Source organism: Humulus lupulus, chromosome 2, assembly GCF_963169125.1.
Source record: "Humulus lupulus chromosome 2, drHumLupu1.1, whole genome shotgun sequence".
Classification (NCBI taxonomy): domain Eukaryota; kingdom Viridiplantae; phylum Streptophyta; class Magnoliopsida; order Rosales; family Cannabaceae; genus Humulus; species Humulus lupulus.
Genome location: NC_084794.1, coordinates 99,718,770 through 99,790,858, shown reverse-complemented (window position 1 = coordinate 99,790,858; position 72,089 = coordinate 99,718,770). Strand labels below are relative to the sequence as shown.

Here is a 72,089-nt window from a genome sequence, read left to right as displayed (position 1 = left end):
CTATAATGACCCAACTATTTCTAAGACTTAGATCATTAATCCTACTAGACATAACTACTACTTTGAAGAGAACATACATGAGAAAAATTTATAACTTTATTGAAAACTTTAAAATAATATTTGTAATACATAAATGCGCTCATTGTTTTAAAATAAAACATAACTTTAAATGAAATTGTTTACAAAGAAAAATTCAGAAAATACATAAAAACGTAATTTAAAGAGAATAAAGAAAATAACGTCGTCCTCGAATCGACACGCAGCCCATCCACTCCATTCACTTCAACACACACACCAAGCTTCCAAGAATCATTTCGCCTTTGTATCTATTTTCCTGCATCACACTAAAAAGAAAAAGGAATGAGCCTAATGCCCAGCAAGGAAAATCTACCAACATATATATAACATCAAACGTAAACATAAGATCATAACAAAACATACACTATAAAACATATATCTCAACTATATCCCATGTACATGGTGAATATTGGGGTTTGCTAGCTAAGCAACTATAAGCCTCAAAATACAATGAGGTTTGCTAACTAAGCAACCATAAGCCCCAAAACATATATACTATAACATATCATAACATAGCATATTATAGCATAATCATAACATACAAGCATATAAAAACTATCCTATTTTCCTTACCAACACCGAAATAAATGAGAACAAATGCGGGACTTGGAACACTCCCAAAACCAGCAATAAAAATGGTGAATATTTCTAAAGAGTAAAGAATAAATGTGGAAACCAAACCTTCAAGACAAAACTTTCCAAGAAAGATCTTTAAGTTTCAAGAGCCTAGTCAAAAACCAATATCAAAAGTTAAGATCTGAATAAAAGGACTAAAGAAAACTAAAGAGTTTTAAAGGATTGAACTTAAAGAATAAGAGTACCTTAGTTGACCTTATGGATTGGTCTAACTCCAATACCGAAATACACTAAACCTCACTTCCCAATTATTTTTTAAAGCTTAAGAATGGCAAAGCTTTTTCCCAACCCAAGTGTTTATCACTCTATGGTAGTACTAGCACCTTGGAGTCTGATCACAGCTGAAGAGTGAGTGGAAGGCTGGGTTCTAAGTCCTATTTATAAAATTCTAGGAATAAATATCTTTTTTTTGGTTTTGAATAAAAATAATGAATAAAATTGAAAATAATTGAATATTCGTCAATCTGAGGTTGAAGACTCGGTCAAATCGTTCAGAGGTAGGTCTAAGGAGTCAAGGCTTGATTTTAAAATTAAAAACAAAAATAAAAAAAGAAATTAGGGCGATATATCGCCCCTATGTGGCGATATATCGGCTCTGCCCTAATCCCGAGCCTCCGTTCGTACGATCGTGCAACGTCAACGTGTTTTCCGTATTCTTCGCCAGGCGATATGTCGGCTCCAATGTTGCGATATATCGGCATACGTGAATATTTTAAACACGTAATTGCATTTTTTTAGCACAATTAAGGTTGGATAACTGCTTTGACTGAGTCAAACTATGACCCTAACAGTTTCTAGTAAAGACTAAAGCTTATATTTCCTTATTTAATCATTAAAATACTTAATTCCTTAATAATCATGCTTATGACAAGTGTCATATTCCTATTGGCTCTATCTAAACCTTAGGTTATAATAAATATCATATTTGCGACCAGCAATATTAATCAAACCTTATGTTATAATTAATATTCTAAAACTATAGGTTAAACTTATAAAATCCATAACTATTGCTAGGAGTTTCCAACTAAGTCCCGGTTTGAACCAAAATCCACGAAATCTAAAATACTACAACTACTACTAACTAGCTAACTAAGTAAACATTCTGGGACTCTACAATTCTCCCCTACTACAAAGAATTTTGTCCCCGAAATTTACTTACCAAACAATTCCAGATATCGAGCTTGCATGTCCTCCTCCAACTCCCACGTTGCCTCCCGTTCAGAACTATTTCTCCATAGGACTTTGACTATTGGAATACTCTTAGACCATAATTCCTTCATCCCTATCTAGGATGCTAACCGGTTGTTCCTCGTAACTCAAGTATTTCTTGAGTGCTATCGTATCATACTTGAGGACGTGAGATGGGTCTGACACATATCTACGCAGCATCGAGATGTGGAACACATTGTGACTATTTGCTAATGCTGGCGGTAAGGCTAATCTATATGCAACTGCTCCCACTTTGTCCAATATCTCAAAAGGACCTATAAACCTGGGACTTAGCTTGCCTTTCTTCCCGAACCGCTTCACACCTTTCATAGGAGATACTCTTAAGAAGACTTGATCTCTGACTTTGAATTGCACATGACGCCGCTTGACATCCGCATAACTTTTCTGACGACTCTGAGCAGCGAGCATACGCTTTCTAATCAGCGCTACTGCATCCTGAGCCTCTCTAACAGCTTTGGGTCCAAGTAGTTGCCTTTCCCCTACCTCGTCCCAATGTAACGGAGATCGACATCTCCTTCCATAAAGCAATTCATAGGGTGTCATCTCGATCGTTGACTGGTAGCTATTGTTGAGGAGAATTCTATCAGTGGTAAGTGCTTACTCCAGGATCCTCCGAAATCAAGTACAGAAGCACGCAACATATCTTCTAAAATCTGTATGGTACACTCGGACTGACCATCGGTCTGTGGATGAAATGTTGTACTAAGACTTAACTTGGTGCCCATAGCTTGCTGCAAGCTTCTCCGAAATCTCGATGTAAACACCGATCCTCTATCGGACACTATTGTCTTAGGGGTTCCATGCAGTCTTACTATCTCTTGAACATAAATATATGAGTATTGTTCTGCTGTATATGAAGTCTTGACAAGCAAAAAATGAGCTGACTTGGTTAATCTATATATTACTACCCAAGCCGAGTCGTGTTGCTTATTCGTTCGAGGCAAACCCGTCATGAAATCCATGGCTATGTCGTCCCATTTCCATTCTGGAATGCTAAGTGGTTGCAATAAACCTGCAGGCCGTTGATGTTCTGCTTTCACTTGCTATCATACTAGACATTTAGACACGTACTCCGTTATATCTTTCTTCATTCCTGGCCACCAATACATTGCCTTGATGTCGTGAGTCATCTTGGTCGACCCTGGGTGAACTGAGTATGGGGTATTATGCGCTTCTTCTAAAATCTTCTCCTTAATCCCTTGATCGTTTGGCACGCATACCCGATCCTTATATCTTAATAACCCTTGACTTGATATTGAGAAATTCATGGCCTTCCCTTCTCTAACTGCATCCATATGTGCTACTATCGTGTCATCATGCACTTGCCCAATCTGTATATCTTCTAACAAACTTGACTGAATGGACAAGTTAGCCAGTTTACCAATGACTACTTCTATTCCAGCATTGATTAGCTCCTACTGTAGTGGCTTTTCTATTCCAGCTAACGCTGCTAGACTTCCATAATTCTTCCTACTTAGCGCATCAGCAACTACGTTTGCCTTTCCCGGGTGGTATAGGATTTTGCAGTCATAATCCTTCACTAGCTCTAACCACCTGCGCTGCCTCATGTTGAGCTCCTTCTGAGTGAAGAAGTGCTTTAAACTTTTATGGTCAGTATCAATCTCACACCGTTCTCCATAAAGATAATGGCACCAGATTTTTAACGCAAAGACTACTACTGCCAACTCCATATCGTGTGTTGGATAGCGTTGCTCATAATCCTTTAACTCCCTTGAAGCGTAGGCTATCACCTTGTCATTCTGCATCAGCACACAACCCAATCCTTGCTTTGACGCATCACAATAGACTATAAACTTGTCATTGGGTGTCAGTACACAAAGTACTGGTGCTCAGCATAACCTATCCTTAAGCAACTGGAAACTATCTTCACACTTATCATTCCAGTTGAACCTCTGCTGCTTCTGAGTCAGGTTGGTGAGTGGAGTGGCTATCTTAGAAAAACCCTCTACAAACATCCGATAATAACCTACTAATCCCAGAAAACTTCTTACTTTAGACGCATTCTTTGGTCTTGGCCAATCCTTCACAGCCTCTACTTTAGATGGGTCTATAGCAATTCCATCCTTGGATACTATGTGGCCGAGAAATGCTACATGTGAAAGCCAAAATTCGCACTTCTTGAATTTGGCGTATAGTTGATGCTCCTTTAGTTGCAACAAGATTAACCTTAAATGTTTCTCATGCTCGACTTTATCCTTTGAGTACACCAAGATATCTTCAATGAATACTACGACGAATTTATCCAAGTAGTCCTTAAAGACCCTATTCATTAAATCCATAAACGCGGCTGGAGCGTTGGTAAGACCAAAAGACATGGCTAGAAACTCGTAATGCCCATAACGAGTTCTAAAAGTTGTCTTGGGAACATCCTCTTCCCGTACCTTGAGCTGATGATACCCGGACCGTAAATCAATCTTTGAGAACACGATCGCTCCTTGGAATTGATCAAACAAGTCGTCAATCCGGGGTAGCGGGTACTTGTTCTTAATCGTCACCTTATTCAGCTCGCGGTAATCTATGGACATCCGCATACTCTCGTCCTTCTTCTTCACAAACAAAACCGGTGCTCCCCATGGCGAATGGCTCGGTCTAATAAAACCCAAGTCTAGGAGTTTTTGTAGCTGTGTCTTTAACTCCTTGAGTTTGGTAGGTGCCATCCGATATGGTGCCTTGGAGATAGGCTCGGTGCCCGGTACTAGTTCGATTGTGAAGTTAATTTCCCGAGTCGATGGAAATCCTAGCAAGTCATCAGGAAATACCTCTGGAAATTCCTTTACAATGTGCACGTCTCCCACCTTTAGTGGTGTTTCCTTGACCACATCCGTGATGCTAGCTAAGAATGCTTGACATCCTTTTTCTATCATCTTTTGAGCTTTGAGTGACGAAATAAGCGGTGTGCGTAGACCTAAAACCTTTCCCATAAAACATAGTCTTTGGTCGTCAGGAGTCTCAAACGTTACTTTCTTGCGTTTGTAGTCGATGGTTGCACCATGCTTTGCTAGCCAGTCCATTCCCAGTATCATGTCGAAGTCTTTAATCTCTAGTTCTATCAGGTCTCCTTCTAGTTCTATGTCCCCTATCTTGATCAGTACGCCTCACACTATCCGTGATGATAGGATTACTTCTCCCGAAGGCAACTCGGTTACAAACCTAGTTCTAAATTTTTCACAAGGTTTGCCTAATTTCTCTGTAACGCCCTGGATAGCCAAGACCGCTACACTGTGTGTTTATAAAGGTGTGAGACTTGCTAAACAAGTCGTTTACCCAAAGCGTGTCATTAGCTAAAGTGTTCTAAGGCTAAAAGACATTTTTGCCTCAAAGAAACATTTTATAAACTACAAACAATTTACAGAAGGGATCCCCAAAAGTACAATGTTTAAAAACTGGTTTACAAAATTCAACAGTTAAGAGTAAACATTAGCCATACTAAGGCAAAATACAAGGTTCTGGTCCTCTCGTCCCTGTAATCTCCTCAACCGTGGCGGCTGAGCGGCCTGACATGTACATTCACCCTGCAGAGCTCTCCAATCATGGTTGGTCAATCTTGCCCTTGCCTTTACCTGCACCACACATCACCCGTGAGCCAAGGCCCAGCAAGAAAACATCATATACAATACAATCAATGATAACAGATAGTTAATTCATTAAGCATGTACTCTCATCCAATAATTCGCATCAGTACCACTCAGCATATCTTTAGAGTCATGGATGCAATCAAACACTTATAACATTCATATCACATAATAGTCATTACAATACTCAATTCACACAATAACTAGGGCCGACACCTTAGGCCGCACCCTCTGTATAACCCACTGACTCCGGCCCGCTTAAACCGAGCTCAGTGCATAATAAGCTATCCTCGGATACCAGTGTCCGAGCCGCGCCATTTGCGCAAGTTAACCGTGGCACTCTTAGGCCTTTGGTTCACAATTTACATGGCATAATACCATTCTTTCAGTCATATATACCAGGGAGCCCTTAGTCCCGTTCAAATATTCATCCGGGTGTAGTTTTCTTACCTTTGGCTTCTAGATGAACTAGTTACGGGCGATACTCCTTGAGCGCGACCCGATCCCCGAGCCCTAGCTTAGCACCCAGTCACAACCATGATGAAAGATACCATTAACAATCTTAAATGAGTTCCTAAACCAAGTTCTAGTCCTCGAAACATTGAACTTCACCAAATATGGTAAAAGACTCAACCCCGAGCACCCTAGGTTAAATTCCCAAGCCTAAAATCTCAAAATCCCAAAATCCCTTAAGGGCCCCGGCATGGGCCATCCATGCCGCGGCATGGCCCCAGACAGAACCCTTCATGGGCACAAAAACAAGTACAGGCCGCGGCATTCCTTAGGCCATGCCGCGGCCCGCCCTCCTTCCTCAGCACAACTCAACTTCCAAGGGTCGCGGCTCACCAAGAACCATGACGCGACCCGACCCCTTCGAACCCAGAAAATCCACCATTTTTAACTCCCAAACCTCATGCAAACTCACTCAAAACCACCCCAAATCCACAACTCAATTATCCAAAGACTTCCCACAAGATTCCAACAACTCAACCCAGCTGAAACCTAGGCTAGAAACCCATCAAAAACTCATTTCAATTACTGAAACTTCCTAACTTAAAAACACAAAACCCAGCCATAGAAACTCTAAAATTCAACCATCAAACTTTGAATTGAACCTTACCTCAGTTCTAGAATCGTTCCTCCAACAGTTCCCTGACCTATCTTCAAAGTTTTAGCCTTAAATTCCACCTTAAATGCCAAAACCACAAATATTCAAAACCCAGCCATTTTCTCAAAATTCCTAACCACTGAAATGAAAATTCATTGCTTACCTTAGCTCTGTTTTAGTTCTTGATTGGTTCTTGAGCTAGACCTCTAATTCATCCCTTCAATTTCCCCAAGCTTCAGCTGATTTCCCTTGAAATTTTAGTAGTTTTTCTTCCTTAAGAGAGAGAAGAGAGAAAAGCTGAGAATGAGTCGGTTCTAACTTTGTGTCTAATGTTTTCTAAAATCCTCCCAAGTCTATCCTTAGGTTATTAGACTAATCCCAAAGCTCGGGGTGCCGGAAACGTCCCCGAGGGCAAAACGGTAAAATCTCCCAATAATCCCGCCTAGACATCCTAACCTCAAATATATCTCCAATTATTTATTTTCATCACCCGATAGTCTAAATTACTACCCGATACCTAAAATACTCCTTGACTTGTCCAAAGTCAATTATAATGCCCCGTTGTGACTTTTCCCGCTATCTAGCCCTAGGATCGCCTCGAGTCACCGGCTGCAGATTTATCCACATAATAATGTGGTTCTCACATATATCTCATACATATATCTCATACATATATATCATATTATCATATAATATCATAAATTATCATATGCGCACTATTAATCATATAATTACGCATTTAAATCAATAACATTCATTCTAATCCCAATTATGCCCTCCCGGCACACTAATCAAGGCCCTTAAGCCTTATTAGTGATTTTGGGTCGTTACATTCTCTATCATTCCTAATGAGATATACGAATGAGTGGCTCCTGAATCAAATAGTACATAACATATATTATGGAGGATAGAAACCTAACCTGTCACTACTTTATTGCTAGCGTCAGCTTCTCCTTGGGTTAAGGCAAAAACCCTGGCAGGAACCATCTTGTCGTCTCTTTTCCCCTCTGGCTTGAGCTGGGGATACTCTTTCTTTCGGTGACCTTCCTAACCACAGTTGTAGCATCCCTTAGTGTTTGCACGACACTCACCTAGATGTTTCTTTTGGCATTTAGCACATTGCGGGTATTCTACATAACCCAGCCTATTGCCTCCATTGTTTGTCTGTGCCTTTTATCGTTGTCGGACTGCTTGTTGTCAGGATGCCTTCTTTTCTGACCATTACTATTGTTGGACTGTTGGTTGTTGTTGTTGTTGTTGTTCCGACCATTCTGAGGTTGATTTGACTGTTTAGGCTCAGGCGTACTGGCGCCCTCTTTACTAGCATTTTCCTGAAGCCTTTCCACTTCTATTGTCATTTCTATAACATCGGCATAAGTAGTATTTCCCGGGTTTGCTAGCTTAACCCCTAGCTCAATCTTTGGTCGAAGCCCTCTAACGAAATTGGTCACCCTCAGAAAATCAGTTGGAACCATCTCTGATGCAAACTTAGCTAATCGGTCGAACTGTCGAGCATACTCTGCTACCGTTAAGTTGCCCTGCTTTAGACTAGCGAACTCCTCGACCCTTGAAGCGATGACAGCTGAGTTGTAGTACTTTTTGTGGAACAGCTCCACAAATCTGGTCATGTGTACAAGGATCGGCTCTACATTTCTGAGCCATTCTTCTGCCTCGAAGGGATCGGTTGTCCCTTCAAAGTTTGGAGCGTGTTGCTTTCGAAACCGCTCGTAAATTGGCTCCATGTGCTGAGCTGGATATGGTGCATAGTTTTCCATTGGCCATCCCCCATAAGGATCTACTTGATGGGGTGCTTAAGCCATATGTTGAGGTTGTGGTTGCGGCTGAGGCTGAGTCTGAGGTTGACCCTATTGTCATTGCTGCTGCAGTAATTCCTCAACTTGCTACCAAAGTTTGGCAATTTTTGCAGTGTTGTCGACCGACGGCAGCGGCACACCTTCATTAACTGCAGCATTGGTTGCACGCCTTCCCCTTCTTCGAACTGGAGGGGCTTCATTCGTCTCAGGAATGACGTTGGAGGCATTGCCATTATTGCGAGCAGATCTTCTGAGTGACATCTTCAACAGAGTTCTAACAATTGAGAGAAACATGTTAGAACTTACCTTAATAGGCTCTAAAACAAAAACTTAATCTAAGCAAACATAACTCGGAACTATTAATTATGACTTCTTATGAAAAATTATATAAGCCTTCTTTATAATTAGAGTGTGTTTCTAAACTTAAAATAATAAGCCATCTTTATTATTTTCTAAGTGTGTTTCTAATTATCCTATATGACTTAATGCTCAAGCGCGAAACTCATCGTTGTTCCAAAGTTAACCATACTGAGGGAGAGCTGGGATTAGTAAAATCGTTCCCACTACTACGGCCCCCTAACTCTCAATATAGAACCATGGTTCATTGATTTGTATCCACATTCACTGAACTTAGTCATTATTTATTAAATTTATTATTTATTATGATTGCAAAATAAAATCAAACTCATACATGTCATCAAAATAGCAATGATATTAATTTGGAAAAATAGTTTTCACTAAGTACAATCATAAAGGCAAAATTATAAATAAAATAAATAAAGAAACTAATTTATTCTAAAAATCGGGATCTTCTACATCAGATCCTTCATTTAACATGTCATCATCTATTTCTTCATAGTCATCATTTTCGTGAGCCTCAAAAATTCCTCTTGGAAGATATGTAAAAATTCTATTCTTTCGTTCTTGTGTGAATTGGAATTCCCTCTTAGAGGTAAACTTAATTATGAGAAAATAATATCTCATAGCCGATGGTATTTCATCTTCAACATCTATTGTCTCTCATATTTCTTCCAAAGCAGCAATTACAAAAGGAAAATCTCTAAAAAGCCTAATTACTAAAATATATTGCTCCGTAGCTCTCATCATTTTTTTGCTTAGTTGTTTGGAGATGAACTATTTGATTATGGAGTAAAAGAAATCTCCGAGTGATTCTTTCCAATATTCCTATTGTATTTCTTGGTTCTCTAATCCTTTTTAAGGCCTTAATGGCTCGGATATCGTTATATGATAAAGCTCCATCCATATCTTTTAACTAAAAACATAAGACTAAATTGTTAGCTAAAACACATAAACATAATAACTAAAACATAAATACTTACACTGGCGGTTAGATTCGGAGCTTGAGCGTGTGTACCAAGGAGAATTTCATGTAAATGGACCATTTGCTTTGATATCAACTGTAATGACCCAACTATTTCTAAGACTTAGATCATTAATCCTACTAGACATAACTACTACTTTGAAGAGAACATACCTGAGAAAAATTCATAACTTTATTGAAAACTTTAAAATAATATTTGTAATACATAAATGAGCTCATTATTTTAAAATAAAACATAACTTTAAATGAAATTGTTTACAAAGCTAAATGCGGAAAATACATAAAAATGTAATTTAAAGAGACTAAAGAAAATAGCATCGTCCTCGAATTGACACACAGCCCATCCACTCCATTCACCTCAACACACACACAAAGCTTCCAAGAATCCTTCCGCCTTTGTATCTATTTTCCTGCATCACACTAAAAAGAAAAAGGAATGAGCCTAATGCCCAGCAAGGAAAATCTACCAACATATATATAACATCAAACGTAAACATAAGATCATAACAAAACATACACTATAAAACATATATCTCAACTATATCCCATGTACATGGTGAATATTGGGGTTTGCTAGCTAAGCAACTATAAGCCTCAAAATACAATGAGGTTTGCTAACTAAGCAACTATAAGCCCCAAGAACATAAAAGTGTTGGGGTTTGCTATTTAAGCAACTATAAGCCTCAAAACATATATACTATAACATATCATAACATAGCATATTATAGCATAATCATAACATACAAGCATATAAAAACTATCCTATTTTCCTTACCAACACCGGAATAAATGAGAACAAATGCGGGACTTGGAACACTCCCAAAACCAGCAATAAAAATGGTGAATATTTCTAAAGAGTAAAGAATAAATGTGGAAACCAAACCTTCAAGACGAAAATTACCAAGAAAGATCTTTAAGTTTCAAGAGCCTAGTCAAAAACCAATATCAAAAGTTAGGATCTGAATAAAATGACTAAAGAAAACTAAAGAGTTTTAAAGGATTGAACTTAAAAAATAAGAGTACCTTAGTTGACCTTATGGATTGGTCTAACTCCAATACCGAAATACACTAAACCTCACTTCCCAAGTATTTTATAAAGCTTAAGAATGGCAAAGCTTTTTCCCAACCCAAGTTTTTATCACTCTATGGTAGTACTAGCACATTGGAGTCTGATCACAGCTGAAGAGTGAGTGGAAGGCTGGGTTCTAATTCATATATATATAGTTCTAGGAATAAATATCTTTTTTTTGGTTTTGAATAAAAATAATGAATAAAATTGAAAATAATTGAATATCCGTCAATCTGAGGCTGAAGACTCGGTCAAATCGTTCAGAGGTAGGTCTAAGTAGTCAAGGCTTGATTTTAAAATTAAAAACAAAAATAAAAAATAAAAAAATTTAGGGCGATATATCGGCTCTGCCCTAATCGCGAGCCTCCGTTCGTACGATCGTGTAACGTCAACGTGTTTTCTGTATTCTTCGTCAGGCAATATATCAGCTCCAATGCTGCGATATATCGGCATACGTGAATATTTTAAATACGTAATTACACTTTTTTAGCATAATTAAGGTTGGATAACTGCTTTTACCGAGTCAAACTACGACCCTAACAGTTTCTGGTGAAGACTAAAGCTTATATTTCCTTATTTGATCATTAAAATACTTAATTCATTAATAATCATGCTTATGACAAGTGTCATATTCCCATTGGCTCTATCTAAACCTTAGGTCATAATAAATATCATATTTGTGACTAGCAATATTAATCAAACCTTATGTTATAATTAACATTCTTAAACTATAGGTTACACTTATAAAATCCATAACTATTGCTAGGAGTTTCAAACTAAGTCCTGCTATGAACCAAAATCCACGAAATCTAAAATACTACAACTACAACTAACTAACTAACTAGCTAACTTAGTAAACATTATGGGACTCTACAAGTACAAATGAGGTAGTTTCATATTTTAATTATTTAGTGAACTTTTTTCTTAGTTTTTTTTGTTTGTTGAATCTTTATTCTTTGTTTACTCTTTTTTCTTGCATTTTTAGGCTTTTGTTGGTGGTTCCTTTTTTCCTGAGGATCCTATTGTTTCTGAGCATTTTGTTGAAGAACTGGACAAAACTGTTCGTTCAACAATAGGTTGTTCAGATGATATTGTTCTTGATGCCTTTGCTGCTAAGGTAACCAATTACAGTTATTTTGTTTATCTGATTGAAACTAGTTACAGTTTATTTTATTATTGATTTGCATCTGGTTACATTGAATTTTTCTATGTATTTTACTCTTTCTTATTTAACTTAACAATCTTTAGGCTTATGTTGGAGGTTCCTTGTTTCCTGAGGATCCTATTATTTCTGAGCATTTTGCTAAAGAACTGGACAAAACTGTCTGTTTAGCAACAGGTTGTTCAGGCGATGCTATTCTTGATGCCTCTGCTGATAAGGTAACCAATAACTATTGTTTTGTTTACCTGATTGTAACCAGTTATAACTTATTTTATTCTTGATTTGTATCTGGCTACATTGTTTCTGTCTATGTATTTTACTCTTAACACTTTTTTTATTTATATTTTTGCATGTTTTGCAGTCTTGTGTTGTTCAAGATGATGATCTTTTCAAGAAACCTAGTTCTTTTAAATTTACGATAAGGACTTGCAAGTATTGGATGAAGATATAGCTAAACAACAAACTAAGAAAGGTGTTGGCAATGAGTTCAATGTAATTGATGAAGAGAAACAAAACAAAATGGACAATTGTTCCTTCACCAATTACGACACTTGTTTTGCCTAAAAGGCAGACCAATCCTATCACGTATTTCAACTAGATCCTAAGGAGATGAGGCCTAAGAAGAAGAAAGGTGTTGATGTTGTTGGCAATTTTCATCATTTCCTTATTGATTTGAATATTTCTCCTACCATTCCTGAAACAGAAGATTTTATTTCTTGGTATGAGAAAAGCTTCAAGCCGAATACTAGGTATATAATTGGTTTTTTAATTTTGTATATTGGTGTTGGGCCCAAAATGTTCGGCCCGGAAATACTTGCCTCATTTATCAGATATTCAAAGCGGAGCGTTTAGACAAAGGGATATTCCGAAGGCAGAAGCTGTAGGTCAGAGGCTGTCCGCGCCTCTGACCTTTGAGCGAGACATTTTAAAAGTTGGTATTTTTGGAGGGAAATTCAGTTATTCTCCTCCCTCCTTTTCAGGACCTAACTGAACCAACTAACTGTTGGGTATACTATATCCTATAAATATGAGATTTTAAGAAGGAAAAAGGGATCGAATTTGTAACTGACTTAGGCATCGGAGTGTCTTTCTTGCAGGAAATCCCGACGAGTCCGAGACAGGTTTCATCACCGGAAAAGAAGCAAGACGTCAAAACATTGTCGGATCTTTACTTCCATTTACAGAAAGACAAATTGTTGCCCCAACAATTGGCGCCGTCTGTGGGAATTCGATAAACGTTTCGGCCTTAGCCACGTCGTCGAACCAAGAAATCAAGATCCACTGCAAATTCAGAAGTCATGCCACCCAAAGGCAACGGAGTTCCGGGCCCGGTTGTACAGAACGTCCCTCCGGCAGACATGAGCGACCAGATCGAGAGAATGTGTCGTCTACTAGAAGCAAGCCAGCAGCGGTCCGACGAGGCAATCAAGACATTAACCGAAGCCCAAGCCAGGCTCGAAGCAGAGATTGCTGAGCTCCGCAGGTCCACTGACACGACTCGCAACACCCAAGCCCGTGAGAATCTTGATTCCGACAGATCTGACGTTCTAGTCGACCGTGTCAATTACCCACCTCACAACATGAACCCAGGTAACGGGCAGTCCCAAGCCATCCCCCCATCCTCTGGGACCGACGGGCAACAAGCCCCAACCTCTGGCGCGCATGGGCGGGCCGAAGCAGAACCCACTGGACCCGCTCAGCCAACAACAGACGTCCGGCCTCAACGCACCATACCTCATGTCGCACACGACTCTCCCTCAGAAGGTTGTGTTCCCTCGATCTGTTTCTTGGACAGTTGGAAACAAGACATGATGAGGGAAATGATGCAGAAGTTCACAGATGGACGATCCGCCTACGCCACCGAACATCTGGATCTTGTATCAAGAACCACTGAAAAATCGCCTTTTTCGGAATGGATTCTGAATGAGCCAAAACCTCGGGACTTCGCCATCCCTTCCCTGCCTGCATTCAATGGAAAGGGAGACCCATTAAACCACCTATTTCAATTTCAACAGAAGATGGCGTTAGAAGCTAATAACGAAGCCATACAATGCAAAGTCTTTTCCACGACTTTCTCCGGGCCGGCTCTACTATGGTTCCGACAATTAAAAGCCGGATCACTCAACAGCTTTAGTGATCTCCGACGATCCTTCTTACAGCAGTACAGCGCGAACCGAGAGGCTCCCAGAACAATGGCCGATCTCTATCGAATCGAACAAGGGGAGAATGAACACCCAAAGGCATACTTACAGCGTTTCATTGACCTCGTGCATCAAATCCACGACGTCGACCCACTCACCGCAGCAAATCTCTTCGTCAAGAGCTTGCAAGTGGGGTCACTCTTGCATGAGAATCTCACTATGACCCCACCATATGATATGGCAGACGTACAGACCTGAGCCGAGGGCGTCTTCAGAGTATTAGAATTTCGAGAGCGCGCGCAGAAGAAGACTGCACTTATCTCTGCTCCCCCAGCGAATAACCCTCCACCACCTGTCAGGGATGACAAGAGGAAGCGGAACCAAATGGATCATACGAAGGAAGGCAAAAGGCCTAGGCAAGATCGTCAGCCATCGCGGTACCCATCCTTCGAATACACCGTCCCGCAAGAAGTCATTTATGAAGAGAATAAAGATAGGCCTATCTGGCGAGAGCCCTACAAAATTAACACTCCATCTGACAGAAGGGATAAAAGAAAATACTGTCTCTTCCACAAAGATCATGGTCATACGATCGCTGAATGCCACAATCTGAACAATCAGATCCAAGCCCTCATGAGGAGTGGGCGGCTTACCCAATACATCAAGGAGACAGACAGACCAGGCGCATCGCGGCAGAACACAGCTTCTGCCCCCACTCCGCAGGCGTCAGACCCCGTACACACAGCCTCTGACAGCACCCTGGAGCCTCTTAAACAAGTCCCTATGATCCACGGAATCGTAGAATCCACCGATAATCAAGACCATGCAATTAAAATCCATAAAAGGATGGAAGAACGAGTGAAGCGGTACAAATCATTAGGCCACGTGGTCAATCTCGTCACTTCAGAAGAAAGAAGCTACACAGCCTCTGCTATTACCTTCACTAACGAAGACCTGAAGGGCGTCCACCTGCCTCATGACGATCCACTCGTCATTTCCTTACAAGTTGACCACTGCCAGCTGGGCAGAGTTCTGATCGATGGGGGCAGTGGGGTCGACATCCTCTTCTGGGAAGCCTACCAGAAAATGGGACTAGAGGAGAATCAGATCCGACCCTCCACCATGCCCGTTTTGGGTTTCAACAGCCAGAGAGTCTATCCAAAGGGCGTCGTTCGGTTAACTGTGGTAGCTGCAGAACGCACCTTGCCAGTAGACTTCCTTATTATAGACTCCGCCACGAGCTACAACGCCATCATGGGGAGGGGCTGGATCCACCGAATGCGGGGGGTAGTCTCCACTCTACATCAGGTGATGCGATGCCAATCGCTCAATGGCCGATACACCGTCGATATCAAAGGCTGCCAGAAGCAAGCCAAAAAGTGCTTCCTTACCTTAAAAGAAATAAGTAGCTCTGCCTCTGCCTCCCATGAGGACTCTCCTGACAAATAGCAATTACAGCAGTACCTACCCGCGTGCCTAAAAGGAATCAATCTAGCAGAAGACCAAGAAAAGCCCCAAGTTACGCTAGATACCTTAGAACAAGTGGTTCTGGATGACGTCGACCCTTCAAAAGCAGTCCTGGTCAGTGCCAATCTCTCACAAGATGAGAGGCAGACCCTCGTACGGTTTCTCCAAACCAGAATGAGAACTTTTGCCTGGACGCCACACGACATACCTGGAATAGACCCTTCTGTTATGAGCCACAGCTTGAATATCTCCACCTACTTCCCACCCGTCAAGCAGAAGCAGAGGAGATTCGCTCCAGAGGTCAATCGAGTCATACAAGAGGAAGTCCAACGGCTCCTGAGCACGGGGGCAATCGAAGAATGTTTATACCCCAGTTGGCTTGCCAACCCCGTCGTGGTCCCAAAGAAGAATGGGAAAAAGAGAGTATGTATAGACTACACAAATCTAAACAAAGCCTGTCCCAAAGATAGCTACCCTCTACCAAAAATCGATCAGATGATAGACGCCACGGCAGGATATGAAAGAATGAGCTTCCTCGACGCCTACTCTGGCTACAATCAGATCCCCATGAAATCAGAGGATAGGATTCATACAGCATTCGTAACAGAAGATGGTTTATACTGCTACAAAGTTATGCCATTCGGTCTAAAGAATGCAGGCGCGACATATCAGAGGTTGATGCACAAGATATTTTCCTCATTGCTCGGGAGAAATATGGAGGTTTATATTGACGATATGGTCGTCAAGTCCAAACAAAGCTCTTCACATATAGACGACTTGACGGAATGTTTCGACATCCTTGATGCTTATAAAATGAAGTTAAACCCCACAAAATGTGTCTTCGGGGTATCCTCCGGACAGTTCTTGGGATACATCGTCAGTCAGAGGGGCATCGAGGCGAACCCAACTCAGATTGCGTCCCTCTCAGAAATTAAGAAACCCCGAACCATCAGAGACATACAGGCTCTAGCTGGCAAGATAGTAGCATTAAGTCGATTCATATCACGAATGTCAGACCGCTGCCAGCCCTTCTTGCAGTGCATAAAGAAGTCCACCAACACCTCCTGGGGACCAGAACAGCAAAAAGCATTGGACGAATTGAAGACTTACTTGAGCTCTCCTCCTATATTGAGTTCACCTATTGCTGATGAAGATTTATTCTTATATTTGTCTGTCTCAAAATTCGTTGTAAGTTCCGTTCTTTTTCGAGAAGAAGCCAATCGTCAGAGGCCAGTGTTCTACTGCAGCAAGATGTTGTTAGATGCTGAAACCCGATACAGCATGATGGAAAAATTGGCACTCGCACTCCTCACGGCCAAAAAGAAGTTACGACAATACTTTGAAAGCCACACAATCATCGTATATACGGACTATCCATTAAAGCAGGTGATGAGCAAGCCCGACCTTTCTGGAAGGTTATCTAAATGGGCCATAGAGCTTGGGACATACGATATTCATTTTTTACCGCGAAAAGCTAAAAAGGGGCAGGTACTCGCTGACTTCCTGGTTGAAATTCAGTCGTTCACTCCTGATGCCTTGCCAGAATTACTAGAATCAGAAGATCAATGGTTGTGGACAATGCACACTGACGGAGCATCCAATTCCCAAGGGGCTGGTATTGGCGTCGTATTAGAAGCTCCCTCGGGCCTAAAAATCGAAGAAGCCATTCGTTTAGAGCAACCCACGACGAACAATGAAGCAGAATATGAGGCACTGATCTATGGTTTGGAACTCGCACGCGAAATGGGAATCCAGCGCCTAAACGTCAGAGGCGACTCGCAGCTTATGATAGAGCAAGTGGCTGGGAATTTCAATACCAAAGCACCCCATCTGGCTAGCCTCCTACAGAAGGCAACCATTTTACGGTCGCATTTTCGCCAGTTCGACCTCACACAAGTACCTCGGGAGAAAAATCAGAAGGCCGATGCCCTTGCCAAATTAGCTTCTGCGGGAGCGTGCACACGCCAATCCTCCATATCTTTTAGCCGATCAAGCAAAGATAAGGAAGTCTGTTCCACCTCATCCGAACCCGAATGCTGGATAGATCCGATCATCAAGTACTTGACCACCTCCGAGCTCCCACCTAATCCGAAAGATGCAAAACTTCTGCGCCTTCGGGCACAACGCTATTCCATGATCCATGGCACGTTGTACCGAAAATCCTTCAATGGCCCGTATCTGCGATGTTTGTGCCCATCAGAAGCTAAAAAATTGTTAGAAGAAATACATGAGGGGGCATGCGGAAATCACACAGGGGGACGAAGCTTGGCACACAAAGCGCTTACAGCAGGATATTACTGGCCGTACATGATGACAGAGGCACGAGATTATGCTAAGAAATGTGACAAATGTCAACGATTTGCACCCACCATCCATCAACCTGCTCAAACCCTACACTCCATTGTTGCACCTTGGCCTTTTGCAAAATGGGGAATGGATGTAGTAGGTGAACTTCCTAAGGCCGTTGGTGGAAAACGATATGCTCTTGTAGCCACTGATTACTTCACAAAATGGGTTGTGGCAGAGGCGTACGTCACGGTCAACAAAACAGACACTATGTCCTTCATCTGGAAACATATTATATGTCAATTTGGAATACCCTGGGAGATAGTCGTCGACAACGGCACTCCATTCCAAAATGCAAAGGTACAAGAACTATGCGACACGTACAAGATCAAGCTAAGCTTCGCCTCTGTTACTTACCCGCAGGGTAATGGTCAAGCAGAAGCTTCCAACAAAGTCATCTTTGCCAACATTAAGAAGAATTTGGAAGACAAAAAAGGAGCATGGGTAGAAGAACTACCGAAAGTGTTATGGGCTTATAGAACAACAAAAAGATCCTCCACGGGGGAGTCTCCCTATGCCATGGTTTATGGAACAGAAGCTATCATCCCAACAGAAGTCGGTCTGCCTACACTTCGGACAGAGATTGCATCTGATCCAACAACGAACACCATTCAATTACTGCACAACCTAGACCTTCTAGAAGAAACACGTACAATGGCCCAAATGAGACTGGAAAATTATCAGAAGGTAGCAGAACGCTACTACAACAAAAGGGTCCAATTACGCACATTTCAAGAGGGAGATTGGGTTCTGCGTAAGGCCACTGGCAACAAAAAGAAGCTAGAGCCTAACTGGGAAGGGCCTTTCCAAATCATCAAAGTATTAGGCAGAGGGTCTTACACTCTAAAGAATGTACGTAGTGGGAAAATCGTACCCCGTACTTGGAATTCAATGTCTTTAAAGCAATACTATTGCTAATAGCTGTACTGTGCAATTCAAAAAGTAATACAACAACTTTCCATTTTTTCACATGCTTTTAAATTTCTCTTATGTATTCAATTCTTTGACGTTATTTTCAGCCACATTACACTAAGTCCGACACGTGGTAATTCACTTTTTTCTCAAGGGGGTTCCTCAATTATATCCTCACCTAACTTTGTAATGTTAATCATGTGTACTCAAAAACCACCTACCACAATGGCTATAAATAAACAGTCATCTAATGCATCAAATCGCCACCAAATACACCACATGACTTGCATCTCAAAACACATGCCTACGCTTCAATAAACAAAAAGCGATGATAAAAAATAGCAAGGTGCGCACCCTGCACGTTGGAACCAGACTGAATCTCAACAGTTCATGGCAACAAGGCCACTACACACAACATATGTACAAGATCCTACCGCTTCTGCGTGCACGCTTCACTGGATTTTGTACCGCATTCTAATCTGACTTGACTAAGCTCACAGGGAACTACGGCCAGCCATTTTGCAGTCTAATCTGCCCTGACTATGCTGATTTGGCCGACCAACGGAGGCGCACTGCAAACCCTACCCTCTTACTCGCATAAGAGGAGCGCCTCCAGCCGTCTAATCTGCCCTGACTATCACAGCAGAACCACCTGCTGTCATGATTGGGATTCCTCTTCAATGTACACAAACTGGTTTGGCAATCCAAGGCCGGGAGGAACTTGTCCCGCAATCGCACCCATATCCTGCACAATGAGGGCCTCTGACAGGATGCACGGAAGCCTAAGCTCCCCCCCACCACACGACACGGTATGAGTGCACTGGAAAGATAACCGCCCCACAATCTTGACCTTTTTTGCATCTGCTTCGGTGCCCTACGCTATGACCTCCGCACTCGGTCCGGGTCATGTCAACCCCTTTGATCTAATGGGAAAGTTTCCATCCCTAGGGGCATGACCAGACCCGAACAAGACCACTACAACTACTACACATACGTAAGGAGGTGCACCCCCCAGCAATATTGCTCACATTGCGGGCGTAAGACACAACTATCACAGCAACCTAAATTAACAGATGCTAAGTGCGGGGACACAAACACACATTTACTCAATTCCTCTCTCAATATTTGTACAATAACTTCAATTGACAAATGCAAAGCGTGGAATCAAAAGTCGATATTTATAAGTTATTTATAAAAAATAGCAATACATCAGAAGTTGTTATTTATAAGTTATATTACATTAATGGCAATATCCACCCCTGACTTTATAATTGCTCTATCATCTTGTCCATAATTAATCCCATTCGATACGTCGTATGTACTCTGACATCGCATTTTCTAGCTTCGGATAGCCTAGCCCGTAGCGTTCACAAGATATATAGTACGGGATGCCACTTCTGATAAGCTCTTCCAGAGCCCACGTTGAGTAAAGCCACTGTGGGTTGTCAAAGATTCTCCTTAAAAAGGGAACATTCGTCCACTCACGGTGCTCACCTGCAACGACATTGTTGTCAGACCCAACCCATCACCAAAACACAAAGATGGCACAATTATTCAATACTTAACTGGGCATCCTCTCCCACCATCTGTATAATCTTTCGCTGTATTTCGCACGCAAAGGCCTAAAAGATCTATGAAGCTCCTGATCCAAATACGTCATACAACATACACCTGTCAACACACGTTCAATTAAGCCCTAAATGACATCAAACCCATACAGTGCACACGCCAAAGCAACTAAAGGGAACAAAGTTCTACTTGTATTAACAATATGTTCTATTACAATCAATTCTAAACTAACGGCCTGAAGAGCCCAAAGAATTTGTATACAGAAGCTAATGACAAAAGTTCACAGAACGAAAGTGCGTCATTCATTCTATGGCACCTCTTTCACCCTCTGACTTGCCCTCAGCTACAGAGGTAGAACCTGATGCTTTTTCATCAGGAGCCAAGTTGGCAACAGTATCTTCAACGGCTTCCCCCTCGGCATTATACATCGATCCCAGCGCATCGCCCCTCAGCTTCAACTTCTCCAAATGACATGGCGGATAAGAAATCTGCAAATCCCCAAGTTCATTCAAATACTTGTCGACGTCATACTCTCCTATCTTTACATCGACGTTCTTGCAATACATCTCCAGCTTTGCCCATTTCTCCTCTGGGGTCTGCTTCTTGTTACGTAACGCCAAATCCAGATACTTGGCAGTGTCTACCTCTGCCATTCTCGCAAATTTGCGTTCAGTGATCTCTCGGTCTCGAATACGCTGCCTAGTGGCTTCAACAGCTGCCTCTACTGCCCTCTGCAAAAAAAAAAAAAAAAAAAAAACATCACGTAATCAACACACGTGTTTTAAGGGACCATTAATTTTCTACAACCATAGCAAAAGACGAGTCACGTACCTCTTCTGCTTCCTTCAACTTCTTCCCAAATAGAAGTTCAGTTTCTAACTTCTGCTTCTTGGCCTCCGCTGTGCTGGACTCAAGACTGTTCACCCTTTGCTCCAGCTCTTTTCTCTCCTTCTCTAAGGTCTCCTTATCAGTCTGTAACGACACAATCTCCTCGTCAAGGTCACTCATCATACTGCTAAGCTTTTCCATGCGAGCTTCATGCTGAACGCAGAATTGACTTTTCTCCATCCACTTATTGGTCATGTCCACCAAATCAGCTTTCGGTTTGTCTCGCTCCACTTCAAGCCCAACAGTGCTTGCCAGCTTCTCCTCCATCGCGGTCACCCTCTTTTTCGCCTCTGCCAACTCTGCTTCTAACCTCTTGATGGCCTCTACCAGCACATCTCGATTCGCTTCAGCCATCTTTCTCCCTGACCGCTCCTCTTCTACTTTCGCCATCTGCTCTGCCAATTTGGTTCCATTCTGCATAGCCGCCGCATACTCTCGCCTTGCAGCCGAAGCACATACATAGCTCTGTGACAAATCAATCATGCCCATTACAAATAACATTACACACATATACCCCAATACGAAAAGAGCCTACTTCTGTAATTTACTCACCATCCAGATGTGGTCCGATACTTGCTGCAACAAATCGCCTTGTCCACTTAAAGACCCAACTGCTTCTGTAGGTAGATGGGGTCTGCTTATGCGTAGCATTTCCTCCATCACTTCGTTAGATGCAGAGGGGCCATATTCCGACATTACTCCTGTTCTGTCACTTGCTTCTCCCCCTGCAGATACAGCCGCAGAAGCAACGGGGGCAACTGGCTTCTCACCTTCTGCTAACGTCGATACCATAATGCTATCAGACGTCAACGCAACCGTTCCCATGCCGGAAGAGTACACCTTCGAAGGGCGCGCAAACAAGCTGTCATCCTCACCCAAATCACTGGGGAAATACACTGGCGTCCGCACGGCAGAAGACGTGAGCTGTTCCAAGAAAGCACTAGGAGATTCAAAAGAGTCAATACCCTTCGGGGACACAGCAGCGACATCTCCTGGATGAAACTCAGAAGCGGTAGGTAGCAATGAAGGAACGTCAACACCAAGACTATCAACACTTGTTGCCATAACAGCCCCTGATTCCTGGCCCCCAGGGATAGATTCGGGCTCAACGACCTTACTTGCCTCAACTGGCAGTGAAATGGTATCCACATATTCAGAACCCTCCCCGAAAGCATCCTCTAGAAGATTGTTTTTACGAGAAGCAGAGGAAGGGCGTCTCCCCTCTGAGCCACGTTTATGGCCAACAGCAGACCCTTCGGGTAAATCAGAAGCTGAGGTCAACGCCTCTGACGACTTCGCGCAGATTGCAGGCGACTTCACCTCCGACGGTAAGCCATCCGGAACTCCATCTCTAGTCGCCTCCGCTGGAAGTTTGGAAGGAGAAGAGGAAGCGCCCTCTACATGAACCATCCCTTCTGAGCCTGCTACCAAGGAAGATCCAATTGCAGGAGTAACAGAAGATGCCTCAGGTAAATGCCCAGCAGGGGCAAATCCACGTGGCCTTTTACACAACGATAGGGCCTGACCCGTTGGCAATTTACCGGGGGAAAATTTGGGGATTGCTAGAGCAGATCCTTGAGGAGTGGGGACAGAGCCTTTCGGGATCCGAAGCTTCGACGAAATGTACTTCCCGTCGTCCGAATCTTCGGAAGAGGACTCCTCACGATCCTTTCTTTTTCCCAAGGCATCCGTAGGCAAAGGCACTTGCTTAAGAGGCTTGATTTGCAGGGCGTCAGAAGGCGTGGACGACCGCCCTTGGATGCGAGAAGACCTGCGCGATAGGCCAGATTTGTCAGGAGAAGACTCAGTAGCCAGTACATAATCCTCCTTCTTTTTACCCTCTGGGACCCCTTGACGCTTGGCACACGCGTTGAAGGTTTCAGTGCACGCCCTTTCAAATTCAGCTTTCGTCAGTGATAGAGTTGAAGGAGTAGGAGGAGATTTCTTCAGGAAAGCTCCCAGCTGCTTCGCGCATGCCGCAGTAATCTTACCTAAGGTCATGTCACCCTTCTGCGATCTAACCCGCACAGCTCCAGGGTCGACCCGATCCACGAAGCAGAGCCGAGTCATAATCTGCATACAGTAGGAGTTCAATACACCCCTGATACTAATGGCGTTCTCCTTGGATTCGTGAAGAAGCCCCTTCTCTGTCAGCATGCTCTGTCGCTCAGAACTCATGTTGACCTGAGGCCAAGAAAAATCTGGAACGAACAACCAAAGCAGCAGTACAAAGAGTTAAAATACTCGACAATCATCCAGACACAATTAATGCACATTAAAATTAATGGAAAACATGACTCACCTTTTATAAACACCCTGGCCAGAGGAAAAATTTCCTGAGGCACGTACTCAGGGTACCATGCTCCTCCAACAGCAAAGAAGTATTTATCCCAATTTCGATGAGAGCTGTCGAAATCGGTAAACATTGTCCGATCCTTTTTGGGAGAGAGGTAGAAAGTTTTCCAAGGCTTTCCCTCTATCACCTTGTTTGTAGACTTGGTGAAACACGCGTAAATATCGTCCGATTGAATATTGACATTCCTAAGGCTCCCTATCATCTGGGCCCCGACTATTGATTGAATGGCGTTTGGAAGAAATTGCGAAATATGAGCCCCGGAGTTTGAAATTATCTGAACGAGCAACGCTGGAAGAGGGAAGCGGAGCCATTCGATATGCCTCAAGCTCATGACTATCTCAGTAGGCTTCACTACATCCTTGAATCGCAACTCTCGAAGCTCAGCCTCCGAGAGCATCCTCACCGACACGTTGTCTGGAATGTCGAACGATTTGCGCATGCGTTCGAAGGCATTTTTGTATCCATCACGATCCGCAGGGTCGGGAGATGAACGAGAAGACATTATCACACCGAGTGGGATGATTGACGAAGGTTTGAGCTGGAGGAAATCTCTAGGGTTTTCTTTCAAGCTTCTCTTCGGAAGATGGAACAAAGTTTGGAAATCTGAATGAGAAATATTTTGAAATAAAAACTATTTAAATGAGAGGTGAAATTTTGAACCAAAAGTTTTACTTGGTAACTGTGTACGCATTAAGTATAACCTGTCAGGTAATCAAATGATCGTGCACCAGCGGATTGCCTCGATTTACGGAGAATGACGGCTTTAGGCGAACCTTTTGGTGTTGAAGAGTCGGCCCAAGATTCTAACAGATTAACATACCACATCTGTTCAAAGCTTGGGCCAGGGGGCATCTGTTGGGCCCAAAATGTTCGGCCCGGAAATACTTGCCTCATTTATCAGATATTCAAAGCGGAGCGTTTAGACAAAGGGATATTCCGAAGGCAGAAGCTGTAGGTCAGAGGCTGTCCGCGCCTCTGACCTTTGAGCGAGACATTTTAAAAGTTGGTATTTTTGGAGGGAAATTCAGTTATTCTCCTCCCTCCTTTTCAGGACCTAACTGAACCAACTAACTGTTGGGTATACTATATCCTATAAATATGAGATTTTAAGAAGGAAAAAGGGATCGAATTTGTAACTGACTTAGGCATCGGAGTGTCTTTCTTGCAGGAAATCCCGACGAGTCCGAGACAGGTTTCATCACCGGAAAAGAAGCAAGACGTCAAAACATTGTCGGATCTTTACTTCCATTTACAGAAAGACAAATTGTTGCCCCAACAATTGGTTTTTTTTGTTGGTTACCTTTTTGGTTGTTTATTATACTTTTTAATTTATTTTGTCTTTTTTTGTCAAGGTGTAAATAAATTTGTTGATAGGAATGACCGACCGTATTGATCCTCCATTTGCTTTTGGCCCAGTCGACTTCTGTTGAGTTGTCAGGCAGTGTAAGTTACTATTTTTTGTAATTTGTATTCTTTTAATTTTATTTTCATATTTTTGTTACTGGATTCAGTGTAACCAATTGCATAAGTTTCTTCAAAATCTGTTGTAACTAGTTTCAGTGTAACTAGTTACATATTTTTATTTACACTTCGTTGTAATTGGTTTAAGCATAACCAGTCATATTCTCTCATTAATTTTTCTAACACTGCTCTTTTTTCATGTGCACAACACATTGATGCTTATATGTACTACTTATGTAAGAAGTTGAGGTATAGTGACATCGTGGAGCTGCATCTTACTATCACTGATTCTATGTTTGATCAATCAGTTATGAGGTGAGTATAAAATGTTTATTGATCGTGGTGGTTCTTATGCTTAAATTTTTAGCATTGAATTGACTTGTTTTGAGTATGTTCTTTGATGAACTGAATTGGACCATGTTTTGATTTCGGTCAATGTGGAAGTTCAACGACATTGAGTTTTAGTTCATTTTGAAATTCAGAAGCGCACATTAACTTTGTCTAATTCCATGAAGGGCAAAATTCATGAGAAAATTGTTTATATTTTATTAGTGCATTTGCTACTATCATTCCATATTTTTGTGGATATTACTGGGTTTTATTTGAGTCGTCCTACTGAAGATTTGGATTCTGAGGCATACTATGTTCCTAGGAAAACACCTCTTAAATTTTGTGTTGCGAAGGGCATTCCAAGGCAGGGATGGAAGTAAGTATTATATTTTGGTATATGTAACTAGTTCCATTTTACCAATAGTTTTTCTTTTAGTTTTAGTTTCATTTGCTAATTATTTGCTTTTTGTTTATTTTTATTTTCAGTGATTGTGGGATTTTTGTGATCAAGTATGCTAAATATTTTATTCACATGGCAATTGGCAAGATTCTAAAATCTTTCAATGTTGAGACTATTCGTGACAAGGTTGTTGTGTATTTGTCTAGCCATGCACCCAGAAAATTCGCTATGGTTATGCTTCTGATAATGAAGATCCAGTGAAGCCTACAAAGAAGAATTTTATGAAGAATAAGGGCAATGAGAAGATCGCTAAATAGTTATAGTTTTGAAGTTGTGTTTTCATTTTTTATTTTTGGAAAAATTAATCATAGTTGTATGATTTGTTTCAATTGGTTGTTTGAACTGATTATCTATTTTTAAGTAGTATTTTTTCTTCTCTCATTTAGACCTTGTAGTTATTTTTTTAATGTTCAACAATGTAACTGGTTACATTTAATGATATATGCCTTATATACACATAGTAACTGGTTCCAAATGTTATATAAAGGGTTTATTTTCTTGTTCCAAATGTCTATATGTAATTTTGATTTCATATTTGTGCGATTGTTTTTAGTGTAATCAATAACACATGTTTAATTAAAATTCGTTATAACTTGTTTCAGAGTAACTAGCTTTTGTGTAACTGGTTTTAGAGTAACCAATTACATATTTTCATCATAATCTGTTGTAACTGGTTTCAATATAATTGGTTTTAGTGTAACTAGTTTCAAACTAAAACCAATTACATATGTTTCATTATAATATGTTGTAACTAGTTTTAGTGTGTCTGGCTTTAGTGTAACCAATTACATATGTTTCACTAGTTTTAGTGTAACTAATTTCAGTTTAACTAGTTACATATGTTTCATTATAATCTGTTGTAATTGATTCCAATGTCTGATTACACATTAATCATTAAAAAATTAAGAATAATATATTTATTTACCCTGTACTTTTTAGTGTATTGTTTGTACATATTTTATGAGTAATTCAACCAAATTTGGACATCAACATTGAAATTTTTCTTTCAAGAAAAAAAACCAAATGAAAGAATTAAGTTTGAGAGCAATCTTTATAGGTTTTCTTGGCTTTTTTCTTTTTCGGTTCCTTTGGAATTAGTTGATTCTTGCAAGTTTTTCGATTGTGCCCCTTCTCCCCACATCTTTCACACTTGTTCTAAACATTGTGTTCCCCTCTTGATCTTATTCTTCTTTTTCAAGGCCTTCCTGTTTGTTTGGTTCCCTTTAGTAGTAGCACTATTTTTTCTAGATATTATGGAAGTTTCCATTTACACTCATTAGTCAATGAGTTAAGAGTTGTTTTATATGTTGCTCTCACTGTGGATGTTTTGTAGTATCTGGAGCAGTAGTCGTAGCAATTCAATCTTCTTTTTACAATTGCAATCAATGCATGGCAACAAAGTATCTCATCTTCTTCGAACCTTTTGCAACTACATGGTCTTTCATGTTTGTTGATCATGAAGTTTCCTCTTTTTTCAATAACCAAGTACAAGACACTGTTGATAGGGTTCGTCTGTAGCCAGTTATATAGAACACAAGTGTTTGTGTGAGATTTACATAAAATATTGAGTGTTAGAAGAGTTGGTGTTGGTTATTATATTGCTTTTTATTTGATGATACGACTAAAATATGTATGTTGATAACTCTATATTATAGAGTTATTTATCCTACTTTTGAACTTGATTTTATATAAAAAGAGTGATGAATTAAGTCTTTAGTTGTTTAATTTTAATTAAATTTCATCATTGTGTTTTGTGAAATCTAGAGTGGAGCTTGGAATTTTAATATCACTGTTTTGGAATTAAATGTTAAATTTCTTTAATTTTCTGTGTCAAAAGTGCTCATGGAATTGTGAGATTAATTAGGCAAGCTGAAAGTTGGAAAAAAAAACTGAAGTGAAGAATTGCTAAAACTTATGTTGCAGCGTTCTGGAGTGGGGAGCTACATGGAATACTAAAACAAGCTGTAAAAATCACTTTTGTATGACTTTGACAGCTAGCATGGACCGAGTAAAATGCCAATTAAATTGTTTTTTTGGATAGAATAAGTGGTGGGCCAAAAGTAGAGAAAAATTGTGTGGGCCTTATAATTAGGGAAATGTGTTGTACCCAAGCTCATCGAAAAGAAAGGCAGACACCATTTTAGAAAGAACCATCATCCTAGAGCTGAAACTAGAGAGAGAAATAACTAAAAATAGAATGAAGAAGAAGAAAAGGAAGGAGTACCCAAGATAGGAGGCAAAGGAGGACCCATCTACATAGTTCCTTCTTTATCTTTTACATTTTGTATTTTTTTATTTATTTCTTTAGTTTATTTTTGATATACTCATGAATAGATTTTATTTGGGTATTTTTGTGTTTTTCAGCATGAATTAATTTTCTTATAGCTAGAATATTAATGAATCCAAGATTATGAATTTCAATCGATGTTGTATGGATGTTTTTGGCATTTAATGTGTTTGTTCATTCAAGTGTGTTAAATGTTAACTACCCACTTTTGATTGATCACTAATTGTAGGTTGCTTAGCTAATCTTGATTTTAGAAAGAAAAAAAATAGGATTAGTGGAAATACTTGAATGATGCATGATTACCACCTTGGATAAGTGTGATTTGTAGATGGTATAAGGATGTACCATTTACCTTGTATGACCCATTGGATATTTGGTGCTTAATTAGTGTTCTTAATTCTAGATTTGCATAGGATTATGTCTAATTTAGTTTTGAGGGCCCATAGCATATAGATTTTGAAAAACCATATGTTCATTTATATGTTTTCTGTTGACAAAGTTTAATTATTAATGTATCCATCTATGACATTATATTGAATTCACATTCTAGGAGGATTAATAATTCTATCTCATCATTATATTGCTCACTTTTGCTCTTTATTTTATTTACTATTTTTCTTTGATTTTAGTTTAAATCAAGTCATGCCCATTTTTTTTAATCCAAATTGTTAAGTGTTGATTTTACCTAATTTATTACTAATTCAATCCCTATGGAGACGAGACTCGAATTATCATTATATTACTTGTTGACTACATACACTTGCGTATAATATATTTTTCACAACATATGTTTTAGCTTATTTTTGTTCAGTATTTTGTGTAACTAGTTTTGTCAATATTTAATGAAAAAAAAAACTAAGATTATAGGTTCAATTATTACCTCGAATTTGAGGCATCCAACAACATTGGTCCTTAATTCAAGTTCAACTTCTGTTGAAACTTATGTGAATGTTTTGAAGGATTCGTCTCCATTGTTCCATATCAATTTTTGAACCATGATTCGTAGGCCTTCTACCATTGTAATTATTAGAATTCTTCTTACTGCTCTGTTTGATGTGTTTACAAACTCAGCAATGTTTGAGGTCATCATATGGTATCTTCCTTGGGGTGCATACGATCTTGTCCAAATTGGATACCCAATAGTTTCCAAGTAAGGTCTCATTCTCGTGTCAAGTTTGTCCAACTACTTCATAAATACTCACACTCTTGTATAGTGTAAGCTATTGTTGTAGCTATGAATGACATTTTTTTTTAGTTCTTCTCCAGAGCCTCCAAATTGTGATCTTAGATTGTTTAGCAAGTGGAACATGCATGCTCTGTGAAATACATTTGGGTAGACTCCATGCACTGCATTTACAATACTTTTGTGCCTGTCAAATATCATTATTATGTTGGGAAAACTTATACAGGATCTTATTTATTTTCATGTAAATCTTATATTAAACTTATTAATACAAGAAAACCTAGAACATGTTTCTAAAATTGAATTCAAACAGAAATAATTATAAGAACACTTACATTATTGTGCAGTGGAATGATTGAGTTATTCCTTCAGTTTCTCTAACCTTTGTATCCTTTCTGTCGCAGGATATCACCAAAAAACTGAACAGCTTCAATTTTCTTCACAGCCTTCCAAAGTATTCTTAGAATCACCTAGACTAGAGTGGGAAAATTCTCAACACATGAGATAGATACAAAGAGAAGAAGAGAAAAGAATATTGAGGCTTAGAAAAAGACTTATTTTTTGTAGAGAGAGTCTAAAATCTAGAGCATCAAGACTAGATCTTCTGATCTTCTGAAAAACTTGTTTTTCATCTCTCACTTAGCATTCCTTTTATAGGCTCAATTATGTCATTTATTTTATTAAAAAATAAATAAAATAATAGTCAATAATCAACCCTAGGTAGAAATTATCATGGGCCATAGGCCCGTGAAATTTCTCTTTTAATTATAAACCTATTGGACTTAAAATCAAGGCTTGTATTATTTTCTATTGATTAATTAATTAAATAATTTATCAAATTAATTATTTATAATTTGAACATTGATTTAAACTTATTTATTAATTTAGATATCAATTTATCTTAATTAAAAAATCTGTCATAATTTCTTTTTTCTTCTCTAAACTACATAACTCTGTGAAACTATCCAATATTGACCTGGTCAACTTTGATAATTCAAATTAATAATTAAATCAGTTAATTGAGACTATCTAGATGATTTTATCCAAGGTACATTGGGGACCATGGGCCTATGAAAACAAGCTCCAATAAGTTATCATAAATTTAACAAATAAATTTACTAACTTATTAATTCATCGTGACTCCACTAAAGACTCGGAATTGCACTCTTGAATTCATAGAATGCTTTATAAGCAATATAGATACACTATTAATTATCCATTGTTACAACCATAATTGTCATTCAATCATCTATAGACGCTCTACAATGAGATGGGACTAAAATACCGTTTTACCCCTCATTGTATTTTATCCTTAAAACACTTAGTTCCCTGTAAATGATATTTTAGTAAACTAATATTAATTACTAAAATGAGGTCTCTATCATTTAGCACCTTGAATCAAACTAAAAGGAAACCATTGTTTCACTTCTTCATCAGAAGCTATAGATGTCCATATCTATGATTAACACTCCCACTCAATTATACTACCGATTTCTCAAGATGTAAGTATGTGCTAGTCCGTAGGGTAAGCTGGTCACAAACAAGTCAAAGAACTCAAATAATACAATCAGTTAGAATACTAACCACTCAAAATTGAGATTGAATTGACCTATGGTCAACTATATGATATGACTAGAAGAGATAATAACGATATGTTTACTTATCCTTTCTACTGACAATATCAGTCCAGTCTGATGTAACAAATACATCTGATCTTATATACTTTCCTAATATTCTAGAAAGAACATAACACTACAATGTGTGAGTAGATCATATCGTAGATTGACAAATCAATGTAAATCCTATGCACTGACTAATCTTAGGACTAACTTATTTTGAACATATAGCCATATATTATATTCCACTGTGATTACGTCACTATAAATATGATTAGCTATATGCTCGAGATTTAATAGAAGTTTGTATTAAACAAATAATCATGAGAAAAAAACATGTGAGCAAAGTGATTGACCAAGTCAAAATTGATTTCTATTTTTTATTGATAATAAAATGAGATTACAAAGAAATTGGGTTTTAATTAGGGCATAAAAACCCAACAAACTCCCACTTGCACTAATTAAAAATAATGCCTTCATTCTACTAATCTCATTTCCTTGATATGCTTATCAAATGTAGCTTCTGGTAGTGTCTTTGTAAGCGGATCCGCAAGATTATCTTCAGATGCAATCTTCATAACCTTCACATCTCCCCTGGCCACATATTCTCGAATAATGTGACACTTCTTTTATATATGTTTACTCCTCTTATGACTTCGAGGTTCTTTCGAGTTGGCTATCGCTCCTGTGTTGTTACAAAACAACACAAGCGATTTATCCATTTCTGGAATAACACCAAGATCTGAATGGAACTTCTTTAGCCATACTATTTCCTTAGCTGCTTCAGACGCAATTATGTACTCAGCCTCCATGGTGGAATCTGAGATTTCAGACTACTTTACGCTTCTCCATGGTGGAATCGTCAATGAAAGTGACGAAATACTCAAAACCACCCCTGGCTTGTACATTTAAAGGTCCACAAACATCTTAATGAACAAGTCCAAGTGGTTCCTTGGCCCTACCACCCTTTGCAGAGAATGGACGATTGGTCAATTTGCCTTCTAGACAAGATTCACGGACAGATAATTCACCTAAGGTGAGTTCCCTCAAGGCCCACCCTTTGTAAGTCTTTGAATTCTATCATAGCCAATGTGACCTAGTCTCAAATGCCATAAATATGTCATGTTATCGTTGTTGGTCTTTTGACGTTTATTAGTCCTAGGTTTAGCTACTTTGAATAATTCATTATTAAGAGCAAGGGGTTTGTTAGGTCGCAGAATATAAAGCCCATTGTCCAAACATGCAATACACAATTATGATCAATTTAAAGAAATAGATATATTAAAACTTGTGAAAGTCATAACAAATTGTTCTAATTGCAACATGGAAACTGAAATTAAATTTCTACTAAAATCCAGAATAAAAAATACATCTTTCAAAATTAAATATTTATTTCTAAACTTCAGGCGAGCTCTTCCTCTAGCTTGGACCACAACTAACGCTCAATTCCCAACTCTAAGCTTTAAGGCGCCTTCATCCACTTCCTCTCAAGATTCAAGAAGCTGTAAAGAATTACAAACATGGTTAGTAGATCTAGAATCAATAATCCAAACGGATTTATCATTCTCTAAAACACATGTTTCTAAGATAAATGAACTATAATCATTACCTTTGTTTTTCGCTGCTAAAAACTTGGGCCAATCTTGTTTCCAATGCATTTTCTCTTTGCAGTGAAAACACGTACCTTTACCTTTCTTGTTTTTCTTGTTCTTCCCCTTAGGCATCTGTGCATTTGGTTGTGCACTCATCTTTGCAGACTTTACAGGCTTGGAGTTGTTGTTTTGTCCATCTTTCCTCTTGTTTCCAGCTTTCGAAGACGAAGCTTGGTTAACTTCAGCCTTAGCTGGATCAGCAGCAGTAGTAGTAGTTTTCTTCTTTTCTCCTCCCTTACTTGGTCCACCCATGATAGACTCGAAGGTTTGAAGCTCGTTCATGAGCTGCGTCAGACCATAGTTGAGTTGATCATGAATGTGTGGAGATGGTACCATCCAAGCATAGGCATATTTCTTGGCGGCCTTAAAGCCAGTCTGCACAAACTTTGCACCGAACATGTCTTGGAGCCGATCCATGGTTTCATAGGTCGTCTTTACAGTCTCCATCTTTGTCTTGAGAGTGTCAACCATACTAGTCAACATGTAGTACTGCGCCTTGTTATTAGCCACCTGCCAACGCTCATATTTATCTCTTACAGAGTTGGGAGCTCCTTCAACTGAAACTTCTGGGGATTCCTCAGACATGATGAACTCAGCGGTGTCACCAATCAACACCATGTTGATGTTTTGCTTCCATTTAAGGAAGTTTTCTCCAATGAGTTTCTCCATTGAAAGTTGAGAAAGGATGAGAGTAGACACATCCATACTTAAAACTACCAATTATAAATAAAATAGAAATCAATCACTTTTGCTCAATAAAACTTCTATTCTCAAAAATTTAAATAAATAGCACAACATATACAAAAATATGTAAGATATGAAAAAAAAATACCAAAATAATCATATCTCTATTTCTTTAGGTTTTTAACTATTCTATGATATGGTTGTCTCGGTTGGCGAGAGTCAAAAAATATTATTAGTTAAATAGAGTTATAAACTCATTTAATTATGGACACTATCATTAACAACTTACTATTTGATCAAAATAAGAAAACAAAATCTCTTATTTTATGAGTTAAACCCACGGTTTTGATAATCAATAGATTTAGTCCTAGTAGTCACCGTAGGGGTGAGTCTAGTAGAATTTGACCTATAATTATCTATCTTTCGAAATTTAACATTGTCAAAATAACTAATGAACATCTTCCGTAGGGGGACAAATCAAAGCGTCTCAAGGCCCCATTAAGCTATTGACCTTGTTAAACCAATAGTGGAGATCGAATATAATTTGTAAAATAAGCTCATTATTAAAATAATATTTCTATTATTAATTTTTTAAAATTAATGACTATGGTTCTCCAAAAAATTATAAGATTAAAATTTTAAAACCAAAGTCCTATAATTTTCTATTAATTCTAAAGTGTCACATTGAAACAAATTCAATTAAACTATAACTAATTTGTTGCTAATCAATGTTTAGGTTTAACTAATATAATGAACCTATACAATTAAGTCCAACTCAAGCAAATGGGCATTAACAATTGGGCTTGTATGGAGGAGGGCTAGGTCAAGCATGTCGTTCCCACTACTAAGGCCCCCTATACTTCCATACATGGTCCAAAAGACAGGAATTTAAACCTTCGTTTTATTAATTGATTAGGCCCACTATAGTCATGCAAAGCAAATGGGCCTTCACAAGTGGAACCACCCACAAGAGAGGAATTTAAACTTTACATTTTCTAATAGGCCCAAATAAAACCTATCATTTTATGAATATTTTATTTGGCAAAATCCATATATTAAGCAAACATATGGGCCACTATATGCATATAAGCCCAATTGCAAAAATACCACATATAGTGCAAACAAACATGTTATAATTGGATGAGCCTAATCATGTTACTATATGAACAAGTCTATGAATTTTATGCAAAAATACCACAATTTATTTCATTTTCAAAAATACCACAATTAATTTTCTAGAATTTATCAAAATTTTGAATTAATTAAATTTTTACAAAAGTAAGTCAATTTAAATGAAATTTATCAACAATTAACAAAAATTAATTTAAATTTCATTTATCAACAATCAACTTGGTTTAGGTTAATTTGAAAAAATATTAATTTAATTTAAATAGGATTTATCAACAATTAACCAAAGTTTATTTAAATCTCATTTATTAAAAAAATATGTTATTAATAGGTTTGAAAAACGTAATATTTAAAAAAAAAATCTAACCAGTTATAAATTTTTAAAACAAATATCATATGTTGTTTTTTAAAAAATATCTTAAATAGTTAAAAAATTCAAATATCTATAAAAATATCTAGTCAAAAAATTTTCATATTTCAAATTATTTAAATATAAAATCTATAGAATAATCAAATAATATTTTTTTCAAATAAAAGATTTCAAAAAAATATCAAGTATTAAAAAATATTTTAAATATCTGATAACTTAATTATAATATTTTAATATATTAAAATATTTAAAATTAATTAATTAACCTATTTTTAATTTTGAATTTGAATCTTTGTAGAAAATATATATTCTTAAAAGATCAGACAACAAAAATATAGTGTTTCAAAAAAGATATTTTTAAATAGTAGAAAAGGTCTGATATTTTTATATTAACCTATTAAAAAATACATTCAGAAATCAAATTTTAAAAAAGAAAATTATTGCAGGCCGCGGCCACGGGACCAAACTAGGCAAAAATCGTGTGATGGCTGTGGCTAGGGGTAAATGGTGGTCGCGGCCACTAGCGTCGAATACCCAGGTCGCGGCCAATGAACACAAGTGGCCGTGGCCACTACCCGAGAAAAAAAAATTAATAAAATTTGTGTAATTTTCAAGCCAAAAACGTTTTCTAAATAATTTTTACCATTTTTTTACATCAAATAAATCATTTATATAAAAATTACTTTCAAAGAAAACACAGCAAAATAACTTAAATATACTAATAATCACATAAAATTCAACATGCAACATAAAAAACATGAAATCAATCCAATTACTCAATCTATCAAATAATTCAATTTTACCATGTTCATGTATGAAAATAAAGATTAACAAAGGCTCTGAGGCCAGTTGTTGGGAAAACTTATACAGGATCTTGTTTATTTTCATGTAATTCTTATATTAAATATATTAATATAAGAAAACCTAGAACATGTTTCTAAAATTGAATTTAAACATAAATAATGATAAGAACACTTATATTATTGTGCAGCGAAATGATTGAGTCCTTACTTTAGTTTCTCTAACCCTTGTATCCTTTCTGTCGCAGGGTATCACCAAGAAACTGAACTGTCCTTCAATTTTCTTCATAGCCTTCCACAGTATCCTTAGAATCACCTAGACTAGAGTGGTAAAATTCTCAACACATGAAATAAATACAAAGAGAAGAAGAGAAAGGAATATTGAGGCTTAGAAAAGCACTTATGTTTGTAGAGAGACTCCAAAACCTAGAGCATCAAGACTAGATCTTCTGATCTTCTCAAAAACTTGTTTTTCATCTCTCACTTAGCATTTCTTTTATAGGCTCAATTAGGTCATTTATTTAATTAAAAAATCAATAAAATAATAGCCAATAATCAGCCATAGGTCAAAATTATCATGGGCCATAGGCCCGTGAAATTTCTCTTTTAATTATAAGCTCATTTGACTTAAATGCAAAGCCTGTATTATTTTCTATTGATTAATTAATTAAATAATTATTTAAATCATTTATCAAATTAATTATTTATAAGTTGAACCTTGATTTAAACTTATTTATTAATTTAGATACTGATTTATCTTAATTAATAAATTTGTCATAATTTCTTTTTTCTTCTCTAAATTACATAACACTGTGAAACTATCCAAAATTGACCTGGTCAACTTTGATAATTAAATCAATTAATTGAGACTATCTGGATGATTTTATCCAAGGTACAATGGGGACCATGGGCCTATGAAATCAAGCTCCAATAAGTTATCATAACTTTAACAAATAAATTTACTAACTTATTAATTCATCGTGACTCTACTAAGGACTCAGAATTGCACTCTTGAATTCATAGAACGCTCTATAAGCAATATAGATATGTTATTAATTATCCATTGTTACAACCATAATTGTCACTCAATCCTCTATAGACGGTCTACAATGAGAAGGGACTAAAATACTGTTTTATCCCTCATTGTATTTTATCCTTAAAACACTTAGTTCCTTGCAAATGATATTTCAGTAAACTAATCCTAATTACTAAAATGAGATCTCTATCATTTAGCACCTTGAATCAAACTAAAAGGAAACCATCGTTTCACTTCTTCATCAGAAGCTATAGATGTTCATATCTATGATTAACACTCCCACTCAATTATACTACCAAGTTCCCAAGATGTAAGTATGGGCTAGTCCGTAGGGTAAGCTGGTAACGAACAAGTCAAAGAGCTCATATAATACAATCAGTTAGAATACTAACCACTCAGAATTGAGATTGAATTGACCTATGGTCAACTATATGATATGACTAGAATAGATCATAATGGTATGTTTACTTGTCCTTTCTACTGTCAATATCTGTCCAGTCCAATATAAAATATAAATGTGATCTTATCTACTTTGCTAATATTCTAGAAAGAACATAACACTACAATGTGTGAGTAGATCATATCGTAGATTGGCAAATCAATTTAAATCTTGTGCACTGACTAATCTTAGGAATAACTTATTTTGAACATATAATCATATATTATATTCTACTGTGATTACGTCATTATAAATATGATTAGCTATATGCTCAGGATTTAATAGAAGTTTATATTAAACAAATAATCATGAGAAAAAAACATGTGACCAAAGTGATTAACCAAGTCAAAAATTGATTTCTATTCTTTTATTGATAATAAAATGAGATTAAAAAGAAATTAGGTTTTAATTAGGGCATAAAAACCCAACATATTAAACCTGGTAACACAAGACACAGAAGTGTTGCGATAAGCTAAGTGAGTAATGATGTAACTAAATTTTTTTTTACTATAACAGGTTACAATTTATTAGTGTTACTAGATTTATAATTTTCTTATAACCAGATTCATATATAGCAGGTTTTTATCCTTATGATTTATTTTTAATGTATAAATGTAAATTAATCTTATAAATTTACCTTCGCGTTGTCCAAATACTCCCTCAACCTTCTGAAGAACCATTCTTATGACAGATCATTCTCAGTGTCTCTAATGGAAAAAGGCAGGGGGAATATATTGTTGTTTGCCTACATTATTGAAGATGTGAACATTGTATCCATATAGGCTAATGTCTGAAACGTTCCATCCACAACAAAAACATGTCTGCAATGTTCCCATCCTCTGAGTGCATTTGAGAATGTCACATACAAGTACTTGAAGTGATCCTTGTGGTCGATCTCCAAGTGAGTTGTGGTTCCGGGGTTTGCAACCTTGAGCATGTGTAGGTACATGGGAAGATTTTGATATGACTCATCGGGGTTTCCAATAACCAATTCTAAGGCTTTTTCTCTTGTTCTCCAAGCCTTTCCATATCCCATGGTTATCCCAAAGTCTTCAAGCATGTCCCTCATAATATCATTTGGCTAGTGGATTCTCTTAAGGGAAAAGTATTTTATTTTGACCATTTCTCAAACAAAACTTATTGTTGCTTAGCTATGATCTTCCATTATCACATATAGAGGAAATGTGTGGTTCCTTACAAACTTTCTCACAACAAATGTGTAACGACCCAAATTCCCTAATGTGGCTTAGTGGCTGGATTAGGGGGCCAGGAGGGCTATAATTGATTTATTATGCAATTAAATGATTATATGCATGATTATGTGAGTTATATTATTATATGATGATAAAGGCATGCATGTGGGTCCATTTTTCATTATAAGGGTATTTTGGTAATTTGGCCCATTGCGGGCATATTTGTATATTTTCATGCTTGTTGATGAGGTATGGATGAGGCCACATTATTATGTGGATATGTTCAAGTTATTTGGCATGACATGATCTTAGGATGCAAGTTAGCGGTTTTGTCATAACGGGATCAATTATAGAGATATTAGATAATGAGAATGATTATTTGATGATATAGTGGGAGTTAGTGAGATCACGAGGAAATTTTGGAAGTTTTGACTATTTTTCCCCCGGTGTCATTTTTGGGACCCCGAGCATTAGGATTTACTTGAGGTTACTTAAGCTTGAAGAAACTTGTCAAAAGGAAAACTACGTTCAAACACCTTTCCTCTTTCTCCTGTTATCCATTTTTACTGTTCGTCGCATTTTCGAAGGGAACTTGAGTTTTAGGACTCGGATTCTAGTGAGGATCAAGTTATAGAAATTCTGAGGAAGATTAGAAGCTTATTGACTGGAGGATCTAGCGAGAAACGACTTAATTTGAGGTAATTCAAGCTTTAAGTTTTTAGTTTTTGAGTTTCTAAGCTTTGAATTGGATTTTATGTGTTGATGAGTTTTTGAATTGTTTGAGCCTCGGGTTTTGATAATGTTGGGCCATTGGGATGTTTGGGAACTTTGATTTTTGGATTTGGAGATGTTTTAGTAGGTTTTTGGAGTGATTTGAAAGAGAAAAAACGAAGGTTTTTGGCTGGGTTCCAGGTGGGGCCGCGGCTCTATTCTAGTGCGCCGCGACCCGAGCTTAGTGCAGGTGCTTGTGGCTGGTGCCTCTGTCTGGGAGGCGAGCCACGGCTCAGTAGGGTGGGGCTGCAACGCTTAAGAGCATCTGTGGCTATAATGGTGTTTTAATCGTGGGAACTCAAACCTTAGGCCTCGGGATCGTTCCTACTACTCGGTTTAGTAGGATTCGACGTCCCGGAGGCTAGGTCTTGGTTCGGGAACCTTTTATTACTTATTTTTTTACGGGATTTCATATTTGGTTATGACTAGGTGACCGCTAAGGGACTTAAGGATGAATCATTCTCAAGGGTTGTTCTTTTATTATTTCTCACTCGAACCAGAGGTAAGAAAACTGCACCCAGTATGTGACATGCATGGTTATTGATGAGGCATGTTGAGTGCTCTATATGTGGACATTGATTGCATTGTAAATGCTTAGCAATCTTGCTTATCTATGAATGGTACTAACTTATTAGTCAGAAACGGCAATGGTGTCAGTATTGGTTGTGAAGCTGTGATTTATTAGTCAGGTTCGGCAGTGGTACTGAGCACTGGTCGTATGGAATAGACTTATGAGTCAAGAACAGTATTAGCATGTTTAACGCAAGCCAAAAATATTAGATCTAATCGACATAAGCATTACATCATAAGCATGAAATGCTTGACCGACCTTAAGTTCGATGAAAACATAAGCGCTTGTCTAGTCTAAAGGCTAGTTACTTAGAGCCAAAGCCAAAAGGCTAAGGTGACTGACACGTCACATGGCTTAGGGAGCGGATCCCCAGAGATGGACTTATTAGTCATCTATACAGGGGACAGATCCTTGAGGTAGACTTATTAGTCACCTGTCAAATGTGTGACTCATTAGTCACTTAAACAACGTGTGATTCATTAATCACTCATCTGACTGGGCGGCAAGCCCCAGAATGATTACCATAATCATTTGTTGATCTTCACTTATCTGATTAGGCTACAAGCCCTAGAATGATTATCATAATCATTTATTGATATGGTATACATGCAGTAATAAGTTTTCTTACTGAGCCTTGGCTCACGGGTGCTATGTGGTGCAGGTAAAGGAAAAGAAAAGCTCACCCAGCCTTGAGTGGAGATCTTCGGTGGTGATGTGTATATATGCAGCCGCTTGACCACCATGGCCAAGGTGTTTCTCAGGAGAATTAGGGGTTAACCCTATATTTTGTCACTTAGGTCGACGGGTTGTAATTTTTACACTGTAATGACCATTTTAGATTGTAAATAACTTGTAAACGATTTTATGGGCCCATGTACAATTTAATGTTTTAAATAAAATATATCCATTCCTTTAGACTGGCTGGGCATGTACACTCGCCACTGAAGACAAGCTCGACTCATGGTTTGGTAACTATTTATGTGGTTATGTGTTTAACTGCTTAAATAGAATATAAATGTTTTACCTGCTTACATGAGATATATTAATAAGGCTGGGCCTTGACTACTGCATCATAAGCAAGAACGTTCTTATTTGTATTGATATTGCTAGAACATGCTTGTTAGTATTGTTAATCGTTGATGTATTAACTGATAAGTGCTATATGCTAAATGATATGATCATGTATCAATATGTTTATTTGCATGATTGTGGAACATTGAGGAATATCTGCTTGTTCTTGGACCGTGAGGTGGCAAGAGGTTTAGTTATCACTGCTTAACTGGCCGCATTGATTGTTTCAGGACAGTATATGTTGTAGTTATGCTTCCAAGGCAGACAGATTCATCAGCTGGCCAGGATGATCAGGGCCAGAACGATAGACAGGGCCAAGAGAATGACCAGAGTTAGATTCCACAGTCAATTCCTGAAGACTGACATCAATTGCTAGTTGATTTATAGGCCAGAGTATTGAGGCAGGAAGAAGAAATCCGCCTCCTGAGACAACAATAGGTTCCTGCAGGGAACATTTTTCCAGAGGCACCACCTGTATCGGTGCCAGCAATTGAGCAGTTGCCAAAGGCTAGAAGTAAATGGGAACCTCTTTATGAAAGGTTCAGGAAACAGCAACCTCCAGTATTTGAGGGCAATGCAGATCCAGCAAAGGCAGAGCAGTGGATGAGTATGATTACCACCATCCTTAACTTTATGAGGGTGTCTGGTAATGAGAGGGTGGCCTGTGCCACATACATGTTTTGGGAGGATGCCCAAATTTGGTGGGAAGTGATATCCCAGACCAGAAATATCAATGCCCTGAGTTGGGAAGAGTTTCAGACTCTGTTCAACGAAAAGTACTATAATGATGTCATCAGGGCTGCAAAAGCTGAAGAGTTCATCAGATTACTTTAGGGGAGTCTATCAATGACTAAATATGCTCTGAAGTTTGATAGATTGGCAAAGTTTTCCATGGAGCTAGTGCCCACTGATGGGACCAAAAGGGAGAGGTTTCTCCAGGGGCTACAGCCTAGATTAGCCCGGGATGTTCGTATCACCACTGTGGCTGGAGTTACTAGTTATGCATAGGTGGTTGAGAAGGCGTGCATAGCTGAGAGCACAGAGAACAAGATATGGCAGGATAGTGCAGCCAGAAGAGAGTTGAGGAGGACAGGTCCTCCATTTGTGGGTTCGGGTAGGGACGGAGGCCCTAGTGATCAGAAGAGGAAGGTTCCTAATGCCTTCCCAGCTTTAGGTCCTGACAGGCGACCACGTGGAATTACAGTTGGCTGCCAGGGTGGCAGTAAGGCCTTGAGGACTTATCCAGAGTTCCCTAGGTGCAAGAGACGCCATTTGGGGGAGTGTAGGGAAAAGACTTTCTTCTTATGTGGGCCAGTGGGACATTTCAGGAAACATTGCCCAAAAGCAAGAAAGGAAGAACCCAGGAAGGCAAACAGCTCGGCCCCAGCTCGAGTGTTCGCATTGACTCAAGCAGAAGTAGAGGCTTCACCCTCAATAGTTACAGGTCAGCTTCTTAGTGTTGGAATCCCTTATACTGTTTTAACCAATTCTGGTGCTACAGATTCTTTTTTTGCTAGTAGAATTATTGATAGACTGCGTAGACCATGTGATTATTATGCTGTGGGGTTCGGGACCTTGTTACCCGCTGAGGAGTTAGTAGTATCCAAAAGATGGGTTAGATCTTTGCCAGCGACAGTGGAGGGTAGAGAGTTATCAGTGGATTTAATAGAGTTAGTTATGACTGACTTTGACATGATTCTGGGTTTGGATTGGTTAGTGAAGTATGGGGCAACCATAGATTGCAGAAGGAAGATGGTTACCTTTGAGCCTGAAGGTGAGGATCCTTTTGTGTTTGTTGGAACTATGCATGGACCTCGTATACCTATGATTTATGTTTTGAGGGCGGGAGATCTATTGCAAGAAGGTTGCATAGAATTCGTATCCAGTGTGGTGGATACCACTCAGGCCATGCTAGTGGGACCAGAGGAGACCAGATTAGTGTGTGAGTTTCTGGATGTGTTTCCAGAAGATTTACCAAGGTTGCCACCACACAGAGAGATTAAATTTGTGATAGAATTGGCACCAGGGACGGAGCCAGTGTCTAGGGCACGTTACAGAATGGCCCTAACAGAGTTAAAAGAATTGAAAGTACAACTGCAGGAGCTATTAGATTTGGGTTTTATCAGACCTAGTTTCTTACCTTGGGGTGTGCCAGTTCTGTTTGTGAAGAATAAGGATGGTTCTCTGAGGATGTGTATTGATTACAGAGAACTGAATAAGTTAACAATTAAGAACAAGTATCCTCTGCCAATGATAGATGATCTGTTTGATCAGCAAGGTAAAAGGGTATTCTCAAAGATAGACCTTCGTTCTGGTTATCATCAGTTGAGGGTCAAGGAGGGAAACATACCAAAGACTGCTTTTTGTACTAGATATATGCATTATGAGTTCTTAGTCATGTCTTTTGGATTGACTAATGCCCCAGCTGCTTTCATGGATTTGATGAACAGAGTGTTCAAGGATTATCTGGACCAGTTTGTGATCGTCTTTGTTGACTGCGTTTTTAGCCAACGTCGTGAGAACGTCAAATACGACAAACCTTCAAGAAAATGTAAAAATGACACAGACGGTATAATAAAGAAACTAAAGAACACAAGAGATTTTTATAGTGGTTCAGCCCCGATTGTCGGTAATAACCTAATCCACTTAGAGTTGTGATTTATAGATCTGTACTCAAGATCAGATGGACTGAGTCAACTGAGTTTCTTCAGTACAGATGGAAAAAATACAAGAATTCTCTCTCTAGAATACACAGACCCAACTTTCTCTCTCTAGAATACACAGTCCCAATTTTCTCTCTCTAGAAAGAAGAAGCCCCTCTCTCATTTCATAAGCTCTCTATTTATAGGCCTGGGATCCTCAACTGATATCCCCTTATGATAGGGATATTTTATTATATTTATTTCATTTATTACATTTAAACATTCAAAATTCGAAATGTAACAAACTCCCCATTTGTGGGAGGAATGAGAGATTCCCGCATATGTTGTTGGAGTTGTGTCTGACTTAGTCTCCTCTAGCTAGTTGGTCCACCTCCTACTCACTACCCATGCAAGTGCTGGTTGAACATGCATGGTGGTAGGATATGCATGGTGGTAGGACATGTTTTTGGTGGGTTGAACGTGCATGGTGGTAGGACATGCACTTCTCTCCTCTAACATGGCACTCTCCTCTAGCATGCCATGTTCCCCCTTGAACCAATCTCCTTGGCTTCTCCTCGGACCAAGGTGGTCCGAGGCAACCTCCTTGGCACCTCACCTTGGACAACATTGAGGCAACCTCCTTGGCACCTCACCTTGGACAAGTTCAAGGCATTCTCCTTTAGCATCCCCCAAACATGTTCGATCGAACATTGTATAGGCTCTCCTTATCAAAATCTAAGTCTCCATTCTCTTGCATGAGACTCCTCCTCCTTAGCTACTTACCTTGGACACGTTCGAGCCAACACTTAGAAAACCTTGGGAGGCTTACCTCCTACACACCCTTGGGGTCTCCTAGGACCACATCCTCCTTGGGGTCTCCTAGGACCACTTTCTCCTTGGGGTCTCTTAAGACCACTTTCTTGAGTTCTCCTCGGACCTCATCATTGGTTCTCCTAGGATCACTCTCTTGGGGTCTCCTAGGACCACATCCTCCTTGGGGTCTCCTAGGACCATTCCCCTTAACTCTCCTAGAATGCATTCCCCTTAGCCTCCTAGGATGCATCTTCCTATTTTTTGGGTATAACAGTCTTCATCGATGATATTCTGGTTTATTCTCAGTCAAATTCAGAGCATGAGCAACATCTGAGGTTGGTTCTACAGAGATTGAGGGAGCACAGATTGTTTGCAAAGTTTAAGAAGTGTGAGTTCTTGTTATCTCAGGTAACTTTCCTTGGGCACATTGTCAGTAAGGAGGGGATTAAAGTGGATCTAGCCAAGATTGAGGCAGTCAGAGATTGGCCAAGGCTAAAGAGTACTTTTGAGGTTAGAAGTTTTCTTGGATTGTCAGGTTATTATAGACGTTTTGTAGAAGGGTTCTCAAAGATTGATACTTCATTGACTGAGCTGACACGCAAGAATCAGAAGTTTGTGTTGTCAGACAAATGTGAGAACAACTTCGAGGAACTGAAGCTGAGGTTGATTACAGCTCCAATTCTGAGTCTTCCAATAGATCAGAAGAAGTTTGTGATATACTGTGATCCCTCACATCAAGGTTTGGGTTGTGTTCTGATGCAGTCAGGGAAGGTGATTGCTTATGCCTCACATCAGCTGAAAGAATATGAATAGAGGTACCCCACTCATGATTTAGAGTTAGCGGTTGTGGTCTTTACATTAAAGGTGTGGAGGCATTACATTTACGGAGAGAAGTGTGAGATCTACACTGTTAGGAAAAATAGTTTTTCCTCAATGGAAAAGGTAAGAAAATACAACTCTAGACAATATATTACAAATAAAAATAAATAAAGTGTTACAACTCTATAACTGAAAAATACAAATAAACAATAAAAAGAAGAAGAAGAAGAAGAAGAAGAAGAAGAAGAAGGAGAAGAAGAAGAAGAGAATAGCAAAAGATACAACTCTAAACAAAAGATTACAAGTAAAGTAAAGGTGTTTGAAACAAAAGAGAAGATGATTACAACTCTAAACAAAAGTTACAAGTAAATAGAATTAGAAAATAAGAAGAATAGCAATAGAGAAAAATGTAAGAACAAATCAAAAGGAAACTCTCACTTACACAACCTAAGTGAAGAGTGTTGGGGATCACCAACTTGAACAAGGTTTAAAACCTTTGTCCAAAAGCTTATTTCCCCCTAACTCAAGCACTAAGGGATCTCTCTCAGATATTGGAAAAGCTTTCTGAAATTATCAAGCCTCAAGGTGTTTCTAGCCAAGTGCTCTAATGGATAGAAATGTTGTGTCTTTCAAGTGAGCAATAGGCTCCTATTTATAGAGTTTAGAGACACCCTTTGAATTTCAAATTCCACCAACCCCATGGTTGTTACCAATGATTAATTGGATTATTATGGAATTAAAAATGAGATTTGGGAGTTATTTGGGTTATTTGATTCGTTCAACAAAGATTGAAAAAACTGAAGAAAAAAAATTGTCAGTTTTGGCCTGTGGCTGCGGCCACTGACCATTTTCAACACTTGAAAATGTGTTGTTTTTCCAAATGGTTCCAAACCCTCCCAAATGATTTTGTAACCCCCAAAACACATTATTGGGGTTAAAATCATATCTTTAACAGCCATTTCACATATGGCTTTATGAAATTCATCTCAATATTGTATAACACCAAATTTACACAATAAAGGGTAATATTTGGAAGTTACAAATTTGTAACACCAAATATGTTACATATTTGGATATATCTCATATATCTAAATATTGTAACTCTCTATTATATGTTATAATATGTGACACTCTTTGTCACATTTATTTAATCTAAAACATTATATAATGATATAATATAATATTACATTATATTATAAAATAATATAACATACACTGACCACAAGAGCCTGGAGTACTTCTTCACACAGAAAGACCTGAATATGAGACAAAGGCGTTGGCTGGAGTTAGTAAAGGATTATGATTGTGAGATCTTGTATCATCCAGGAAAGGCCAATGTGGTAGCTGATGCTTTAAGCCAGAAGGGTCCGGGATAGATTTATAGTGTTAGGCTGATAGCCAGAGAGTTAGCAGAAGATATGATCAGAGCTGGTATAGAGTTGCTGGTGGACTAGTTAGCCAATATTACGCTACAGTCTACACTGTTTGAAAGGATCAAGGAAGGTCAGCTTAGTGATCCACAGCTGACCAAGATCAAAGAGGATGTTTTAGCTGGAGTGTCCAGAGACTACACAATGTCTGATATGGGTTTGTAGACATACAAAGGATGGATATGTGTTCCATTAGACACTGCTATGAGACAGGAGATTCTGGATGAATCTCATACTACACCTTATTCTTTGCATCCAAGCACCACAAAGATGTATCAGGATGTGAGATCATTGTATTGGTGGACTGGGATGAAGAGGGATGTAGTAGAATATGTGGCTAAGGGCTTGACATATCTGTTATATTATTTCATATAATATAATATTAGATTAAATAATGTGACAAAATGTGATTTGTCACACCTTGTAACATATTATTGAGAGTCACAAAATTGGACTAATGTGTGTGTCCAAATGTGACATATTTTGGAGTTACAAAATCAGTTACAAATTTGTAACTCCCAAATATTACCCAATAATGTGTATATTATATGTTACACATTTGAGATTGGATTTCATAAAGTCATGATGAAATATGACTGTTGGAGACATGTTTTTAACTCCCAATAGGTGTTTGGAGGTTACAAAATCATGTGGGAAAGGATTTGGGACGTTTTGGAACGTTTTGGAAAAATGACTTTTTTGTGCTGAAAATGGCCTGTGGCCGCGGCCTCGGGGACAGAAGCCAGTGGCCGCGGCCAGTGAGGCTGACAGCCTATGTGAACTTTCAGTTTTTTCCAAATTGAGCGATTCTAACATCCCAAATAACTCCCAAATCTCCATTTTAATTCCATAAACATCCAATTAAACATTGGTAACAGCCATGAGGTTAGTGGAATTTGAAATTCAAAGGGGTATCTCAAACTCTATAAATAGGAGCCTAATGCTCACTTGTAAGAGGCACCTTTTTTCATCCACAAAGCACTTGGCTGAAAAATACACCTTGAGGCTTGATAATTTCAGAGAGCTATTTCCTTGAGAGATCCCTTAGTGCTTAGAGAATAGGGGGAAATAAGCTTTTGGACGAAGGTCTTGAACCTTGTTCAAGTTGGTGATCCCCACTACTCTACACTTTGGTTGAGTGTGAGAGTTTGTTTGTGTTTTCATTCTTTTGTTCTTCTTATTTACTTGTATTATTATAGCATTGACTTTGTAATCTTCTTCTTCTACATCTTTCTATTTACTTGTATTTTGAGCAATTGAGTTGTAATATTTATTTAATCAATATTATCTTGTCCATTGTATTTTTGCATAGAGTTGTATTTGGTTTTTCCATAATTCCATTGAGCAATAATATATATTCTCTAACAATCAAAAGCTTATGATCCTTTTCAATGGAAGGAGAAGCCATAGAGATCTTGTGAGGATTCAACCTTGAAAAGATGGTAAGATAAGGTAATGTTCTTCTTTGGTTTTCTTAGAAGATCTAGTAGTTTTCATATAGTGATAGATATGAGAAGAAGAAAATTTTATAAATGAGGTTCATTGTTTTCTAATCTCTTTTGTTTTTCAAATATAGTGGTAAGATTAGAAGATAATTCAACATCTTGAGTTTTATGATATGTGATTAATATGTAAATAATCTAGTAGATTATTGGGTAATATGCTTCCATGTCATAGAATTGTCCTATTTTGTGTTAATGAGAAATTATTAGAATGACAACTATGAGTTTTATATGACATGTATAAATATATTGATTTTGTGAATCAATAGAATATATCATTATGAGATTAACAATGCATGCTAATATGATGGATGTATGTTGACAACTATGTGAAATCATAATCATGCAAACATTTCTGAGATGTTAATAGGTTTTATCCTATATTATTGTTAGTATGTAATTTGTGAATAAAACGAATAATTTGAGAAATTATAATTCTCAATTAAAGTGTTGAGCATCTCAATTATGAGATAAGAAAAGATGAACCTAAGGGGGTTACATCTTTTGATAAGTGTCTTTCCATTGCGAGAAAAATGAATCAAAGTGGATTCAAAAATTGTGCGATGACATATTGACTCAATAGACTTATAGTCTAGAGTGTGGTCAAATAAAATATATTTGAGAATTATTTAGTGACAATAATTCTTAAATATTCAATGAGACATTTTCAAAATTGGAGAAGCAATTTTGAATCTTTACATCAATGGTGAATAAAAGAGAACTTTATTCATTTTGGTTAAAGATGGTGATATGTTTAAATTAATCTCGATGAGGAGATAATTTTAAACAAAACATAAGAAATCAAAGTGTTTAAATAAATCAATGAGGGTTTATTTTCTTTGTTTTAAAGTGTTTAAAAATTTGACATTTTCATTTTGATTTTGATGAGAAAATCAATGGATGTCAAATTGATGTTTTCAAAAGAATCTCAAAGAGACTCTTAGAAAATACACAAAAGTTGTTTAAGTGATTTTGAGATTATTTAGACAACTAAAAGTAAAAGTTGCTTTGAAAGAAATGTGTCTTTCTTTAGCAAGTAAATGAATCAAGATAAACATTGAGGTTTTTATCTTGATCTATTGAGTGTTTATCATGAAACTTAAGGACTCACAATGAACTTTGAGAATCATAGGTCTAGATTTATCTTGGAGGATAAATGACTTATTAGAAATGAAGAGATTTCTATTTTAAAGTGACATTTTATTGTCACTATATGAGAAATGTGGGGGTGATGCTCCAAAGTTAATCAATTTATTTTGTTTTTAATTAATTGATTAATTTGGTCATCCTATCAAATAGGTGATTTGGAATTCCACATTCTAAATCACATTGGCTATATGTGTATAGAATGGATAAATCTAGACATGCTTGGTGTCTAAAGTTAATGTTTGTAATATTTTGATACAAGAAGGAATCAATTTAAAACATAAAGGAGAATTTTAGAAACAAAGAGGTTTCTAGAATTAATATTCAAATGTTTATCTTAGATATTAAACTATAAAATAGTGAAGGTGTTGACTATGGTCAAAATCACTATTTTAAAGAGGTAACTATTTTAATCAAACTATGGCTAGCAACAAAGTTTGAATAAAATAAAGAGAGTGTTAAAGTATGCATACATGAGGAAAGAAATGATTCAAATGGAATTATTTCTACATCTCAAGGGGTGGGACTTAGACCCCTAAAGAGATTCACGGTTGATGGTAACCTATCTTAATACTAGTTACCACACTAGTATTAGGTTCAATAGGTAATAACAAGTCAATCAAATGAATAGATAGTAGTACTCAAATTTTGTCCCATCTGAGATATGAGTACTAGTGTGTTACCAAAATGAGGGTTAAAACCGAAAGATTTTTTAATAGAACTCAGTCTTGAAAAGACAAGTATTTTAGGGTAACAAAATATTGTAAGAGTTCTACCTATATAGACCTAGGGGTGGTGTCGCCCCTCATGAGAATTGGGAGTCATTCTCAAGAAAGGTCTATGAATGGAATGTGCACATGTCCATTAACGGTGCAAAAGCGAGACATTGAGGGCTCAAGTGAACACAGAAAAGGTGTGTGTGTTATCATCGGTGGATAGTGGTTCAATGCTTCGACAACCAAAATTTCAACAAACTTTATGATAATTATACTAAGGTAAAATTCAAGTCGAAAGACATTTTAATTTATGCACCAATGCAAAGGTTTCTATAGAGAGTGATTATTTAATCAAGTGGGGGAATATTATATTTTAATATAATGTTTGATTGATTAAATAAGTGTTACAAAAAGTGATTATTTAATCTAGTGGGGGAATGTTATATTATTTCATATAATATAATATTAGATTAAATAATGTGACAAAATGTGATTTGTCACACAAATGTAATTTGTCACACCTTGTAACATATTATTGAGAGTCACAAAATTGGGCTAATGTGTGTGCCCAAATGTGACATATTTTGGAGTTTCAAAATCAGTTACAAATTTGTAACTCCCAAATATTACCCAATAATGTGTATATTATATGTTACACATTTGAGATTGGATTTCATAAAGTCATGATGATATATGACTGTTGGAGACATGTTTTTAACTCCCAATAGATGTTTGGAGGTTACAAAATCATGTGGGAAAGGATTTGGGACGTTTTGGAACGTTTTGGAAAAATGATTTTTTTGTGCTGAAAATGGCATGTGGCCGCGACCACTGGTTTTCAGTGGCCGCGGCCTGGGGGACAGAAGCCAGTGGCCGCGGCCACTGAAAATTCGTGGCCGCGACCAGCGAGGCTGACAGCCTATGTGAACTTTCAGTTTTTTCCAAATTAAACGGTTCTAACATCCCAAATAACTCCCAAATCTCCATTTTAATTCCATAAACATCCAATTAAACATTGGTAACAGCCATGAGGTTAGTGGAATTTGAAATTCAAAGGGGTATCTCAAACTCTATAAATAGGAGCCTAATGCTCACTTGTAAGAGACACCTTTTTTCATCCACAAAGCACTTGCCTGAAAAATACACCTTGAGGCTTGATAATTCCAGAGAGCTATTTCCTTGAGAGATCCCTTAGTGCTTAGAGAATAGGGGGAAATAAGCTTTTGGACAAAGGTCTTGAACCTTGTTCAAGTTGGTGATCCCCACTACTCTACACTTTGGTTGAGTGTGAGAGTTTGTTTGTGTTTTCATTCTTTTGTTCTTCTTATTTACTTGTATTATTATAGCATTGACTATGTAATCTTCTTCTTCTACATCTTTCTATTTACTTGTATTTTGAGCAATTGAGTTGTAATATTTATTTAATCAATATTATCTTGTCCATTGTATTTTTGCATAGAGTTGTATTTGGTTTTTCCATAATTCCATTGAGCAATAATATATATTATCTAACAATATCAACAGGTCAAGGCTAAGCATCAGAAGCCGACAGGGCTATTGCAGCCTCTAGACATCCCAGTGTGGAAATGGGAAGACATCACGATGGATTTCGTGGTGGGGTTACCCAGGACTGTTGGTCAACATGATTCAGTATGGGTTATTGTGGATCGCTACACTAAGTCAGCTCACTTCTTACCAGTGAGGACTACATATACAGTTGACATGTACGCAGATCTTTATGTGATAGAGATTGTGCGCCTCCATGGAGCACCGAGGTCAATCGTGTCAAATCGGGACCCCACATTCACTTCCAAGTTTTGGGGAAGTTTACAAAAGGCCATGGGAACACAGTTAAAGTTCAGTACTGTTTATCATCCTCAGACAGATAGACAATCTGAGAGGACGATTCAGATATTAGAGGACATGCTGCAAGCATGTGTGCTAGACTTTGGTGGGTCCTGGAGTAAGTATCTACCTTTGATAGAGTTTTCCTACAACAACAGCTATCAATTGACCATTGGGGTAGCACCTTATGAGATGTTGTATGGTAGGAAATGCAGATCTCCCATTCATTGGGATGAGACAGGGGAAAGGAGATACTTGGGTCCTAAGGAAATTCAGAGGACCAGTGAGGCTGTTGAGAAGATTAGAGCTCAGATGCTTGCTTCTCAAAGTAGACAGAAAAGTTATGCAGATCCCAAACGCAAGAACGCAGAGTTCCAAGTGGGAGACTATGTCTTCCTTAAAGTCTCGCCATGGAAAGGGGTGAGAAGATTTGGGAAGAAGGACAAGCTGAGCCCTAGATTTGTACGTCCATTTGAGATCCTGGAGATGATTGGTTAGGTGGCCTATAGGTTGGCCTTACCACCAGCATTGTCGGTCATGCATAATGTGTTTCATATCTCAGCTCTTCAGAGGTATGTATTTGATGTGACTCATGTTTTGAGTTACGAGGATCTGGAGCTTGAGGCAAATCTCTCCTATGAGGAACTGCCAGTCTAGGTACTAGACAGAAAGGACAAGGTCCTCAAGAATAAAACTATACCTTTGGTTAAGGTATTATGGAGGAATAGTAAGGTCGAGGAAGCGACCTGGGAGCTAGAGTCAGATATGCAAGATCAGTATCCCGAGTTGTTCAGGTAAATTTCAAGGAAGAAATTTCTATAAGGAAAGGATAGTTGTAACGACCCAAATTCCCTAATTTGGCTTAGTGGCTGGATTAGGGGGCCAGGAGGGCCATAATTTATTTATTATGCAATTAAATGACTATATGCATTATTATGTGAGTTATACTATTATATGATGATAAATGCATGCATGTGGGTCCATTTTTCATTATAAGGGTACTTTGGCAATTTAGCCCGTTGCGAGCATATTTGTATATTTTCATGCATGTTAATGAGGTATAGATGAGGCCACATTATTATGTGGATATGTTCAAGCTATTCGGCATGAGACGATCTTAGGATGCAAGTTAGCGGTTTTGGACGGGGTCAATTATTGAGATATTGGATAATGAGAATGATTATTTGATGATATATTGGGAGTTAGTGAGATTAGGAGGAAATTCTAGAAGTTTTGACTATTTTTCCCCCGGTGTCATTTTTGGGACCCCGAGCATTAGAATTTACTTGAGGTTACTTAAACTTGAAGTAACCTATCAGAAGGAAAACTACGTTCAAACACATTTCCTCTTTCTCACGTTATCCATTTTTACTGTTCGTCGCATTTTCGAAGGGAACTAGAGTTCTAGGACTCAGATTCTAGTGAGGATCAAGTTATATCAATTCTGAGGAAGATTAGAAGCTTATTAACCAGAGGATTTAGCGAGAAACGACTTAATTTGAGGTAATTCAAGCTTTAAGTTTTTAGTTTTCGAGTTTCTAAGCTTTGAATTGGATTTTATGTATTAATGAGTTTTTGAATTGTTTGAGCCTCGAGTTTTGATAATGTTGGGCCATTGGGATGTTTGGGAACTTTGATTTTTGGATTTGGAGATGTTTGAGTAGGTTTTTGGAGTGATTTGAATGGAAAAAAAATGAAGGTTTTCGGCTGGGTTCCAAATGGGGTCGCAACTCTGTTCTAGTGCGTCGCGGCTCGAGCTTAGTGCAGGTGCTTGTGGTTGGAACCTTTGTCTGTGAGGCGGGTCGTGGCTCAGTAGGGTGGGGTCGTGGCACTTAAGGGCATTTGTGTCCAGAATGGTGTCTTAATCATGGGAACTCAAACCTTAGGCCTCGGGATCGTTCCTACTACCCGGTTTAGTAGGGTTCGACGTCCCGAAGGCTAGGTCTTGGTTCGGGAACCTTTTATTACCTATTTGTTGACAGGTTTTCATATTTGGTTATGAATAAGTGACCGCTAAGGGACTTAAGGACCGATCGTTCTCAATGGTTGTTCTTTTATTATTTCTCGCTCGAACCAGAGGTAAGAAAACTGCACCCAGTATGTGACATGCATGGTTATTGATGAGGAATGTTGAGTGCTCTATATGTGGATATTTATTGCATTTTAAATGCTTAGCAATCTTGCTTATCAGTAAATGGTACTGACTTATTGACTGTGAAGCTGCGATTTATTAGTCAGGTTCGACAATGGTACTGAGCATTGGTCGTATGGAATTGACTTATGAGTCAAGAACGATATTAGCGTGTTTAACGCAAGCTGAAAAGATTAGATCTAATCGACATAAGCATTATCATCATAAGCATGAATTGCTTGACTGACCTTAAGTTCGATGAAAACAAAAGCGCTTGTCTAGTCTAAAGGCCAGTTACTTAGAGCCAGAGCCAAAAGGTTAAGGTGACTGACACATCACATGGCTTAGGGAGTGGATCCCCAGAGATGGACTTATTAGCCATCTATTTAAGGAGAAGAACCCTAGAGATGGACTTATTAGTCATCTATACAGGGGACAAATCCTTGAGGTAGACTTATTAGTCACATATCAAATGTGTGACTCATTAGTCACTTAAACAACATGTGATTCATTAATCACTCATCTGATTGGGCGGCAAGCCCCAGAATGATTACCATAATCATTTGTTGATCTTCACTTATCTAATTAGGCTACAAGCCCCAGAATGATTATCATAATCATTTATTGATATGGTATACATGCAGTAATAAGTTTTCTTGCTGAGCCTTGGCTCACTGGTGCTATGTGGTGCATGTAACGGAAAAGAAAAGCTCGCCCAGCCTTGAGTGGAGAGCTTAGGTGGTGATGTGTATATATGCGGCCGCTTGACCACCACGGCCAAGATGTTTCTTAGGGGAACTAGGGGTTAACCCTATATTTTGCCGCTTAGGTCGGCTGGTTGTAATTTTTACTTTGTAATGACCTTTTTGGATTGTCAATAACGTGTAAACGATTTTATGGGCCCATGTACAATTTAATGTTTTAAATAATATATATCCATTCCTTTTCACCGAGATTTTTACCCTGGCCTATTAATGACACATAGATGCACGTTTATAACCTAATGACTCGTTTAGCGATTTAAACACTGTTTAAAGTTCACAGTTATGGTGTTGGAGTAACCAGGGCATTACAAATTGTGTTTGTATTTATGTAACGTCCCAAATTTTCTAATAAGGCTTAGTGCCTGGATTAGTGTGTTAGGAGGGCATAATGAGCGGATTAGCAGAAAAGTCACAACGAGGTTAAATACTATGCTCGAGGTGAGCCTAGGGTTATTTTGGAAAACCTAGTGCGTAGTTGGGATTTATCGAGTGAATGGTAGTTATTAAATTATTATTTTGGTATATTGGATTAATTGGGAATTTTTAGTGCCATTTGAGGATTAGCAGGAAATGTGGCTAATGACGGTACTGACATTGGGGGCGTTAAAGAGCAAGTTTTTGATCTAGGGGCACTTTGGTCCTTCTGGTGCCAAGGGATAACTTAGGAAGCCTTCAGGAAGTGACAAAAAACACAAAAGACACACTTTCAGTTTACTATCTCTCACTCTCATTCATCTCCCTCTCTCTCTCTCTCTTGCGCCTTGGGAAACATTGAAGCTCTTAAGGAATTGGCTTAGGAAAATTGAAGATTTGAGGCTGAAGTTGATTGGGGATTTAGCTTAGGGATCGAATCACTTATGAGGTAAGCTTTGCAACTTGTTTTTCTTTTCTGTGAATTCTCTTATTAAGTTTAGGTTTTGGCTGAGTTTTGTTCTAACTTTTGTTGTTGAGTTGGGATAAGATTTTGTTGGTTTTAGGGGTATATATGGTGCCCATGCTATGTTGTTAAGAGTCTTGGACTCAATTCTGGTTTTAGTTTATGTTTGGGAAGGATTTTGGTGATATTTGGCTAAGGAAAAGCTGGGGAAAAACTGGGTTCGTAGGGTCTCTTTACGACCCTGTTCTTTGGGTGCCACGACCCGCATGAACCTAGGGGCCAAGGAGGGTTCTATTTTGCTTAGGCACGTCGCGACCCTTCAAGGCTGAGTCGCGGCGCGTGTCCCTGGGAATGTAGGGGCTGGGAGCCTCTGACTTGAAGCGCGCCGTGACCTGTTACGGGGCACCGTGGAACGCATAGGCAGAAATGGCCAAGGCAAGCTTTGAGTGACGAGAACTCAAACCTAGAGGCTCGGGATCGATTATACTACCCAGTTTAGTAGAATTCGACCTCCTAAAGGCTAGGGCTCAGCCTGTAAGCCTGTATTCGCTCGTTATTGATGGGATTTTATATTATAGTTGTTACTAGGTCACCGCTAGGGGCTCGGAACTGGGATCATGTACAGACTCAAAATTTTTAACGAAAACAACTATTCCTATGATCAAATTCTTTAAACCCTACTCCTGTAATTAACTTTAGTTGCACATTTATATCCAAATGACTTGATTAGCAAGTTCAACACTATTTAAAATACACAGTGTAATGTTCTTGGCTATCCAGGGCGTTACAACTCGGTATTAGAGCGGTCTACGTTTAAGGGTTCCTGAAGACTGGCTGGGCATATACACTCGCTGCTAAAGACAAGCTCAACTCAGGATTTTGTAACTATATATATGTGATTATATGCTTAACTACTCAAATGAAATATAAATGCCTTATCTATCTATTTAATAGGAAGCATGAGATATACTGATAGGGCCTAGCCCTTGACTACCATGTGTACATGATAAGGCATGCTTATTAGCATCGCTACTATATGTTAGTTTCATTTAAATGCTTGTTAGCATTGTGAATGCAGATTTTTCTTGATTGTTGGCATTGGACCGTGGGGTGACTTCTAAAAACCTGTTATAATTTCTTGATCAGCCGAGTCATTGATTGCAGATATACTTGGAGAGTTATGCCTCCAAGGTGATCACTTTGGCTAGCTAGTGCTGAGATGGAGGCTAGAGATCAAAAGGGTCAGAACCCTCGACCAGTCCCTGAGAATTGGAAGTAGATGCTTGCTAATATGCAAGCTAGACTTCAGAGTCAAGAGGAAGAGATTCGCCTTCTGAGACAGCAGGTTCCACCAGGGAACGCTGCACCAGACTTGCCACCTGCTGTGGCACCAGCCGTACAGTAGCCTGAGATTGAGAATAGGTGGGTTCTGTTGTATGAAAGATTCAAGAAATAACACCCTCCAATCTTTGAGGGAGGACCAGTTCCACTTAAGGCAAAATAATGGATGAGCCTGACTACCTCCATCCTAGACATTATGAGGGTGGTAGGTAATGAAAAAGTGGCTTGTGCCAACTTTATGTTCTGAGCTAATGCCCATATGGTGGGAGGTGGCATTCCAGACTCGAGGTGTTTCTACCATGAGCTGGGATGAGTTTAGAGATCTATTCAACTAGAAGTACAATAGCAATGTCGTTAGGGCGGCAAAGGTGAACGAGTTTACCGGTTTGGTGCAGGGCAACATGACAGTTACTGAGTATGCCCTGAAATTCGATAGGCGGGCAAAGTTCGTACCTGATCTAGTGCCTGCAGATGCAGCCAGGCAAGACAGATTTGTTTGGGGGCTGAATGCTATTATAGCCCGGGATGTGCGAATTACATCAGTACCTGGGGAGACTACTTATGCCAAGGTGGTTGAGAAGGCCCTCACAACTGAGGAGGTAGAGAACAAGATATGGAGGGAGAGCGTTGCACGACGGGATGTTCGGAGGGCAGTGCCTCCATTTGTAGGATCTGGTAAGGGCGGAGGCCCTAGTGATCAGAAGAGGAAGACCCCTGACACCTCGACCACTACTAGTCCTGATAGGAGGGGCCAGGGTGCCCAGGGCGGTAGTGAGACATGGAGAAGTTACCCATAGTGTGCTAGATGTAGGAAGCGCAATCTGGGAAAACGTCGGGCGAAGGCATGTTTCCTGTGCAGGGTGGTTGGACATCTCAAGAAAGATCGCCCGACTTTGAAGAAAGAGGAATCAAGGAAGGCGGACAGCTTAACTCCATCTCGAGTGTTCGCCTTGACTCAATCAGAGGTTGAGGCTAGTCCTTTGGTGGTGACAGGTCAGCTTTCTAGTGCTGGCACTCCATATACTGTATTGATTGATTCAGGTGCTACACATTCATTTTTTTCTAGCAGAGTGATTGATAGATTGTGTAGGCCCTGTGATTACTATACTGCAAAGTTTGGGACTTTATTACCTACATGGGAGCCGGTAGTTTCTAGGAGAAGGGCTAGTGCTTTGCCAATGATGGTGGAGAACAGGGAATTATTAGTGGATTTGATTGAGTTGGGGATGGACGACTTTGACATGATCTTGGGAATGGATTGGTTAGTCAGGTATAGGACGACTATAGACTATAAGAAGATGATGGTGAATTTTGAGCCTGAGGGTGAGAACCCCCTTCATTTTTGTTGCCACTATGCATGGACCCTGCATTCCTATGATATCAACATTGAGGGCTAGAGACCTATTACAAGGAGGTTGTATAGGATTCCTAGCTAGTGTGGTGGACACCACTAAGGTCATACCAATGGGATCAGAGGAGACAAGATTGGTATGTGAGTTCTTAGATGTGTTCCTTGAGGACTTACCGGGATTGCCACCACACTAGGAGATTGAGTTCTTCATTGAGTTAGCACCAAGTACAAAACCAGTGTCGAGGGCACCATACCGAATGGCTCCGACAGAGCTGAAGGAGTTGAAGGTATAGTTACAAGACTTATTAGATCTGGGATTTATCATACCTAGCTTCTCACCGTGGGGTGCTCCGGTTTTGTTTGTAAAGAATAAGGATGGGACCCTTGGATGTGTATAGACTATAGGGAGTTAAACAAGTTGACTATCAAAAACAAGTACCCACTACCAAGGATAGACGACATGTTTGATAAATTGCAGGGTAAGACGGTATTCTCAAAGATTGATCTTCGATCTAGTCATCACCAATTGAGGATCAAGGATGAGGATATTCCAAAGACGACCTTCCGCACAAGATACGAGCATTACGAGTTTCTAGTCATGTCATTTGGGTTGAACAATGCCCCAACAACATTTATGGATCTGATGAACAAGGTGTTCAAGGATTATTTGGATCAGTTCATAATTGTCTTCATCGACGACATCTTGGTTTACTCTCTTTCAGAGGAAAAGCATGAGCAGCATCTCCGATTGGTATTACAGAGATTGAGGGAGCATTGGTTGTATGCCAAGTTTAAGAAGTGCGAGTTTCGGTTACCGCAAGTGACATTCCTTAGCCACGTTGTTAGTGAAGATGAGATTAAAGTAGATATAGGCAAAGTAGAAGCAGTTAGGGATTGGCCGAGGCCAAGGAACGCCTCAGAGGTTAGGAGTTTCCTTGGGTTTGCAAGGTATTATCGATGATTCGTGGAAGGATTCTCAAAGATTGCTACATCATTGACAGAGTTGACACGGAAGAACTTGAAGTTCGTGTGGTCAGACAGATGTGAGAACAGCTTCCAGGAATTGAAACAACGGTTGATCATTGCTCTGGTGCTCAGTTTCCCTCCATATGGGGATAAGTTTGTGGTGTATTGTGATGCATCGAGACTAGGGTTAGGATGTGTGTTTATGCATAGTGGGAAGGTCATTGCCTACGCATCGTGGCAGCTGAAAGGAATATAAGCAGTGGTACCTTACTCATGATTTGTAGTTAGCGGCGGTGGTATTTGCATTAAAAGTGTGGCGACACTATTTATATGGAGAGGAGTAAGAGATATACACCGATCAAAAGAGCTTGAAGTATTTCTTCACCCAGAAGGACCTAAATATGAAAAAAAGACGTTGGCTAGAGTTGGTAAAGGATTATGACTGTGAGATCCTTTACCATCCAGGGAAATCCAATGTAGTGGCGGATGCTTTGAGTCAGAAGGGCTCATGACAGTTGTTTAGTTCGAAGCAGATATCGAAGGAGTTGGCAGAAGACATGACCAGAGTAAAGATAGAGTTGGTAGTGGACCAGTTGGCCAATATTACTTTGCAATATACTCTCTTGGAAAGAATACAGAAGGGCTAGATGAGAGATTATCAATTGATGAAGTTTATAGAAGATGTCCTAGCTGGAGTAGCTAAGGAGTATTCCATTACAAAGACAGGTTTGCTGAGAAACAAGGATCGAATTTGTGTTCTGATGGACATGGGTATTAGGCAAGAGATCTTGGATGAATCTCATACCACACTGTATTCATTACATCCAGGCACCACGAAGATGTACCAGGATCTAAGGTCATTGTATTGGTGGCTTGGGATGAAGAAGGATGTGATCGACTATATGGCCAAGTGTCTAACCTATCAGCAGGTGAAAGCTGAACACCAGTGGCCAATGGGGTTGCTATAGCCTTTAGGTATCCTCGAGTGGAAATGGGAAGACATTACTATGGACTTTTTAGGACGCTTGCCCAGGAAAGTGGGGCAACACGACTCAGTATGAGTGATAGTAGACAGATATACCAAGTCAACCCACTTTCTGCCAGTGAGGACAAACTATACTGTGGACCAGTATGCAGAGCTGTATGTGAGGAAAGTTGTATGTCTCCTTGGGATTCCGAAATCTATGGTGTTTGACTGGGATCCCATTTTTACCTCCAAGTTTTGGGGTAGCATACAGAAAGCTATGGGGACTTAGTTGAAGTTCAGTACAGTCTTTCATCCTCAGGCAGACGGGCAGTCTGAGAGGACGATTCAGATATTGGAGGACATGCTTAGAGCATGCGTGTTAGACTTTGTGGGGTCTTGGAGTAAGTATCTCCCGTTGATTGAACTTTCATACAATAACAGCTATCAATCAATGATTGGAGTAGCTCCATATGAAATGTTATATGGAAGGAAGTGTAGGTCACCCATTTGTTTGGATGACATGGGAGAAAGGAAGTATTTGGGTCCAGAGATGGTTCAGAGGACTAATGAGGCTATTGAGAAGATTCGAGCTCGAATGCTCACCTCATAGAGTAGACAGAAAAGTTATGTTGACCCTAAGCGTGGGGACGTGGAGTTCCAAGTAGGGGACCACGTATTTCTGCAAGTTTCGCCACTGCGAGGAGTAAAGAGGTTTGGAAAGAATGGAAAGTTGAGTCCTAGGTTCGTAGGACCTTTTGAGATCCTGGAGAGGATCGGGCAGGTAGCCTACACATTGGCTCTTCCCCTGTCATTATCAAGAGTTCATGATGTGTTCCACATCTCAATGCTTCAAAAATATGTGTCAAATACACCCCATGTATTGGGATATGAGGATTTGGAGCTATAGACGGTTTTTCTTATGAGGAGCGACCAGTTCAGATCCTAGATAGAAAAGACAAGGTTTTGAGGAACATGATGATCGCCCTAGTTAAAATTTTATGGAGGAATAGGAAGGTCGAGGAAACGACCTGGGAGCTAGAGTCGGCTATGCAGGATCAGCATCCCGAATTATTTAGGTAAAATTTCAAGGACGAAATTTTCAGTAGGAGAGGATAGTTGTAACGTCCCAAATTTGCTAATAAGACTTAGCGCGTTGATTAGTGTGCCAGGAGGGCATAATTGGACTTATATGTGAAATTAATTGAATATATGTGTGATTATGTGGTATACATGATTTATATGGTGATATGAATACATATGTATGTTTATGTGTATTAAATATGCATGTGGTCATGTTCTTGTTAATAAGGGCATATTTGTAATTTTGGTCTGTTAAGGGTATAAATGTAATTATGTGTTATATGATTGAAACCACATTATTATGTGGATATTAGGGCTGTGCAGAAACGATCCGATCCAATAACAAACCGACCGATCCAATGTCAACCGACCGCTAAAAATTGGATATCCAATCATGATTGGATTGGATTGGATGACATTTTTAAAAATCCAATATTGGATCGGTCGGTTCTTGGATGACATGTAAATCCAATGGAATTAACCGACCGATCCAATCCAATAGTAATCCAATACCATCCAATTAATATTCAGATAAAAAATATATTATATATATTTTTTAAAGTTAAAATATATTATATTTTATTACATTTACTGTTTACATATATTATATTTGATGTACTAAAGTTTTTTATTTAATTATGATGTATTATTGTAATTTGATGTTGGATTCCTACAAATTATTAAGACTTATGTTTTTAATTTTATGTTGGATTCCTACAAATTATTAAGACTTATGTTTTTAATTTTATATTATATTTGTGTTGTAAACTTCTAAATCATTACAATTAAATATTTTTATTATTTGGATGAGTAATTAGTGTTTTTATAATTGAAATAATTTTTTTTTTTTTAAATCAGCCTAAATAAAGGTTTTAAAAGATCGGATGGATCCGATCCGATCCAACGGATAACCAATGGATGCATCCAATGGATGGAACCGAACCGATCCAATCATCCATTGGATCGGATCGATTGGTTCAAGATGATTGGATCGGATCGGTTCCAAAAATCCAACATCCAATTGGATGATTGGATCGGATCGGATGGGCTTAAAAACATTGGATGTCATCCAATGAACACCCCTAGTGGATATATTTGCAATATTTGGCTCGAGGCGATCCTAGTGAGCGAATTAGCGGAAAATTCTCAACGGGGTTAAACACTAGGCTCGGGGTGAGCCTAAGGGTCTTTTGGGAAACCTAGTGCGGAGTCATGATTTATCGAGTGAAGGGTAGTTATTAAATGATTTTTTTGAGTATATCGGGATTAAGTGGGGATTTATAGTGTCATTTAAGGATTAGCAGGAAATGTGGCAAATGACGGTACTACCCTTATGGGCGTTAAAGAGCAAGTTTTTTATCAAGGGGCACTTTGGTCCTTTTGGTGCCAAGGGATAACTTAGGAAGCCTTCAAGAAGTAACCAGAAATACAAAAGACACACTTTCAGTGTACACTCTCTCGCTCACTCTTGTTCATCTCTCTCTCTCTCTCTTGAGCCTTGGGAAACATTGAAGTTCTTGAGGAATTGACTTAGGAAAATTGAAGATTTGAGGCTGGGAGCCTCTGACTTGTGGCACGCCGTGACCCATTAGGGGGCACCACGGCGCGCATAGGCAGAAATGTCCAAGGCAGACTTTGAGTGAGGGGAACTCAAACCTAGGGGCTCAAGATCAATTCTACTACCCAGTTTAGTAGAATTCGACATCCTGGAGGCTAGGACTCGGTCTGGAAGCCTTTATTCGCTCGTTATTGACGTGATTTTATATTATAGTTATAACTAGGTTACCGCTAGGGGCTCAAAACTGAGATCGTGCTCGAGGGTCGTTCTTATTATACATTACACTCGGACCTGAGGTAAGAAACTGCACCCTGGTTGTGATCGGGGTTTGTACCCCTGTTGCAGAATATGACTATGATTATATGTGAGATTATGACTATATCTATATTTGAGAATATCTGGTTAAGCAAGCTTGTATATGGTGCATTTGTTTATCTATTTTGTGATCATTATGCTTGATTATAACTAGTTTGAAAGTCTTGCCTAAGGGAGTCGGGGTTGACGTCAAGCGTGTGGAACGCACTTCAACCTAAGAGAGTCAAGGTTGGTCATACGATCTGAGAGTTTGTCGTAAGTGGGCCAGGTCTGATCGTCACCTAAATATACAGAAGTGTCATTTGCACTAGTTTAATTTATTGATTGTTAACTTAGATTCTATGGTTGTTTTAGCAAATTATTACTGCTAAGCTTATTGCTTATATTTTGTTGCTTATTGAATTTGCTGATTTAAGGTCACTGTTTATATATTGTTGCTCATTGGATCTATTGATTTAAGTTTTCTTGTTGAGCATTGGCTCACGGGTGCTATGTAGTGCAGGAAAGGAGAAGGGAAAGCTGGACCAACCATGAATTGGAGAGCTTTAGGGGCGGCATGTACATTTGCAGCTGCTCGACCGCCACGACTGAGGGATCAACGTGGACTAGAGCCAAACCATATTTTGACACTTAGGCCGGCTTACGTTGTAATTATTTTTTTAGATTTTTAAATGCCTTATAAACACATTGTTCAGGATCCCGTGTACGGACTCAAACTTTTTAATGAAAACAACTACTCCTATGAGCAAAATCTTTAAACCCTAATCCAGTAATTGACTTTAGTTACACGTTTATATCCAAATGATTTGATTAGCAATTCCAGCACTATTTAAAATACACATAGTAACGGTCTTGGCTATCCAGGGCGTTATAGTTTCTGTACTTGGAGGCTCTGAGTAACCAGTTACAGTTTCTGTTTACACACACAAGCACATATTTTCTTGGTTCTGACCTTTCCACCTTGAACTGAAATGAGTGGAACAAAGATAGCTAACAACAGATTTGAATATATTTTTTTCTTCGAAAGCATCCCCATCATTGATATTTACCACCTTGTAGTCAATGATGATTGAGCTTGGAGTTTCCAAGAGCTTGTTGTTGTTGAGGTTGTTCCCTAGGAGGTATTTGTTGAAATCATCGACTATTGCCATGATTTGATTCTCTTCAGTGGAAATATTGGTGTTACTTGAGGTAGCTTCATGAAGGTACATGTGCTCTGTAGGTGGTTCTTCATTTAGTTGGTGAAATATTGATCCAATTTGCACGTCTTGTATTGTTGTATTATTTTGAATGTATGTAACTTAATTTGTTTTGTTGCAAGAGTTGTCCCCTATACTTTTGACACACAATAGTTAGCTTGTTACTGAGTTTTCTTGCTTCTTGAGCTCCATGTAGAAGGCTACTTGAGTTGTTTGTCAATAATTTGATTAGCTGACTTTTCTTTCGTAGTTGGTAGCTGATTTCTATGGAGCTTTTAGACTGTATTTTTTTCTTTATCAATTCAATCAAACTTTCAAATATGCAATTGCTAGGAAGCAACATACTAGTCAGTTTTTAATAGTGTAACCAATTTTTAACATTTTTTTTTTTGCAGTAAACTTACAATAACAAAGTTTATAAACAACCATATTTTTATAGTTGTAACTAGATACAACAGAATCTAATATTTCACAAGCAATTCAGTTTCTAATAGTGTAACCAATCTTTAACTTTTCCTTTTTTTTTTTGCAACAAACTTACAGCAACAAATCTTATAAACAAGCATATTATTATAGTTGTAAGTGGTTACAAGTTACAAGTTACAACATAATTTATTATTTCAAAAGCAATTCAGTTTCTAATTGTATACCCAACCTTTAACTTTTCCTTTTTTTGTAGCAAACTTACAGCAACAAATTTTATAAATAACCAAATTTTCATAGTTGTAAATGGTTATAACATAATCCAATATTTTAAAAGTAATTCATTTTCTAATTGTATAACCAGTTTTTAAATCTTCCTTTTTTCTTTTTGCAGCAAACTTACAACAACAAACTAGATTTTCATAGTTGCACCTAGTTACAACAAAATCCAATATTTCACAAAAAATTCAATTTCTAATAGTGTCACCAGTCTTTAACTAACTTGTTTTTTTTTTTTTGCAGAATTTTTTTTTATTTATGTTTTCTAGTGGTTTTGTATGATTTTTTTAAATCAAATAGTTTTTGCAAATCAAACTAGCATTAAATAAAAAAATTTGGCCTATTAATTATAATTAGTTCTCGTTTATAGTATTTTCTTTCCAGATACTTATATTTTCAATTTTCAAATTGTTGTAGTCTAAATTTATGAATTAAATTGGTTTAGAATTTCACTAGTTGTTTGTCGATGCTTTTGATTGTTGTTTCTGTATTTTTTTTCAAAGTTTTTATGATTAGCCTTGGATTTGGGAGAGAATTGAATCTCGGATTACTATGCTCTTCTACTCTTGTTGGAATCAATGGTGGTGAAATTTATGGCAGACTAATCTAGTCTGAGGGTTTTGAATTCACATTCTCTATATTGCTTGAATTAATTGATGTATTTTTCTTTGAATCAGACTAATGGAACAATAATGTTCGAGCTTGATTGAGATTGCAGGAATCAATTGGAGAAAAATCTTGTTGAATCCTATCTTCGGTTGTGGGAAAAAAATCAATAAAAGAAGAAGCTTGATGAATGATCAGAGTACAAGGTTGATGGAAATTTTGGTTTTCGATCAATGGAGGAGCATTATGAGAGGGAAGTTGAAAATCGTGGATGAGCATTGTGAATGAGTAGTATAAAGTGATTTTGTGATTTTTCCAGTCAATTTTAAAATCAAATTTAGAAATTTTGTTAAATTGTATTATGATTTTTTTTAGAAAGTTAATCACATGAAGTCGTGTTAGCTTTGTGTCGTGATGGTTTTATTATTATTGTAGGGTAGGTGATTTATGTTTCTTTTCTTTTTTTTTCCGCCTTTGGGATCATTTGTTATTCTTTTTGTGTTTTTTTTTTTTTTTGCAATATAAAGTTAAGACTTTGTATTTTAATTGTCATTTCCATAAAAAGTAATATTTGATGGACCCAAAACGGGTATGTTTAAAATTTTATAAATCGCAAGCGCACGAATCGTTCATAAAGAATAGTGATCGTGTAAGCAAGGATGTCGAACCCAAAGGAGTTGTCTAAAATTGAAAAGAGAAAACTATTTTAAATCAAAAGTAATAAATTCTAACCTGGTTCCAAAGATTGACGAGTTTTAATATTATGAACATAAAATAAAAGATTGAAAAATAAATCTATTTAAGAGAATAAAACTAAAGCAATAATGAGTTGAAAATAAGTGTTAAAAGAAAATATTATTAAGATACTAGAATCCACAAAATGTAAGTTTAATAATATTTATTAGTATATTGATTTCCAAGTTTTAGTGATAGTTAAAATAATTTAAACTATCATTTTCCAAAAAGATTTATAATTTTAAGCACAAATTTCTTATAAAAAGATAGGATTTTTCTTCACTTTTCAAAATTATAATTTCAAAGCATTTAGTGTAAATCAATCTAATGAAATAACAAATAAATCAATGAACATTATTTATGAGGCAAAACATAATATTTTTGTTCTAAGCATGGATGTGTACAATTTAATGACACATCTTACACAAAGAATATTATGTTTATGCACTAATGAAGAACAAAGTGTAAATATGTTCTAACAATCTAAAATACAAGATATTTAAGATGAAAGAAATATATGAAGAAGAAAAATCCATAAACTTGTTGCATTACAAGGGAAATCAACATACAACATAAATATTACCTAGTTACAAGTTGCTTCATCATGATCTTAATAATCTTATGAAAAAGATTAGAAGCACATAACTAGAGTAAAAATTACAAAATAAAAGACATACATACTTGCAAAATGCTCTTGAAAAACCCAAATGGAAGATAGAATGGTAGAGAGAAAATAAGAGAAAAAGTTGGTAACCAAAAACATTAAGCACCCAAAAAATGGTCTTCAAAACCCTTATTTATAGCCAAAATGAGATTATTAAAATAATCAATTTAAATTAAGTAAATTGATTAAATTAATAATAATATGGTAAATAGGGGCAAATTGTAGGAGTGATGATGATTTTGGGGTAAAAAGTGTGTAGAAAAATGGGTAAAAGGTGGCATTTTAAGCATAGGGGACAAATGGTACACTTAGGCAATTTTAGGCTAAAAAAATGGGAAAATGCAGCTATTAGGCTGCTGGTGGCTGCTTGGTGCCAGGCGGTTTCGGCTGGGCTCACTGGGCCTAGCAGAGGCTTTGGAGCTTGGGCCCAAGGAAGGGGCAGGCGGCTGTTTTGGCAGCTGAAAGCTTCGTGGGCCTGGAGCTTGGGCCGAATGGCTGGGCAAGCTTGTGGAGGCTGGCCCACGTTGGGGAGAAGTGTGGACATGCGGCTGGGCTGGTGGAGAATTGTTGCTGCTGGTGATGATTCGGTTGGGTGGTGGGTCACGTGAAGGCTGAAGGTGGCAGCAACAGGTGGCGTCTTGGGGCAGCTGGGGAGAAGCTGAAGGAAGTGGAGGAAATGGGCCTGGCACTTGGGCTGGGCTGACTTGGGCCTTTGCTCAAAAACACCAACTTTTCTTTCAACTCTAACATTTTTTCTTCTCTTTTCAAGAGCAATAAAAATGCAACAATATAATTCCTACAAGATAAAAATAAATTAAATAACAATCAAATATTTTCAATTATAAATAAATCATATTAATTATTTGAAAATATTGATTATAACTTAATTTAATAAAGCATTTAAGTTCAAAAGAATTACATTTTTAACTTCTATCTTAACAATACAAATTTCATATAATTAAATTACAACATATTATAATAAAAAATCTATAAAAACATATAAAAATCTAGAAAACTACCGTAAGACTAATAAATTAAAAATTACATAAAAATTTAATAAGTTAATTAAAAACTCAAGAACTAAGCAACAATTAGCATATAAAATATGGTAAAATAACTCTATTTCGTAGAGTTATCAATATTCCATCAAAAGAGAAAAAAAAACGATGCTTACGTTAGATAAATTAGACTGATATTTAGAATTGTCTATTAATTTTTAAATATAAAAAATAAAAAGTAAAAAATCAAAATAAGTTTTCAGCGTAATCTCATTCATTAAAGAGATCAGGGGAGAACATTTCCCTTACTTTTCTCCTAAATTTATGTGGGTCCCACTAGTCTTTCCCATTCCTAAAATTTAGTAAACACTTGAATGGAAATAGTTAACATTTAAGTGATTCTCATTCCCTCTAAGTAAACATGCCATTAGTGTTATTTGAACTTATATATCTCATGAAAATAGAAACATGGTTTATTTATACGTTACAAGCCAAATGGAAATAAACAATGATTATACTGGTGGATGTCTTCAAGTGTATTTATTTATACGTTGTGTTTCCTCGTTTAAAAGAGCTTAAATATATTATCACATCAGGGTTTCTTCTCCGACCGAATGAATGAAATCGGGTCAGGGATCCGAGATATCAGGTACTCAACTCCAACCCAAGCACAGATAGCCTAGTCGTTTGAGCTAACCAACCTCCCATCCTTGCCGTGCTCGTTGGCTTTCATTGCGTTGCGGGTTTGTTCGTCAAAACAAAATATACAACAATTCAAAGTTGGTGGTCCTAATAAATTCAAGTTAATATGAGTCAAATCTGCACTACGAAACTAGGTATGCATGTTTTTTCTTGGATTTTCTATGATTTTCCATTTACTTGAATTGATTTTGTGTTTTTCTTTGATGGAAATTTTAGTCGAACAATTTGGTGTAAATTGGGTTATATGATTATAATGCAGAGTGTAGACAATTTTGGGAAATATAATTGTTCATTACCCTTTATCTACTAGAAATACATAGCCGAATACAATTTTTCTTATTTCCTATAACTGTCCACAAATTAGCAAATATTATTCAATTTTTACATTGGTCCCTAACCAAAAACTGAGGAAGCTTCAATTTTTTACATTTTCTTCAGCCAATTGATAAAAGTCTTAAGTTTTATTAATTTGTTTTTCTGCAACATATGTATAATGTTTTTAGAAGGAACTATGCTATTAAAATATACTTACCAAAAACCTTATGCTCAAGAACTTAGATTTCCTATCCAAGAATAAAGAATAAAGTTAGGGGCTGAGTAGAAAACTATAAGAACTTGAAGAAAATAATACCAAATGAACTAGAGTTTTGGAATACCTTGAATGCTTTATGACCAATCTAAACCTTGAACCGAAATGTATTATAAACCTTACTTCCCAGTGCTTGGTAAGCTTAAAAATGATTAAGTTTATAATTCCCAACCCAAGTGTTTACACTCTCACCATAACCTAGCAACTTGCATCCTCTGAACTTGGCTTGATGAATTAATGAAAAATGCTTGGTGCTAGTTCCTATTTATAGAGTTAATAAAAATCTTCTTTTTGGCTTTGAATAAAAATAATAAATTTAATTGAAAATATTTGAATATCCTTCAGCCAAAGGCATAGGAATTGGTCAAATTTTTCAGAGAGATTTAAGGATTCAAAGCTTGATTTTTAAAATAATAAAAACAAATAGAATCATAACTTCTAACTCCCTAAATCTCGTAATTCTAAACTCCCTTTCAGTAAAATCAACATATATAGAGTTGTAGAACTCCGATTTAGATTCTCTTTATACCGTTAGAAAGATAATTAAATTATCTACAACTTTCTAGAAATACTATTTTTAGAAATTCATAACATAACTGGGTCAAAAACAGGTCGGAAGTTACAGTACCCTAAAGTTATGAAAAATCTATTTACATCCTAATCCACAAATAAATAAAATTGTGATAAATGTCATGCTCCTATCAGATTTTGGTGAAGACTAAGTCTTATATTTCTCTTATTTTATCATTAAAATAATAATTTCTTAATAATCATGCATATGTCAAATGTCATAATCCTATTGGCTCTATCTAAACCTTAGGTTACAATAATTATCATATTAATAACCAGCAATATTAAGCAAACCTTAGGTTAAAATTAATATTCTTAAACTATAGGTTAAACTTAGAAAATCTACAAGTGCTACTATGAGTGTCCAATTAAATCCCGGTCTGAACCAAAATCCACAGTCATAAAAATACTACTACTATTACTATTATACTACTATCTAACTAGCTAAGTAAAGTTCTTGGACTCTACATCTTGCTGGGCTTCGGCTCACGGGTGCTCTGTGGTGCAGGTAAGGGCAAGAGGAAAGTCGACCAACCATGAGTACGGAGAGCGTGAAGCGGAGCGTGAAGCGGAGCGTACATGTTTGGCGTGCCTGGCTGCCACAGCCAAGGGTATTTTTGGGAAATGATTGAACTAAACTCAGATTTTGTCGTCTAGTCGACTTTGGTTGTAATTATATGTTGTAAATATTTCTAAACAGTATTTTGGGATCCCAAATGTCAAACACTTTATGATTTTCAGTAAATGGAATTATTTTCAAAGTTTATAACTCCGTTTATGATTTAATTAAATTTTTGACCTAAAACCTCGATTAGCGAGTTGAATGCACATTTTAAACTCACTTAGTAACGGCTCTAAGGAAGTAGGGCGTTACAGATAGAAAAGTATCGTTCTTTTCTTTAGAGCAAATAAATTTTATATTGAGTATTGAGTACTTTTATTTTCTAATAAGTCTAACTTAAATAGAAAATATTCAAATTTAAAAAATAAATGTGTAACCAATTTACAATTTATCTTTTAATTAATTATCTCATTAATGAAAATATCAAAAACTAACTTTTAAATTTTCCATTAATTAATTAATTAAATAAATAAAAGTGAAAAATCTATCCCTGAAATATATATGGCTCACGCCACACACAGTCCAGGGACTATGTCATGCAGCACCCTATAAATTAGAGATATTTGATTTTTCCACAATTATTTAATTATTTATTCAAACTACCTTATCAGATAAAATCCAACAACCCAATAATTAATTCAAATTTGAATTTATTATCTTTCTAACTAATTATCAAATATAATTAATTATTTGAATAAATATCAATCTTTTAAATTCAAATCCAATTTGAACTTATCAGATTATTATCTCCCACTCAAATAAAGATATTTAATTAATTCTACCAATTAATTAAAACCAATTTTAATTAATACTAATTTCAAAAATTAAATATTAATTTTATTATAATTTCGAAAATTATATAATTTAATTGTTTATATAATTTCAAAAATTACATACTAATTAATTTTGTTAATTACAACTAATTTGTAATTAATTAATTAATCACTATTATCACATAATTACATATTTGGCCCGAATAACAAATTTCTTCTTAAATATGTCTTTTCATCATTTTACCATTTATATCAACTCTTGCCTTAAATAATGTTGATAGAGCCGCTGTGGGGACCTATGGACCTATAATTCTAAGCTTCAATAAATTTGAGATTATTAATTAAACTCTTTAATTAAATAATCTTAATTTATTAATCTCATGATTACTCCACTATAAATATGAGACTGCACTCTTGTAATTATAGACATTTCATTTACTGAGTACTTTATAATAATAAATCGTCCATTAATATAATAATTACATACAAATTAACCCTCTAATAATGGTTCATAATTAACTGGGAATAAAATTATCGTTTTACCCTTTTAATTATATCTTGTTTCCTTAAGTACCATTGACTTTACTAGTAAAGGTTAATTCATAACTAAATTATGAATTTGAGCTCAATAATCTTTCAGTCCCAACCTTAAGATAATCATTATTCAATCTCTTACGAGAGGGTATAGATTCCATATCTGTATACTATGTCTCCAGCCATTTACATTAATGAGTTTCTAAAACAAAAGTTTCTAGCATGATCATTCTGACAGACCCTAACGAGTGAATCAAAGAACTCATATAACATAAACAGGAGTTCATAGTAACTTCAGGATTAAGATTTATTTGTATATATCATTAGTTGATATTTATAATTAATACTTTGAAACGGTATTTAACTAAG

General features: G+C 37.7%; 4 protein-coding genes and 1 long non-coding RNA gene across 5 annotated transcripts; 4 read left to right on the top strand and 1 right to left on the bottom strand.

Moving 5' to 3' along the window:
• Positions 1 to 13,330: 13,330 nt before the first annotated feature.
• Positions 13,331 to 14,431, top strand: LOC133814569 (uncharacterized). The gene has a single exon (XM_062247513.1). The coding sequence runs from the start codon at positions 13,331 to 13,333 to the stop codon at positions 14,429 to 14,431; it is 1,101 nt and encodes a 366-aa protein (XP_062103497.1).
• A 126-nt stretch (positions 14,432 to 14,557) lies between these two features.
• Positions 14,558 to 15,622, top strand: LOC133814568 (uncharacterized). The gene has a single exon (XM_062247512.1). It carries the CDS (start codon positions 14,558 to 14,560, stop codon positions 15,620 to 15,622), a length of 1,065 nt encoding a protein of 354 aa, XP_062103496.1.
• A 192-nt stretch (positions 15,623 to 15,814) lies between these two features.
• On the top strand, positions 15,815 to 19,019 carry LOC133814567 (uncharacterized). The gene is made up of 2 exons (XM_062247511.1): positions 15,815 to 18,740; positions 19,006 to 19,019. The coding sequence occupies exons 1-2, from the start codon at positions 15,815 to 15,817 to the stop codon at positions 19,017 to 19,019; spliced, it is 2,940 nt and encodes a 979-aa protein (XP_062103495.1).
• Positions 19,020 to 20,187: 1,168 nt separating this feature from the next.
• LOC133814566 (uncharacterized) lies at positions 20,188 to 24,817 on the bottom strand. The gene is made up of 7 exons (XM_062247510.1): positions 24,413 to 24,817; positions 23,658 to 24,314; positions 21,908 to 23,556; positions 21,299 to 21,820; positions 20,784 to 21,198; positions 20,465 to 20,569; positions 20,188 to 20,392 (listed from the first exon to the last, which is right to left on the bottom strand). Exons 1-7 carry the CDS (start codon positions 24,603 to 24,605, stop codon positions 20,193 to 20,195), a joined length of 3,741 nt encoding a protein of 1,246 aa, XP_062103494.1. The 5' UTR covers positions 24,606 to 24,817; the 3' UTR covers positions 20,188 to 20,192.
• A 43,682-nt stretch (positions 24,818 to 68,499) lies between these two features.
• LOC133816221 (uncharacterized) lies at positions 68,500 to 70,560 on the top strand. Its single transcript, XR_009885088.1, has 2 exons — positions 68,500 to 68,766; positions 70,300 to 70,560. It is a non-coding gene; the product is annotated as an uncharacterized LOC133816221 (long non-coding RNA).
• Positions 70,561 to 72,089: the final 1,529 nt, after the last annotated feature.

Bases quoted from the DNA above. Each gene is read 5' to 3' on its own strand.
- LOC133814569 (XM_062247513.1), top strand. From the start codon at position 13,331: ATGCCACCCAAAGGCAACGGAGTTCCGGGCCCGGTTGTACAGAACGTC.
- LOC133814568 (XM_062247512.1), top strand. From the start codon at position 14,558: ATGGATCATACGAAGGAAGGCAAAAGGCCTAGGCAAGATCGTCAGCCA.
- LOC133814567 (XM_062247511.1), top strand. From the start codon at position 15,815: ATGAGAACTTTTGCCTGGACGCCACACGACATACCTGGAATAGACCCT.
- LOC133814566 (XM_062247510.1), bottom strand. From the start codon at position 24,605: ATGAGGCAAGTATTTCCGGGCCGAACATTTTGGGCCCAACAGATGCCC. The intron at 24,315-24,412 runs GTTATACTTAAT...TTTCTCATTCAG, and splicing joins ATCATTTGATTACCTGACAG to ATTTCCAAACTTTGTTCCAT. The intron at 21,821-21,907 runs GTGAGTAAATTA...GATTTGTCACAG, and splicing joins TATCGGACCACATCTGGATG to AGCTATGTATGTGCTTCGGC.